Source organism: Bufo bufo, chromosome 2, assembly GCF_905171765.1.
Source record: "Bufo bufo chromosome 2, aBufBuf1.1, whole genome shotgun sequence".
In the NCBI taxonomy this organism is placed as follows: domain Eukaryota; kingdom Metazoa; phylum Chordata; class Amphibia; order Anura; family Bufonidae; genus Bufo; species Bufo bufo.
The window spans coordinates 794,403,596-794,475,684 of NC_053390.1; the positions used below are offsets into that span (position 1 = coordinate 794,403,596).

A 72,089-nucleotide genomic window follows, 5' to 3' on the forward strand; every position below is an offset into this window, starting at 1 on the left:
ACATCTTAGTCATTCTAGACTAACCCCACTCGGTACCCAGAGGCGGTGCCACTGCGACATACCTCGTCCAAACTCATAGCTAAGGAGTTAATGGAGATGTTTTCCCGAGTAGGACTACCTAAAGAGGTTCTGACCGTCCAAGGGACCCCTTTTATGTCCAAGGTGATGAGAGAACTCTGTAAGTTGCTGCACATAAAACCACTACGGACATCCATTTACCATCCACAAACGGACGGTCTGGTAGAATGGTTTAACCAAACATTAAAAAATTTGGCGAAAAAGGTAGTGTCTAAAGGTGGGAAGGACTGGGACCTTCTTGGACCTAATGTTCGCAGTGCCAGAGGTACCCCAGGCCTCTACTGGGTTCTCGCCCTTCGAACTGCTATATGGCAGACACTTTCGCAGTCTCTTGGACGTGGCCAAAGAGGCATGAGAACAACAACCCACTCCACATAAAAGTGTCATTGAGTACGTTACCCAGATGCAAGATCGGATAGAGACAGTGTTGCCTCTTGTTAGGGAGCATACGGAGGCAGATCAGCAAGCCTAGAGTCAAGTCTATAATCGTCAGGCTCGGGTCCGGATCTTTAACCCGGGTGATCGGGTTTTGGTTCTGGTGCCGACTGTGGACTGTAAGTTTCTGGCTGGGTGGCAGGGGCCCTACGAGGTACTCGAGAAAATTGGAGATGTAAACTACAAGGTACACCAGTCAGGGCGGCGAAAGCCGGAGCAGGTTAACCATGTAGATTTACTCAAACCGTGGAAAGATAGGGAAACCTGTACAGAAGACAGCCCTCGGCCGGGTTTTCTAGGAGAGGAGGTACCGGCCCCTCTGTCTGATGCAAGAGAGGCGGCTGCCACAGTAAAAATTGCTGACAGCCTCTCCTCTAAACAGACTCAGGAAGCCAGGGAGTTCGTTAGTCGGAACACTGATGTATTCTCGGACCTCCCTGGACGCACTTCCATAATTCAGCATGACATTGTCACTGAGCCTCAGGCAAAAGTCTGATTAAAACCATACCGGGTGCCCGAGGCTCGGCGACAAGCCATATCGGAGGAGTTACAGCTAATGTTGTAGCTAGACTTTATTGAGGAGTCAAAAAGTGAGTGGGCCAGTCCTATAGTATTGATACCCAAGCCAGACGAGATGTTGTGGTTTTGTAACGACTTTTGAAATGTGTATCCCATGCCCCAGGTGGATGAGCTCATCGAGAGGTTAGGACAAGCCCGGTATTTTTCTGTTTTGGACCACACAAAAGGGTACTGGCTGTTCTTAAATAGGCAGCTGGGCTCAGAAGCCATGTCTCTGTGTTGGGATCTGGGAGCCTTATGTCTGGATGAAGGCTTGCTACCTGTTTGGCGTGAAAACAGGTTGGTGCTGTAATCAGCAAGGACTCTTTGAGGCAGAATTGCCACATGGTGTGAATTACCACCAGCACTGCAATGTGACTTTTTGTTTGAATATGACTGCTTGCTTTGTCACTTGCCTAAAGTGTGAATAAAACACTGAACTGTTTGATCCAAACAACATATTGTTGCCTCTATACTGCATCCGCTAATCCTTTCTACCAGAGCGAGTCTCCACAGTATGTATATATCTACCTGCCGGAATGCCTTCATAGCCTGCAGGTGAATGAGGAGGTAGAATTCACCCCTGCTGAGGGAATGCAAGGACCCTACACTACCGGGATCATGCATCCCATGCCCGAGCCAGAGTCTTGGGCAGGAGTGGAGGACCCCAAGGTAGGAGGAGCTGCCGCTCCACTGCAGCAACCTGTGAAGGCTGAGGCCCATTACCTGCCATCCTGCTGGATTGGCTACCCACAAGCCGGCACATTCTCCAGGCCCAATATCTTTTGGCAACCTGCTATTGCCACTCATGATCCAGAGCCACGCCCGCGATCCAGTACCAGAAGCCGGAGACCCTGTCCAACAACCTCACGGGCCTTTGATGATTGGGCTGCCTGCATGGAACACATGCACAGGCTGGCCGTGCGACAGCACCTAGAGTCTTTGAAATTTCCTAGTGGGCCGGAGCCCACTGCTGCTACAAAAGCACCTAAGCCACAGTACCGACCTGAGCCGTCATCTGATGAGTCAGATTCAGGGAGTCACCTGGAGGATGACATCCCTCAAGAAGATAGCCCCCAACTGTAAGTAGGCCAGCTGGCCACTATGTATCCCTTGTGTAAAGGGAATTGACTACCTGTTGTTTTTGTGGTAGTTCCCCGTGCCACTCAGAGCCTACTGCTCTTCTAATGGACTCCCTAAAGGACTCCAATGCTGTGAAGTCCCTGTAGTGCACATTGGCGCACTTTTTACCCTTTTTACCTTTCTGCGTTTTATACTATGCAACGTTAACGGTTTTAGCAAGTATTAATTGCCCAGAGACTTTGATATTATAAGCCTATTGTGTTTGGATTATAATACTCCAAATCAGGGATGGACTTTGCCTTTGAGGACATTGTCATGGACTGCATGCCCTAATGTGAAATCAACGCCCAATTTTGTCACCGTCAAGCACAGACATTGCTATGCCCAATGTCACCCTGCGCCATGAAATCTGAACGAAATATATATGCTTATTGATGAGGTGTATTGTTATGTATAACCCTTTGCCTATATGTGGTTATGTAAGTCACATAATAGTACAGTACAGTATTGATTTCTATACATATGTGTTTGGGGTGTAGTTGTCATGTATTTCAGGTGCCTTCAGAGAGATGCAGAACTTCAAGCAAGTCAAATGCCAAGGACGGCTTATCTTTAAGAAGGAACGGATGCAGTGTCCCACTCTGTATTAGTAGTGGGGAGCTGTATGTATAAGGGTATTTGCCGAATGTCATTTTTGCTGTGTAGGCATATAGTGTTAAATGAGAGGTTTGGCGGCAAAGCAGGGAGAGATGAGCGCTTCCATTGTGAAGCGCTCATCTCTATATTTATCTGTAGCGCCATCCTCAGGACAGCGATACAGATGGATGCTGCGGGGCAGGGGAGAGTCCTCTCCCTTAACCATTCCTCTGATAGGCTGCAGGCCTAGTGCCTGCAGCCTGTCAGAGGCCGATGCAGTCGGCGGGGTGATGTCATCACGCCACCTGAGCCGTACAGCGCAGGACACAGGGTGGAAGAGGCCTGCACCGCTTCACTGAGAGTGTCATGGAGGTAAGTATCTAAGTTTATTTTTTTTATTAACATTATTCTGTTGCCCAGAATGGGAAAGGGGGGAGAGGAGCACTATGGGGGCATCTACTAGGAGGCATTATTTACTTGCACAGATGGGGGAGCACTATGGGGGTATCTACAAGGGGGCATTATACTGGCACACATGGGGGGAGGAGAGCACTATGGAGGCATCTACTAGGGGGCATTATTTACTGGCACACATGGGGGAGAGGAGCACTATGGGAGCATCTACTGGGAGCCCTATATATTAGAATTATACTGGCACTATGGGGGGGAGCACTATGAGGGCATCTACTGGGGGCCCAATATATTGGCATTATATACTGTCACACATGGGGGGCACTATCAAGAAGTGGGGGAGAGGAGCACCATGGAGGCATCTGCTGGGGGGCACTCTATAGGGGCATTTTATACTGGCACATTATGCTAGGCACCATGGGACAGGTGGAGAAGCACTATGGGGGCATCTACTGGGGGCACTATATAGGAGTTTTGTATACTGGTGCAAATTATGGGGCACTACGGGGACCCTATGTGCGGGGTCTGCGCTCCTGAACATAGAAGCCCAATGGCTTAGGTCGGTTTAGCGTAGGACCCGCCTGACCTGAGACCACCTTGGCACTTGGTAGGCGGGCAGAGATGTGTTTTGATCAAAATATATTGGCTAAGTGTCTCAGATTTTATCACATCAGAGTGAGGACTTTGTCCATATATAATGCTTGCATCTATTTTATTAAGTGCATTATTACCTTATTTCTGTGATTTTTTTTCATGAATGTGGCCAGGGACATCCGCACATTTATTTATCATACCGTGCAGGATATTTTTATCTTAGTTTTTTCTGTGATATTTTTTTGCTTTTGCACTACGGGGACCTTAGCTCAACTGGGGGCACTAAGAGGTTTTTTTGGGGCACACAGTAGGGGGCATTGGCACACATTATGAGGGCAATAAAGCGACATTGGCTCTACTGGGGGCAATAAGAGGAGGTATTTTTTTTACTGCCACACAACAGGCTTCGTCTGGTGAAAAGCATTAGGTAAGTGAGGGACACTGGTATGGCAGGGATACTTTGGGCGGTACATGGTTCATAACTTAGTTTTATTGTTAGATTCAGGTCTATATTATTTTACCAAGAAAATCTCTGTTTCCTGTGAATTATGATGTATTAATGCATCACTATTGGATTGATTTATGTAATTTCAATTTATGTATGATTTTTAACGCTGATATTTAATATTATTATGATATGAAATAAAGGTTTGATCATTTATGATTGTTTAGACTCCAAATGGTCTGGGTACACATGTTTATTGTAGGAGTAATATGAGTATATATATATATATGGCCCAGGTTTTATAGGTTTTCCACATTAAAAAATAAATAAAATTTTTTTTATTTGCATCCCCTCATTCACCTTTATATTTTTATAATTATATCTACAGAGCTGAATGAGGGCTCATTTTTTTGCGTTGTGATCTGTAGTTTGTATTAATAGTGATATTGACTGATATTGATTGGAGTGTGAATGGTTTGATTACTTTTTATTTAATTATTTTTGGAAGGTTGTGAGGAATATGGATTATTATTTACTGGCAGCCCTGATTGTCAGTTGATTCACCTTTTGGCTTGTACACAGTCAGTGTACATGCAAAATATGTTTCCCCCAGCCATCTGATTGTCAGCTAGCAAGGGAGAAAGCCCCAGGGGTCCAGGCTTCAAGGAGGCCCCAGGTAGATAATGTCACACCTCAACCAGCCAGTTTGGAGGCAACCAAATCTGCAGGAAACCCCCCAGCAGGAGGTCTCAGCTCTTGCCCAAGATCCATGATACCTCCCAGACATGTTGGCACCTACATTTCATAAGGAATTATGAATCGCTCGGCCATCGCAGGCGCACACCGAATACATATTTGCGTCCCAGTGGCCACGGTGAACATGCCCATAGGCTTTGTTTGATGGTGGCATGCCAGGGAAGGGAGATATCCATATCTCCCCACAGAAACCCAATAGAGGCACCATGTTTGGACTCTAGTTGTAGCCGAAACCCAGGCGAATCTGTTGGTCCCAGAACCATCTCCCTGTGACCTTCTGGACTGGAGCTATAAACCCTAAAGGGTTTTGTGGGTCATTTGCAGCCAGTCCAGCAGAGGGGGGTGGACCCCTCCCAAAGGACGATAGGGGAGGGGCCGGCTACAGGTTAAAAGGCTTGTGCCAGCAAGCGGGCTTGTATTTCTCTGAAGAAGTGTCACATCGTGTAATGTGTTTAGGGGGACCCAGAAACTAGCTGAGATCACTGGCCTTTATGTGACTACAGCAAACACACCACAACCGAAAGGAACTTTCATCTTACCCGGTAACTGACTTTTTCTCTGCTTAACCCTGTTGTACCCATATAACCTGTATCTGTAACCTCAGACCACTGTATATATTCTCTGTGTATATTGTGTTATATCTAGTGTGCCCTTACGGCGATTAAATATATAATTTAATCTTGTACTATCTTATATATCGATCACGAATTCCCACGTCCGTGTTTTGGCCTAGTTATAAGCTACCTCGGGTTGGTTTCTCACCCTATATAATCCCGTTAGCGGACCGGGCTTATATCAAACGAGAAGCTGGTGGCAGATACCCGGGCTGAGACAGCGCTGTTTTCACTGCGGCAGTGAAAAGGCTCTCTCAGCTTGTTGCCTCTCTGTACCCGCGTGGACAGGAGGTTTCTGTGTAAACTGTACCAAGCTGACCTTACCTGCTCCTCTGGAGGGCGTAACGTCACGTTTTTGGTAACCCGTGACCATACCGCGTCTTGTGAGCTCGACGTAGGCGATGTCAAGCGGTCACGAGGTGTGGTATTAGTCACAAAGTTAAAGGAATGAAAAAATCTTAAATTGTCCATTATCAGCAATCACAGATATTAGCCCTGTGTCTCTGTTGTTTAAACCAGCAGAAACCCAGTGGCACGCGGACAATGCCGTAGACACCTTTTTATATATGTGTGTACAGTTATATAAGGTGCCTTCTTTCTGACAGAATTCTGCCTGCGCTGCTGGAGGAGAAGGACGAGCTCTTCAGTTTGTATTTAGCTTATTTACCACATGTGGACTGAGTATATATAAAAAATAACTTTTACTATAGAATCACTAAAAGCATAGGTGGTTGCAGTGGGACGAAAACAAAATAACATACATACATATAAACACATATAGTGCCACCATCTAGGGCCGCGGTAAGATAGTAATGGGTGGATCTTACCCCGTCCTGTAGACATACGACCAAAAGACGGTGGGTGGCGTCAGTGCCCCGGTGTGTTGATGGGCACTGGTGACCAATGCTTCTGTGGGTATGGCAATCTGGACACTCCTGTACTGCCCTGGTCTAGAGCCCTCCCTATATGGATGGTTAGGGGCTATCCTCATAGACCTGCCTCAACGACACAGAGCACCCGCCCCGACAGGGGCGACCCCATACGGAACCTGTCCCTAAAAATGGGGCCTATTCCCTGTAAATCCCTTACTGTATAGCCCTACATGCCATGTTTCATTCCATTGAAATTGGAACTCGTCAGGGGCTTATTAAAGTCAAAGGGTTTCTACAAAAACACAGAAAAAGACACGCAAAAAGATTGCGGAAACTAAATGTGCTTAATCTAATATACATTCAAGAGACATTATTAGGTATGTAACCTCTACTTACTACTTCAGGAGAGAGTTTCTTTCCTTGTAGGTACGAGGCAGCATGGACGGTCAGTGGTACACGTCCCTACCAGGGTATGGGAAAGTGTCCCCAAATGTACCCTCGCCTCACCGCAAGATGCCAGCAGTGCGGAGACACAGCATACACCGCTGCGTCACCTTTTAAAACCAGCGCCTCCAGCTGTTACCACCCTCTTGCGCCGCCTCCTCGCACGGTGGAACGCATATGGAACGCACGCCGTTATCGTGTGCTCCATTTCCACCGGAAGTTGGTGTCACATGATCTCTGGGGCTACCGGAAGATCCATGCGTCTGTGTCTGAGCGTCGCCCAGCAAACAGACGACGTGCAGGCACTGCACGCTAATGAACCGTCTCAGATGCAGGACGGTAAATTTATTTAATGCAATCATTCAAATATGGATTTCTTAGACAGGTTTCACATCCACACCTATGCCCACATAAAGTTAATCATGGGGTACAGATAGGAGGAATATGTGGGACAGATTCCTACACAGATTAGATCATTCCCAATTATATTATCAATAGTGGCCACACAGACGACACACATAACCGTGTATAAACCAGATCATTATACTGTAGTACTACGGCAGTTGTGTCATCATCATCATTGGTCACTCAAATAAAGCATGTATAGCTCTGTTGTTCATTGAGGCCATTGTATTTAGCTTAGCCTGTCCCCCCAGATTTTCTCTTATGTAGGTGAGAGTTTAGTAATATGTGTGTGTGTGTATATATATATATATATATATATATACACATATACACTCACCTAAAGAATTATTAGGAACACCATACTAATACGGTGTTGGACCCCCTTTTGCCTTCAGAACTGCCTTAATTCTACGTGGCATTGATTCAACCAGGTGCTGATAGCATTCTTTAGAAATGTTGGCCCATATTGATAGGATAGCATCTTGCAGTTGATGGAGATTTGAGGGATGCACATCCAGGGCACGAAGCTCCCGTTCCACCACATGACAAAGATGCTCTATTGGGTTGAGATCTGGTGACTGTGGGGCCATTTTAGTACAGTGAACTCATTGTCATGTTCAAGAAACCAATTTGAAATGATTCGAGCTTTGTGACCTGGTGCATTATCCTGCTGGAAGTAGCCATCAGAGGATGGATACATGTTCTCATTCTGTTTACGACAAATTCGGACTCTACCATTTGAATGTCTCAACAGAAATCGAGACTCATCAGACCAGGCAACATTTTTCCAGTCTTCAACAGTCCTATTTTGGTGAGCTCGTGTAAATTGTAGCCTCTTTTTCCTATTTGTAGTGGAGAGGAGTGGTACCCGGTGGGGTCTTCTGCTGTTGTAGCCCATCCGCCTCCAGGTTGTGTGTGTTGTGGCTTCACAATTGCTTTGCTGCATACCTCGGTTGTAACGAGTGGTTATTTCAGTCAACGTTGCTCTTCTATCAGCTTGAATCAGTCGGCCCATTCTCCTCTGACCTCTAGCATCCACAAGGCATTTTTGCCCACAGGACTGCCGCATACTGGATGTTTTTCCCTTTTCACACCATTATTTGTAAACCCTAGAAATGGTTGTGCGTGAAAATCCCAGTAACTGAGCAGATTGTGAAATACTCAGACCGGCCCGTCTGGCACCAACAACCATGCCACGCTCAAAATTGCTTAAATCACCTTTCTTTCCCATTCTGACATTCAGTTTGGAGTTCAGGAGATTGTCTTGACCAGGACCACACCCCTAAATGCATTGAAGCAACTGCCATGTGATTGGTTGACTAGATAATTGCATTAATGATAAATAGAACAGGTGTTCCTAATAATTCTTTAGGTGAGTGTATATATATATATATATAGCAGAAAAAAAACACTGGCAGCACCACCAAATGGGTGAATAAGAACACACTGTTTTACTGAAGAACCGGAGGGCAGTCCGATTTTTGCTATATATATATATATATATATATATAAAAAATGAAAAAAGATGGCAGCACCGTCACAGAAAAAAGGGAATGGAGGGTGCAAAAAGCCCAATGTGGATAAAAGCCAATCCAATAATGCAGACGTAGAAAAAGGGCAGCACTCCAATAAATAAAATAGCAAAAAACTTTATTTACCCATAAGGCTGTAGCGACGTTTCGGCTCTAACACAGGAGCCTTCCTACGTCTATATATATATATATATATATATATATACACACACACAAACACATTTAAAAAAAAATAATAATATATATACACTACTCCCAAAAAGTTAGGGATATTTGGCTTGTGGGTGAAATTTCAGGATGAACCTAAAATGCACTCTAATCTTTACAGGTGACCTTTTGGAGGCACATTTGAACAGTCCTTCTCATTATGCAGTTCACATTTTGACATCATGAGATTGAGCTTAGAGTGTCAGAATGTCATCAGCAAGTTGCAACAGAGATACAGAGAGACTGGAAGAGTCACAGAAAGGCATAGAAGTTGACGTCCCTTGGGCACATCCCACGCTGATGCCCGCTTGACCGCTTTATTGTGAACAATGCCCTGCAGAACCAGATAATGAATGACACAGAACTCCAGGCACATTTAAGGCCCCTTTCACACGGGCGAGTATTCCGCGCGGGTGCAATGCGTGAGGTGAACACATTGCACCCGCACTGAATCCGGCCCTATTCATTTCTATGGGGCTGTGCACATGAGCGGTGATTTTCACGCATCACTTATGCTTTGCGTGAAAATCGCAGCATGCTCCTCTTTGTGCGTTTTTCCCGTTTTCCCAGGCCCCATAGAAATGAATGGGGTTGCGTGAAAATCGCAAGCATCCGCAAGCAAGTGTGGATGCGGTGCGATTTTCATGCACGGTTGCTAGGTGACGATCGGGGTGGGGACTCGATCATTCTCGGGAAAATCAAAGCATTCTGAATACAGAATGCATAGTACAATAGGGCTGGAGGGGTTAAAATAAATAAATAAATAATTTAACTCACCTTAATCCACTTGTTCGCGCAGCCGGCATCTCTTCTGTCTTTAACTGTGAGGAAAAGGACCTTTGATGATGTCACTATGCTCATCACATGATCCATCACCATGGTGATGGATCATGTGAATGACCATGTGATGAGCGTAGTGACGTCATCAAAGGTCCTTTTCCTCACAGATGAAGACAGAAGAGATGCCGGCTGCACGAACAAGTGGATTAAGGTGAGTTCAATTATTTATTTATTTTAACCCCTCCAGCCCTATTTTACTTAGCATTCTGTATTCAGAATGCTATTATTTTCTCATATAACTATGTTATAAGGGAAAATAATACAATCTACACAACCTTGAATCCAAACCTGAACTTCTGTGAAGAAGTTCGGGTCTGGGTACCACAGTTAGTTTTTTATCACGCTCGTGCAAAACACATTGCACCCGCGCGATAAAAACTGAACAACGGAACGCAATCACAGTCAAAACTGACTGCAATTACGTACCTACTCGGACGGGTTTGCCGCAATGCACCGGGATGCATCCGGACACGCTCATGTGAAAGAAGCCTAAGGGAGGTCAGAGGCACCCAATTGTTATGTCAGACCATTCGAAACTGTTTACATCAGTGTGGTCTGCATGCTAGACAGCTTGCAAGGGTGCCTGACCACAGCACCAGCCACAGGCGTCATTGTATTCCATGGATCAGGGAGTATCTATGCTGGACGAGGGACCAGTGGGCCTCACTGCTGTTCACTGATGAAGGTCGATTCACGCTGAGCTGGAATGATGGCCACCAATGATGTTGGAGACGTCAAGGAGAGCGCTAATTGTTGTCACCAGATGACCCTTTGGTGTTGGTGGTGTTACAGTGTGGGCAGGTGTGTCTAGTCAATACAGAACACTTTAATCCAGTCATTGTGCCTCTGGCAAAACAGAGGCCTAATTTCATCTAGAAGGACGACAATGCGTCAGCTCATTGGGGTTGTATCATTAGGAAACGGCTGCTGGAGACTGGGGGACCTCAAATGGAGTGGCCTGCACTTTCTTCAGACCTGAATCCCATTGAAAACCTATGGGATCAGCTGAGATGCCGTGTAGGGGCTCGTAACTCTTTACCACAGAACCTCAATGACCTGAGGGCCGCCCTTCAAGAAGAGTGGGATGCCATGCCTCAGCAGACAATAAGTCGACTTGTGAACAGCATAAAACGTTGTTGGCAAGCTGTAATTGATGCTCAAGGCCACATGATAAGTTATTCAGACATTTACATTTTCGGTGTTGGCTTTTGTTTCAATAAATTGTTTGAGATGAGGAAATCACCACTGCATGCTTCTACTTAAATACCCTACTTTCATGATATAATGTCACTGTAGCATGAACCTTTTACATTTTCCATAAATTATGCTCAAAAGCCAAATATCCCTAACTTTTTGTGAACAGTGTGTGTATGTATATATATATATATATATACACACACACACACACACACACACACACACACATACATATACCAGATAGGTTGACCCTAGAGATGAGCGAATTTCTCAAAAATACGATTTGGCCGGTTCACCGAATTTTCCAGAAAAATTTGCTTAGATCCGCATTAGTTCGTGACAAATCACATTAAAAAACGGCTATTTCGGGGCTGCATAGAGCTTTTATATGGGTCTAGAACACTGTGCCTTGCAGTAACACCCATAGGGAGTCTGCTGTGGTAGTGAAATAATACTGTCAGTCCATATGACAGGCGTCGCTCTTAGAATCACTGCACACTTCACTTATTTGGACAGTCACGGGGCAAAAACCGACCAAATAACTCAAGTATGAACTCAACCGTACAGGTCGATGTTAATGTAAAGAAGCAGCGCACTACTTTTACACCCTCGGCAGCTGATTCCACATAGATGTCTATATCTTTTTCTCTAGAAATATGACAATAAATGGTTTTAACGCAAATAACGCCAAATGTGAACGGTGTGTATTTTTCTCTTTTTCTATGAAAATGACAAGAAAAGCTTTTAGCGCAAATAACACCAAAATGTGAACAGCGTCTATTTTTCTCGTACTGTACTATAATAGGGCACTAAACGCTTTCACCATATATAGCTGCAGAAGTGAACAGAGTATATATTTCTCTTTTTCCACAGATATAAGCCACTAAAGGCTTTTCAACATAACACTTGCACCCCTACAACAAATAGCTGGAATGACAGAGCTGTATAATGGCTATTTGGATCCCCAAATAATCTTTCCCTGGACTTGTAAATTGTATATTTTTTTCCCAATGATATTTTCTTTATCACTCTCCCTAGCCCCTGCAACGTCTGTCCCTGCACTTAGATGTGAAATGAATCCTCCCTATCCTTATCGTGCACTTATAAAACGCTTTTTTCCACAATGAGGTTTCCTTTCACTCTCCCTAGCGCCTGCATAAACGTCTGTCCCTGATCAAAGTATGGCTACTTTCACACTAGCGTTCGGGGCTCCGCTTGTGAGTCTGGCACCGTTTGTCCTCCGCTCAGCAAGCGGACACCTGAACGCAGCTTGCAGCTTTCGGGTATCCGCCTGGCCGTGCGGAGGCAAACGGATCCGTCCAGACTTACAATGTAAGTCAATGGGGACGGATCCGTTTGAAGATGACACAATATGGCTCAATTTTCAAATGGATCCGTCCCCCGTTGACTTTTTTTTTTTTGTTCATGGTAATGCAAATGGATCCGTTCTGAACGGATCTAAGCGTTTGCATTATAGGTGCGGATCCGTCTGTGCAGATACCAGACGGATCCGCACCTAACACAGGTGTGAAAGTAGCCTTAGATGGTGAATGGCAGAATCTAAGACGGCCACCGTATTTATAGGGCTGTGACATCACCGGGCTGGCTGGCTGCTGATTGGCTGCATGCATGGCATTATGGGTCATCCCGCCTTCCCAGAGTTCCTTGCCCCATGTCCTCACACGTGTAGCCGCCATTTTAGCCACTATTGTAGCACCCCTGTTAGGAAAAATTGCCTATTCGTTACCACGAAACGAAAATGAAATTCACATTCGTTCAGAATCGAATTTTTCCTGGAATTCGAAACTAATTAGACTTCGTCAGCTTCGATTCGCTTATATCTAGTTGACCCTATTGGAAGGATAGTATATATCAAACAGAAGCTGGGTGAGATAGAAAGTCCAGGAATTGTTTGTTTTCTTCAGTGAACTAGGTTTGGTAAGCCATTTTTCTGGGCCTGTCATCTCCCCCCCCCCCCCCCATTGAGGTTTTTCTGTAGGCTCCACATTTAGCTAAGTTGTTAATGCAGAGCTTGTTAACTACTCAAAGTAGTTGTGAACCATTCAGACTTTCCTACATTTCAGAATAAATTTGATATAGCTACAGGTTATTAAAAAAAATACTAAACATATAAAAATATAACCAAATAAAATACATAATTAAAAATATATTAGACGTGGTAATTTGAGGAAAATTATATAATATCACATCTAACATAGTTTATAAGGCTTAAAAAAGACATTTGTCCATCCAGTTCGGCCTGTTATCCTGCAAGTTGATCCAGAGGAAGGCAAAAACAAAAACTGTGAGGTAGAAGCCAATTTTCCTCACTTTAGGGGAAAGAAATCCTTCCCGACTCCAATCAGGCAATCAGAATAACTCCCTGGATCAACGACCCCTCTCTAGTAGCTATAGCCTGTAATATTATTACACTCCAGAAATACATCCAGGCCCCTCTTGAATTCCTTTATTGTACTCACCATCACCACCTCCTCAGGCAGAGAGCTCCATAGTCTCACTGCTCTTACCGTAAAGAATCCTCTTCTATGTTTGTGTACAAACCTTCTTTCCTCCAGACGCAGAGGATGTCCCCTCGTCACAGTCCTGGGGATAAATAGATGATGGGATAGATCTCTGTACTGACCCCTGATATATTTATACATAGTTATTAGATCTCCTCTCAGTCGTCTTTTTTCTAACGTGAATAACCCTTATGTTGATAATCTTTCAGGGTACTGTAGTTGCCCCATTCCAGTTATTACTTTAGTTGCCCTCCTCTGGATCCTCTTCAGCTCTGCTATGTCTGCCTTGTTCACAGGAGCCCAGAACTGTACACAGTACTCCATGTGTGGTCTGACCAGTTATTTGTAAAGTAGTAGGACTATGTTCTCGTCACGGGCATCTATGCCCCTTTTGAGGCAACCCATTATCTTATTGGCCTTGGCAGCAGCTGCCTGACACTGGTTTTTGCAGCTTAGTTTGCGGTTTGCCAAAATTCCTAGGTCATTTTCCATGTCAGTGTTACCAACTGTTTTACCATTTAGTATGTACGGGTGACTTGCATTACTCCTTCCCATGTGCATAACCTTACATTTGTCAGTGTTAAATCTGCCACTTCTCTGCCCAAGCCTCCAATCTATCCAGATCCCTCTGTTGTAGTATACTGTCCTATTCAGTGTTAATTACTTTACACAGTTTAGTGTCATCTGCAAAAATTTTTTTTACTGTGCAAGCCTTCTACAAGATCATTAATAAATATATTGACGAGCATAGGGCCCAATACTGACCCCTGAGGTACTCCACTAGTGACAGTGACCCAATCTGAGTGTGCACCGTTAATAACCACCCTCTGTTTTCTATTACTGAGCCAGTTACCTTCAGTATATGATGTGTCCCCCTTGTTTCAGATAATTGTTGATTAGTCCTAAACATTGGCTTTGGGGAATTTGAGTTCATTCCTGTATACAAAACTGCATCAGTACTTTGACTTTGCAAATAAAAAAAAATTGACTTAGATTTTTTTTATTTTGTGCTCAAGGTTATTGTCTTACTGCATGACCTATGTTCTCTTGAGATTTCAGCTTTTGTACTCATGTCCTGAGAAATCTGCATGATCAACCCTATTAAACCAGACATACTGTGTTTTCATTCAAATGAACAAGTTGGAGCACCAAGTTAGAAAAGCAGTGCTATAAGGATTTAGCCCCACCCCCTGGTGCTCCAAATCACTCATATGAATAAAAACTCATATCTCTGCAGCTGCTTAGCATCCAGACAAAGGTATCGTTTTAATCAGCATAGTCAACCCTACCAGGCAGTTCGATCATGCTGACAGAAGCTATTTAAAATGTTTGGTCTCATCAGTCCGCAAAACATTGTTCCAACTGCCTTCTGTCTTGTCTAAATCTTTAGAATCACTGAAGAGCCACCACTAAAACTTGACTTTTAATAGACATATAATCAATCATAAAATCATTGTACGCCATTTCTTATCTTTGCTATTAAGATAGGGCAGGATATAAAAGAAAAGAAAAAAAAAGGAAAAAATAAAATCCTCATCTCTTACCCTGTATCTATTTAAACCCGTCTACGCCTGCCATCCGTGCTATTTTGCCACATCGCCATTACAGTGGTATCCCCTGTCTTCCTCCTGAGATACAGTGACTACCCCCTGCTCTCCAGTATCACAAGTATAGGTCCAGAGTTAACAGTTTCTCTCTCTATACATGTATCTTTATAAGGCTACTTTCACACTAGCGTTCGGGGCTCCGCTTGTGAGTTCCGTTTGAAGGCTCTCACAAGCGCCCCCGAACGGATCCGTCCAGCCCTAATGCATTCTGAGTGGATGCGGATCCGCTCAGAATGCATCAGTTTGGCTCCGTTCAGCCTCCGCTCAGCAAGCGGACACCTGAACGCTGCTTGCAGCGTTCGGGTGTCTGCCTGGCCGTGCGGAGGCAAACGGATCCGTCCAGACTTACAATGTAAGTCAATGGGGACGGATCCGTTTGAAGTTGACACAGTATGGCTCAATTTTCAAACGGATCCGTCCCCCATTGACTTTCAATGTAAAGTCAAAAACGGATCAGTTTGCATTATCGTGAACAAAAAAAAATAAAAATTTTTTTTTTTTTTTTTTTTGTTCATGGTAATGCAAACGGATCCGTTCTGAACGGATCTAAGCGTTTGCATTATAGGTGCGGATCCGTCTGTGCAAACACCAGACGGATCCGCACCTAACGCAGGTGTGAAAGTAGCTTAACATGGAATATCTGATAGGGGGTTGATTTTTTTGCAGATTTTTTTTCAGGTATATAGTGACTTATCTGTTCTCTATTGTTCTCATTATCTTAATGGGACCAGCACAAGTGCACCATCTGTTCTCTTTGAATGGCACATTGGCAATATATGCAGCTTGTACCATATTTTACACCTTATCTTCATTGGCATAATCATGAGTTACTTTTTATGGTATTATATCTATGTATTTTATCGTCAGGATACAATTTTGCTAATAGTCCCCTGATGAGCTGGTTCCTTTTTTAGGCACAGCGAAACGCGTTTGAATCGGGACCAGATTTGCATCATAGACATACTTTAGATATGGTTATGCATTGATACATTGTTATACATATACACATGAGGATTTGGATCTGTGTATTGCTTTTTTGATATCAACTAACTACAAGGTGTATGATTTATACCCTACCTGACAGATGGACATTGTGGGCGCAATTGGTGATGGGACCTTTCTCTGTGTCAGGGACCGATTAGAGCAAATAGGAGGTTCCTGACACGGGATCGCCCCTATTCCAAAAAATGGCCTGGTCCTTAAAGGATAACTGTCATATTTTCATTGCATATGTTACCGCTGCAGCAGCATTATGCATAAAGCAATGTTTGGTTTCTTCACTTACCACTGTTTTCCTTGAGTTTTCCCCTTAGTTACGGCTGTTCTGAATCCTACATTATGAGGATGTTCTCAAGATGGCTCCTCTGCCAGTTCTCTGAGGCCAAAACTGCATTACCTCAGGTCACATACAAACTTGCTGTAGCCAGCAGCTCCCTGACAGCCAATCAGATTGGATTACTGAGAGACACGCCTCCTCACTCTGAAGCCTAATGCAGGCATGCAGTGTGAAGGACCGCCCCCTCTGTATTCCTGTCTTCTTAGCCGGAGACAGACAAGCCATAGCAACTGTCTTTTAAGGGAGCAGTGGAAAGGGACAGAGGACATTAATGAAAGCTGTTATTATAAGGTAATTACCGATCTTTTGACAATCATTGACAGACTAACTCAGGTATACATGCCTAGCTCTAATAAACGAGCAAATAAAATATGACAGTTATCCTTTAAAATGAAAAATGGCAGGGTCCTGAAGGGGTTAAAGAAGTAAAAAAAAAGACAAAAACTTACTCCAGTAGGGGAGTGGATTCAAAAACTGGAGTGGCATTTATAGAGAAAAATAAACCTACGCTAAATTTAACATGATACATTTGGTGCAAAGTACAAAAGCAAAATTGACTTCAAATATTCCCCTTGTGATAAAATTCCCCCCAAAGTTTTTCAGCATTACCACTGTTTTGAAACTGTACTGCAATTTGTACACACCACATGTGATTTTGTCAAGAACATTTAAAAAAATTCTCTATGTGCTCTCAAACACCAAAATGTAAGAAACAAAATTTAAGAACGAACATAAACCCTACTACTTTGTACCAGAATTATTCAGATATTCAAAATAAGTTACACTGTTTGTTCTCCTTTGAAAACCAGAACAGAAGACTCTAATATTTTTATTAAAAAGAAAAAAATAATAATAATAATCATAACACTTAAGTGAAAGGTTCAGACTTTCATTATGTGCCTTCACAAACGTATGAAACACTGGGTGAGGAAGGCAGAAATTAAAGCAGTCGAAAAGAAATCAACAGAATTTTCTTCTTCCTACAATTTGGCAGACAATTCTTTGTTTTTAAAAATACACTGAAATAGGAATATAATTTGTGAAAATCATAAAAATATTTTTCTCTCGTTGCTTACATATGCATTTACACGTAACACGCAAGGCAAAAAAATGAATCATGACAGTAAGGTAATGTGCATTAGTCCACTGTACTAAGACTGAAAACATGACATCAAACCACAGATACAAGCAGTTACAGGCCAGGAAGCGTCCAGACAGATGCTAAGAGTGAGCAGCACTTGACAAGGATGACTGGTGAGTGAAATGTTTCTTTTTGTAGGATGCCCATCGACAAACCGGGCAGCAATGTCTACCTCCTGCCAACCACATCACAATGCAATTTTGGTGGAACACATGACCACATGGTAGACCCATAAGCAGAGAACCATTTTCAAAATTTTCCAGACACACAACGCATTCTGTACAGTGCAACATGTTCTCGGGCCACGAAGACCAGTCTGGTTCCAAGCTGTCCTTAGTGGAAGAACCAACGTTTTTTCCACACGAACCACCTTGTGCCTCTTCGCATGAGCAAGTCTGGTCAGCAGATTCTAATATTGGCTTTCCTGTGCAACTAAGGGGATGATTCCTCACACTTTTACACTGTTCACTTTCACAGTCACTGTCACTTTCTTGTGAACTTTCCGAGAGGTCGTCTTCTACGTGATGGCTGTGACAATGAAATTGCCAGGTTGGTAGATTTTTTATGTAATCTGTGGGTATCAGAGGATGAAGCCATAAATCTGGAAAGGCTAAGCGCTCAAGGAAAAGTTCTGGATCTTCATCCCAATCGGAGTTGTTGGGGAAGTGATGAAAAGAAGCAATTGGGTGGAACAAGTAACTGGTGTACCAATCCCAGAGGCTGGACAACCACTCAAGATTATTAGCATTCGCTTCGTCGGCGTTGTTGTTGCTCCGTCTCTTCTTTTCAAAGTAATCGATGAGCAACCCATGACCAAGATAAGTGCCTAAAAAAAGAGCAGGATGAGAAGAATAGAACATCCAGTCGGCTCTAACCCAGGAAGCTAAAGTGGTGGTATTTGAGTACCGAAGTAGTTTCAGACTGTACTCATAAAAGCTATCCAGGTAAGGAAGCTGGAGGAAACCCAAAACTGGTAACCAGGATATAATGAGCAAGGAATTGTAAGTCCCTAAAGTGCTGATCAGAACCACAAATCTTTTTATGGTGGCTCCTTGAGTAATAAATAAGTCCATCCAAGCCATCAAGTTCACCAGAACTAAACTGAGTACAAACAAGTCATTAACTTCTGGTTGCAACATGCGCAGAAAGGAATCCATGGCTCTTAGGGAGACATATTCCCCTGTATTGTTCCCATATTTGTATATTCCCTCGGGAGTTTTTAAAACGTAAGATGGTGTTCTTGATATGCCAATTTCATCTGTGTAACTTGTATTGTCCCAGTTTCCGACATTGACAAATATGAATTCTACTCTTCCAGTAAACTTTATACTCAGTGCAGAGAAAAAAGCTGGAGGCTGATCGAGATTTGCAAACAGGTACAGCTTGACTTTATACTGGTCGCTTCTGTTCCACTCCTCCTTCAGATGTTCTGAATTGTAGATGGTCTTGATGCGTGAAGCAGCGTGGGCAGTAATCCACTTGAAAATGTGCTCCGTCTCGATTTTACGTCCACTGTACTCTTTAAGCATGACTTTTCCCTTGGAGGTGTTGGTTTGGGGCACGGACATAATAAGGGTTGATCTCACCCATCCTCTTTTCCTGCAATATCTGGAAATAGTAAAAACAGAAGCACAGATTAGACTCTTATCTTAAGATATAACATTTTATGGGGGACTTTGCAAGGCAACAAAAGCATACTTTCACATTCACACAGAGAACCATCAAGACTATTGTAAAAGAAAAGTAGAGGAGAAACCCAATAGGTTGTCACAGCTTATATTTTCCAACGGGCTTTTGAAAAGCTAAAGATTGATGCTATAGAAAACTAGGCCCTTCCTTTGCACTAGCTTGGTCTCACATGGTCCGTCTTCTTCATATGCATGAGGTAGAGATGGTAATTTGCAAGACCAGAGTAATGGAAAAGTGATTACCAATTCATAATAACTAGATTATTGTACTTACCGTCAAATCTGTTTCTCTTCCATTCATTGGGGGACACACATACTTGACCATGAGTATAGCTGTTGCTGCTAGGAGGCGGACACTAAGCACACAGTGTAATCTCCTCCCTCTTCAGCTATACCCTTCCTACAGGGACTAAGCTAAATCAGTTAGTGCAAAAGCAAGAGGAAAAGCAAAACAAAACAAAACAAAACAAAACAAAACAAAAAAAAAAAAAAAAAACACAGGCCCGAAAAGGCCCCTAAACAAAGTAATGGGTGGGAGTTGTGTCCCCCAATGAACGGAAGAGAAACAGATTTTACGGTAAGTACAAAAATCTAGATTTCTCATCCGTATCATTGGGGGACACAGACTTGACCATGGGACATTACAGAGCAGTCCCCAAGGGTGGGCATAACAAGCAACCCTCCATTCAGAGAGCCGCCATCTGCACAATTCTATGCCCCAGAGACACGTCAGCGGACGCATAGGTGTGCACTATGTAAAACTTGGGAAAAGTATGCAAAGACAACCAAGTAGCTGCCTTGCACACCTGAAAGGCCGATGCTCCGTGATGCACCGCGCAAGAGGCCCTCACTGCCTGAGCCGAATGAGCAGTCACCCAGAATGGGTGGGGTCCGGCCATTAACGCGGTACGCTTCCCCAATGGCCAACGAATCCATCGGGAAATGGAAGCCTTTGACGCCGCCAACCCTCTTCTCGGCCCCTCTGGAATCACGAACAGGGAATCCGTCCACTGGAGAGATGCTGTCTGGGACAGATACACCCGAACAGCTCCCGAGTGACTGCTCCCAAGGATGAGACGGGTCCGGACAAAATGAAGGGAGAATAATCTCCTCATTTAGATGGAATGCCGACACCATCTTCGGCAGGAAGGACTGCACAGGGGCGAAGGACCACCTTATCCTGATGGAGGATCAGGAAAGGCGACAGACATGAAAGAGAGCTGCGAGTTCCGACGGTTGGACGTGATTGCCACCAACAATGCCACCTTGTAAGACAGGAAGCAAAGCTACACCTGCTGCAAGGTCTCAAATGGAGCAGATTGGAGAGCGTTGAGCACTAGATTAAGATCCCACGGATCCAACGGCAGACGGAAAGGGGGAACAGCATGTGCCACCCCCTGCAGAAACGTCCGAACCGCCGAAAGTGAAGCTAAATTCCTCTGAAAAAGAATGGAGAGAGCCGAAACCTGCCCTTTGAGGAAGCTGAGAGCCAGCCCCAAGTCCATGCCCAACTGCAGGAAAGCCAAGAGTCGCGGCAAAGAGAACCAAACGGGAGGCAGCTGATGCCACTCGCACCAACAAAAGTAGGACTTCCAAAGTCCCGAATCATGGACCACCGCATCCGAAAAACCCCTAGCCTTCAGTACGGCAGCTTCAGCAGCCATGCTGTTAAATGTAGCGACCCTAAATTCGGGTGAAAGATCGGCCTTTGCGATAGCAGGTCCTCCTGAAGAGAAAGACGCCAAGGTTCGTAGGCGAGAAGGGCGACTACAGACGCATGCCACGACTCCACTGAATCACCAGCAGGTCGCACGCCAGGGCCCTAGAAACTGTGACCAAGTCCTCTACCTTGTTGTTGAAGCGTAAGGCCATGAGATCCACATCCGGCCGACCCTACCGCTCGCAGATGGCTCGAAAGACCTGCAGGTGAAGAGCCCACTCGCCACGCCAGGATCGAGACGCTCCGAGCTGAGAAAGTATGCAATCCAGTTGTCGAATGCCGGGGATGTGAACTGCCGATAGCGGTGGCACATGTTTCTCTGCCCAGCTGAGAATCAGCGCCGTCTCCGCCATGGCTGCCGGGCTCTGAGTGCCACCCTAGTGATTAAGGTACACCACCGCCGTGGAGTTGTCGGACTGAACCCGAACCCAGAGATGATCGACCCAATGCCAAAGTGAAAGCCGAATCGCCCTCAACTCCACAACATTAATTGGAAGATACTGCTCCTCGCGTGACCATACTCCTTGAACAGAGAGATTTTCTAACACTCACTCCCCCCCCCCCCCCCCAACCCCTGAGGCTTGCGTCCGTTGTAAACACCTTCCAACGGAGAGGAAGGAACAAGCGGCCCAACGTCAACATCTGAGACACCAACCATCATCTGAGAGCCCGGCGAACTGGGGCAGGGAGACGCATGGGCCGATCCAGAGAGGCTGGGGAGTGGTTCCAGCCGGACAGAATGGCTCGCTGAAGCGTTTTGGCATGAAATTGAGCATCGGGAACTGAGACCACGTGCCTCAGAGCCCGCATGCAGCGATGAATGGGAACCGAACCTGGCTGCAACAAGGGGAGAACCTGAAGACAGAGCAGATAGCTTCTCCTGAGGCAAGAACACCTTGGCCTGACATGTGTCCAGTACCATGCCCAGATAAGTCAACCGCTGCGATGGAGCCTGTTCAGGATCCCTCCGAAGCGCTCCAGGGTGTCCAGAACAATGCTCAAGCTGTCCACTGTCCCCCGGAACGATGGACCCGTCACCAGGATGTCGTCTAAGTAAGGGATCGCCACAATCCCCCTGGCATGGAGCATTGCAATGACTGCCGCCAGAACTTTCGTTAAGACCCTGAAAGCCTTGTCCAGCCCAAACGGGAGGGGTACAAACTAGTAGTGAAATTGACCAACTGCGAACCGGAGAAACCTCTGATAACTGACGCAGAAGGGCACATGAAGATAAGCATCCTTGATGTATATCGAGGACAGGTACTCCCCCGGTTGCATGGGCGCAATGACCGAACTCAGGTACTCAATCCGGAAGCTACGGACACAAAGGAAATGGTTGAGCACCTTGAGGTCCAGAACGGGTCGGACTGTCCCCTCTTTTTTGGGAATCACAAAGAGATTGGAGTAAAACCCCCGAAAACAGTCTTGCGCAGGAACCGTAACAATCACACCTTGCTGCAGCAGCATGCGAATTGCCAGAAGAAAAAAAAAATACTCTGCAGCTGCGGGAGAGGCTGGAGGAGACAACCGAAAAAAACAGGACGGATCGGAGGACTTAAAATCCAGCTTGTAGCCCTCTGCAATGACCTCCCTCACCCATGCGTCCGAAACGTGAATCGGCCAGACTTGCCGAAACAAATGAAGCCGGCCGCCCACCCGAACGGAGGGCGCCGGAAGCCACCCGTCATGCAGCGGAGCTCTTAGGGTTAAAGGACTTGGAGCCCTGTTGACGGGAACGCCAGGAAGGGCGAGGCTTGAAGGAAGGTGGGGGCTTCTGATCCGTGACAGACTTGTCAGATGCCCTTTTAGGGGTTAAAAAAAAAACTCTGAAAGGGGAAAAAATATATAAAAGGTTTACAAGTTTTTTTTACCTATTAGACCGCTCCCTGTTCTGTGGCAAATGGGTGCTCTTTCCACCTGTAGCGTCCAAAATGATCTCATCCAGGTGCTTACCAAAAAGTCTGCTGCCGGTAAAGGAGAGGGACTTCAGGGTGCGCTATGAAGCATTATCTGCCGCCCAGCAAGAGAGCCATAGGGTACGCCGAATAGCCACCAACAGGGCTGACGAATGAGCCATAAGCCTGGCTGCGTCCAAAGAAGCTTCACAAATATACGCACTGGCATGAGAGAGCTGCAGGGCTATATCTGCAAGCTCCCCCCTGGGGACTCCCGACTATACAGTCCCTGACAAAAGTCTTGTCGCTTGTGTACGAATTGACCTGAAGTGCTGCTAAAATATATTTCTAATCAAGATTTTGTTGCAAGAAATGGTTCATTTTAATCCCAACAGATTTTGTAATAATGTTTCAGTGCAAAACGAAACTGACAAAAAGTATTTTAATATTCACAGCTTGGTAAAGCCCATTGAGTCAATTTTCGCCAAGACATAAGTGTTGTCGCCTTGTCATATGAGCTTCACCTGTTACTAATAATGATCAATTAGGTCTCAAGTGTGTATAAAAAGAACCCCAGTACACTAGACCTTCACATCAACTGCAACTAGACCTCTGCAAACATGCCTAAGATTCACCCGGAGACTAAAGTGTTGATGATCAAGAGGCTGAAGACCAGATCCACTGCTGATGTGGCAGACACCTTCAATGTGTCTCAGCGTCAAGTTCAGAGGATGGAAAAAAGATTTGAAGAGACTGGAGACATTTTGGACAAGGCCAGGTCAGGCAGACCCCGCAAGACAACTGCTCGAGAGGACCGTTTGTTGGCTCGAAAATCCCAGGCCAGCCCATTTTCCACTGCAGCAGAACTCCACGAGACCTGGTCACCTGAAGTCCTTGCGTCAACCAGAACAGTTGGTCGGATTCTGTCTCGAAATGGCCTCCATGGTCGAATCAGTGCCCATAAGCCAGCACTAAACAAAAGACAATTGAAAAAACGTGTGGCATTTGCCAAGGGCCACAGCCTACTAAAAGGATGGACGCTGGAAAAGTGGCAGAAGGTGGATTTTTCAGATGAATCTTCTGTTGAATTACACCACAGTCGCCGCAAATATTGCAGGAGACCTACTGGAACCCGCATGGAGCCGAGATTTACCCAGAAAACAGTGAAGTTTAGTGGAGGCAAAATCATGGTCTGGGGTTACATCCAGTATGGGGGTGTGCGAGGGATCTGCAGGGTAGAAGGCAACATCAATAGTCTAAAATACCAAGAAATCTTAACTACCTCTTATATTCCCAACCATAAAAAAGGCCACATCCTGTAGCAGGATGGTGCTCCATCGCATACTTCCATCTCCACATCAAAGTTCCTTAAGGCGAAGAAGATCAAGATGCTCCAGGATTGGCCAGCCCAGTCACCAGACATGAACATCATTGAGCATATGTGGTGTAGGATAAAAGAGGAAGCATGGAAGACGAAACCAAAGAATATTGATGAACTCTGGGAGGCATGCAAAACTGTTTTCTTTGCTATTCCTGATGACTTCATCAATAAATTGTATGAATCCTTGCCAAACCGCATGGATGCTGTCCTTCAAGCTCATGGAAGTCATACAAGATATTAAATTTGGATCTCACAGCACCACTACTTAATTTGCTGACATATTTTTGGATTTGCAGTAAAGTTGTTCAATTTCTGTATAGGCGACAAAACTTTTGTCTTGCCAAAACTTGACCTTTCTGTCTTGATTAAATGATAAATCTTTTTTCAGTGAAACTAATTTATTTCAGTGCATTAAACATCATTTGGGAGGGCTTTAGCTTTTCATATGAGCTATTTCTAACACCAATTGATTAATTAAAAGTCAGGTTAATAGCAGGAGTTTCTACAAAATAGAGAAGCGACAAGACTTGTCAGGGACTGTAGACCCCAACGTAAATTACTGTATTTTTCGCCCCCATAAGACGCACTTTTCCCCCCTAAAATGGGAGGAAAGCGCTAGTGCGTCTTAAGGGGTGAATGTAGGGCAAAATAAATATACAATGTGCGGTGCATTGCTTGTGCACGGTACATCGCAGGCAGCGCTGCATAGAAACAGCAGCCTGCGATACCGGACATCCGTGTTACCTGAAGAGGGAGAGCCCGGCGGGTGCGCAGTGCGTGCTGGTTGATAGGGATGGCCTCATCATGTGCTGGGTGGTAGGGAAAGGTCTGCTGCGGCGGGCGCTGGGTGGTAGGGTCAGATGGTGTGGCTGGTGCAGGGTTATAGAGAACGGCTGACCCCGTCTGGTGGTGGTTGACAGGGACCGGCCGGCCGATATGCAGGGAGACGTTGAAGGGAGTGTGGGAGCAGGCAGATGAGGGGCCGAGCAGGCTTTCCTGCCACACATGCCTGCTCCTGTGTATGTGCGCTGGGGGCTGATAAGAGGTATGAGGGCTGAATGGGGGTCTTATTTTAGATTGGGGCTCTTATCTGAGGTATAATTGGGGGTCATTCACTTTGGGTTCTGAGCCGAGTTCTAATTAACATTGGGGGACCGATTGGTGGTCTGACCTGAAATCTAATGAAATTTCTTTTTTCTCTCATTGTCCTCCTCTACAACAGTCTTATGGGCTTGTGCATCTTCTAGGGCGAAAAATACGGTACTTGGCCACTCCCCCATCGCCTTTCTCACCCAAGTAGCGGCAAACACCAGCTGCAGCGTAGTGCCAATGCTTCAAAGGCAGATTTTGCAAACGCTTCCAGTTGTGATATTAGAGAAAGAAGCCCCATCCGCCATTGGCAAGGTAGTATGTTTAGCCAAGCGGGAAACTGGCGAGTCCACTATGGGCGAGGACGACCATTTTTTTAGTCAAATCCTCCAGAAAAGGATAAAGGACGTTTAAGCGTTTTGGCAAGGCAAAACATCTATCAGGAACATTCCACTCATTGGAAAGAGAGGAATCAAACTCCTGGTGGTTGGGGAAACACTTGTGCGAGCGACGGGACCTTCTAAAAGAAAAACCCGAGCTGGCAGACGACCTGGGATACTCAACTGGCAACGTCTCAATAACCGCCGTAATTAGATTGTCCACCTTGGAGGACAGTTTGGACAACTGACCCTCTGGCGGGACAACATACTCATCTGACTCCCCCTCCTCAGAACATGCCTCTTCCACTGAGGACACGTCTGAGTGAGACTCTCTAGCAGGAGGAGGAGAGGCCGAGGAAACGTGAAACACAGACACCCTTTTGGGGGAGGTTGTTCTGGCCCGTTTTGCGGGACGGCCGCAATGGGCACGCGTCCCATGATCACCAGAGAGGACTGCCTTGCCGACAAACGCCCTAATATCTCCACAATGGCCTTGTTGGTATTGGAGACATCCTGTACCACCCTAGACAGGGAACGCGCCCATTCTGGTTATACCATAGGCTGGGCAGCAGGAACCATTGGGTCCAGAGCCAAGCCACTTGATGGTGGAGCTGCACACGGAAAGCAGAGGGAGTTTGACTGAAGGGATGGAAACTTTGCGCGACACAACGCACAGGCAAAATGACGCACCGACGGAACCGCTGGCTTCGGTTCAGACATAATGACAACCTTGCGCCTAACTGAGGGGAAGGTTAGGCCCTGTAAGAAGGGACAAACAGCAATTATCCAGCCTGTGTCCAACCAAGCCACCAAACCAGCTCATCAGCATCCCGCCAGGTGCTTTAAATGCCGGATGTGGGCGGAGCCCACTCTCCCTCTGCTCAGCTGCCGCGTGGGAGCAAGGAAACCACAAGAACCGGCCTCCAAAATGACGCCGGCCCTCAGCGCCAGCCCTCCATCTCGGTCCCCACCCGCCCGCGTTCCGGCACACACACCCACATCCCCGGCCAAGCCCAGACACTGGCCGGGGAAAAATAAGCCATGGGGGGAAAAGGGGCCCTGCAGGAGCAGGCCGCACCAAAGCAAGGGCCTAAATTAACCATGGCCCCATCACGCCTGACGCGCAGAAACAGAGATTGCTTAAACAGATGAACCGCAATGTTCTTTTCCCTGGAAAACAGAAGCCCCCATGCTCCCAAACTCCACTACAGGGCTGACCTGGGGAGATTAATTAATGCTGTGAGCAGTGCTCCTAGCAGCCGGCTGCTCACCTGCATACCCCCCCCTCCCCTTCCTGGAGGGGCCCAGCCTCAGCCGGGTCACCCATGGAGAGGGATGCTACACCGGAACAGAGGGGACTTGCAGTGGACGGCTGTGGTGACCCGAACATCTGCCGGAAATAAATGTTTTGAGGGAACCTCTGGTCCTCCTTTGCTTCTGGAGAACAAGAAGGAGTAGGGGGTTTGGGGTACCCCTGGTCTCCTGGGTGGGAGTGCAGGCAGTTTTAAGGACTGCCTGAAATTCCCACTAGAAAAAAGAAAAACAAAAAACAGACCAGCAACGCAGGGAGGTCTGCCTCCTACAGACACTAAGCTAAAACTGATTTAGCTTAGTCCCTCTGTAGGAAGGGTATAGCTGAAGGGGGAGGAGCTTACACTTTAATTAGAAATTATGTTCAGAACATCTACCCATTAGGACAGACAATTTTTGCAGTAATAACATCTGCCTGCAGCTGCTTTAGGCCTCATGCACACGACCGTTTTTCGGGTCCGCATCTGAGACGCAGTTTTTGCAGCTCGGGTGCGGACCCATTCACTTTAATGGGGCCGCAAAAGATTCAGACAGCATTCCGTGTGCTGTCCGCATGCGTTGCTCCGTTCCGAGGCCCCGCAAAAAAAATATAGCATGTCCTATTCTTGCCTGTTTTGCGGACAAGAATAGGCATGTCTAAAATGGGCCGCCCGTTCTGTTCCGCAAATTGTGGAAGGCACGCGGGCGGCTTCAGTTTTTTACGGACCGCAAAAAACGGCACTAGGCAGTTTGTGCATGAGGCTTTACTCTTACATCCTTGTGACAACAATTCCAGCCTAGGCTCTGTCCTTTCGTAGAACCGAATCACCAGTCAAATCAATGTTTACACTCTACCGCCCCTTTTGTGCGCCATGAAACCAGCTTAAATTTCCCCAATTCCACCTTTTTTTCCCACCAAATCAAATTTGAAAATTGTACCTAGTAGTTTTATGGTACCACATCCGATGAGGTTCCATGCCGGTACCATGAAGGTCGAGTGACCACACTGCTGACTAGTGAGTACATTATATTACTACCAGCTAGTAATAGCCACAGTGGAAAACTACCTGGTACCAAACTAAGCAGAGAAGGGTAGACCTAGTAGCATGCAGTGAAAAAATGGCTGATCTGCTTCAGATATACTAATGACGTGTGGACCGTTGATGTACATGGCAATTTGAGTTTACACAAACTTCCCTGGTCTTCAAAAAGACTGCAAACTAAATAGCAATATTAGAATGGTTAAAAACAGAAGCCAGAACTGTATGAAATAAAACACAGAGACACAAATGTTAAAAATAATAAGGATTCCTAATGACAAAGGGTGCATAAATCCACAGCATCAAACAGTACCAGGAAAGTGGGTGAGATCCCGAGAAACCCGTACTGTAACAAATCTGCAGCTGTGGATTTCTGCAGACGTCATCCTTCCTAATAGAGAGGATGAAATCCGAAGTTATTTCTGCAGAAAAAAAAAAAAAAAAAAAAACACACACACACACACACACACACACACACACACACACGTGTTAGGCTACTTTCACACTTGCGTTTTTGTCTGGATCCGTCTTGTATCTGCACAGACGGATCCGCACCAATTATGCAAACGCTGGTATCCGTTAATAATGGGTTTGTTTGCATTATTCTTTTAAAAAAAAGTCTAAGTCAAAACGGATCTGTCTTGACTTACATTGAAAGTCAATGGGAGACGGATCCGTTTTTAATTGCACCATATTGTGTCATTGAAAAACGGATCCTTTCTCATTGACTTACATGGTAAGTCTAAAAGGATCCGTTAGGCTCCGCATAGTCAGACGGTCACCAAAACGCTGCAAGCTGCGTTTTAGTGACAGTCTAAAAAACGCAACGGAGACCAAACGCATCCTTATCCATTCAGAATCATTGGGGCTGAACTGATCCGTTTTGGGCCGCTTGTGAGAGCCCTGAAACGGATCTGACAAGCGGACCCAGAAACGCCAGTGTGAAAGTAGCCTTAAGTTGAGTGTGGAGAACTCGCCTGGGATCACTTGAGCAGTTAAATGTTCCTGTCCGAATGCCAAATTTGGTCACTTTTTTCACCATCTTCTCCCAGTGGACCTTATTTACAAGAGGACTCCGGTCATTTGCAATCACCTGCAAGTAATGAAAAAGGCGCATTTAGGATTAGGGAAGAAAAAAAAAAAAGAAAATATCAAGACCGGCGTTTCGGTCCATCACACATTTGGACAAAAGCACCCGCATAAAAGCTGTACATTATGTCCCGATGCAGATTCCTGGCAAATGTATTTTTCTGAACACTATTAAAATAGCGCCAACAAAAAAAAAGGGGGAGGGGGGGAGGCTATCTGATCTTTGGATTTCTGCATTCGGATGTTCTGTACACCACCAGTGGTTGCCCCTTCGATTTTCTTCGATTCAAGAGAACTGAAGAACATCATAGGCTTTAGACAACCATTTAGAGGGCTATTAAGGATGCTGCAATATTTTAGTTTTTTCAACATTGCATCTGAGAGCCACCAAGATGCCATAAACCGAGGGGCACAAATATGTCATTAGAGGGCATGCAGCACTTCACATTATGCTCATGTGCTATGCTAGAAAACCATTTTTAAAAACATTGTTTTCCTCTCAAACTGGTCCTGTTATGTAGTCTGCCAACACGGCATGATGCAAGGAGTGCACACAGAACCTCTCACCTAGAAACCCGAGAAGCAAACATGAGACTGACTCCACTAAGAAAAGGCGGTGCAGACAAACAGGTTCAGAGATCGCTGTTATTGACGCATGCACAGCAGAATTAAAGGGGTAGTCCCACCGTAAAGATGTTCTAGAGGTGTGGGATCTCGGAGCGCTGTGACACTCTGGAGACTCAAAATGACTATGTATTACATGATCTCACATTCATATGAATAGCTGCCACGTAATACCGCTAGAGGCCACTGTACGAGAAATTGGCAGCTTCCTTCAAAAGTATCAGCTGATCGCTGAGGTTTCAGCTGCCACACTTAAAGGGGTTTTCCCAATCTCAGACAATGGGGTCTTATCACTAGGATATGCCCCCCCTTGTCTGATAGGTGCGGGTCCCAATGCTGGGACCAGCACCTATATCAAGAACGGAGCGGGGACAAAGCCTCCCTCCATTTCTATGTGGTCGCCGAAAATATCTCAGCGCTGGCTCGGCTATTTCCGTCAGGCCCATAGAAGTGAATGGGAGTGGTGGCCGGTCATGCGCGGTGCACTCCCATTCACTTCTATGGGAAGAGCTAGGGTTCTCCAGCCACCACTTTCCCTGCTCCATTCTCTGTGTAGGTGAGGGTCCCAGCGATGCGACCCGTACCTATCAGACAATGTAGGGACATATCCTAGCGATGGGAATACCCCTTTAATTTAATCCTTTGAGGACATGGTTATTTTCCATTTTTGCTTTACACTCAGCCTTCCCGGAGCCATTATCTTTTTATTTTTCTGTTCGCTTAGCCGTATGAGGGCTTGCGGGACAAGCTGGACTTTCTACTGTCACCATTAAATATTGCATAAGATGTAGTAGGGGGCAAAAATTCCAAATGGTGTGAAAATGGGGGGAAAAAAATGCAATCCCGCCATAGTTTTCTGAGTTTTGTTTTTAAAGAGTTCACTATGGAGTAAAACTCCCTTCATTCTCTGGGTCACTACGATTACAGAGATAGCACAATTCCGTTTTAGCAATTCCGTTATTTTCCATTTTAATCACCTGCAAAAAAAAACTATTTTCAGTGATTATTCTGGCCACAATATGCAGGTTTAGACCGGTTATTCAGCTAAATAAATATTCACAAATAACTAAATGTTAGTTCTGAGCAAACTGTAAAAAAAAAAAAAAAAAAAAAAAAATAAAATGTATCTAGAAAAACAAAAAACTACCAAGCGCTGCATATACAATGGATTTGGAAAGTCTTCAGACCCTTTTCATTTTTTTTAACATTTTATGTTATGTTGCGGCCTCGTGCTAAAATAAAATTTTTTTTTTTTTTAAAGTTTCCCCATCAAGCTACACTTAGTACCTCATGATGAGAAAGTTAAAAACAGATTTTTTTAGTAAGTTTATAAAAAAGGAAAATTCAGCCAATTGGACATGATTTGGAAAGACACAGCCCTGTCCATATGACGTCTCACAGCTGGCAACGCACATCAGAGCAAAAACCAAGCTACGTAGAGGAAAGAACTGCCTGTAGAGCTCAGAGAAAGGATTGGGTGGAGGCATGGATCTGGAGAAGGGTACAAAAGCATTTCTAATGCACTGAAAGTTCCCAAGAGCACAGTGATCTCCATACTTCTTAACCACTTCCCATCTGGGCCATTTGCCCCCTTCCTGACCAGGCCTAATTTTGCAAATCTGACATATCTCACTTTATGTGGTAATAACTTTGGAACGCCTTTATTTATCCAAGTCATTCAGAGATTGTACTTCATGATAGTCATAAATTTGAGTCAATATATTTCACCTTTATTTATGAAAAAATCCCAAATTTACAAAAAAAAATTGAAAAATTCGCAATTTTGTACATTTCGATTTCTCTGCTTTTAAAACAGAAAGTGATACCTCATAAAATATTTATTACTTAACATTCCCCATATGACTACTTTATGTTGGCATCATTTTGGAAATGTCATTTTATTTTTTTAGGATGTTAGAAGGCTTAGAAGTTTAGAAGCAATTCTTCAAATTTTTAAGAAAACTGCCAAAACCCACTTTTTAAGGACCAGTTTAGGTATGAAGTCACTTTGTGGGGCCTACATAGTGGATACCCCCATAAATTACCCCATTGTAGAAACTACACCCCTCAAGTTACTTAAAACCAATTTTACAAACTTTGTTAACCCTTTAGGCGTTCCACAAGAATTAAAGGAAAATGGAGATCAAATTTTTAAATTTCACTTTTTTGGCAGATTTTCCATTTTAATCCAATTTTTTCTTTAACACATCGATGGTTAACAGCCAAACAAAACTCAATATTTATTACCCAGATTCTGCGGTTTACAGAAACACCCCACATGTGGTCATAAACTGCTGTATGGGCACACGGCAGGGCGCAGAAGAAAAGGAACTCCACATGGTTTTTAGATGCCATGTCCCATTTGAAGCCCCCTGATGCACCCTTACAGTAGAAACTCCCAAGAAGTGACCCCATTTTGGAAACTAGGGGATAAGGTGCCAGTTTAATTGCTACTATTTTTGGGTACATATGATTTTTTGATCATTTATTATAATACTTTATGGGGCAAGGTGACCAAAAAATTGGTTGTTTTAGCACAGTTTCTATTTATTTATTTTTACAGCGTTCACCTGAGGGGTTCAGTCAAGTGACATTTTTATAGAGCAGATTGTTACGGACGTGGCGATACCTAATATGTATACTTTTTCTTATTTATTAAAGTTTTACACAATAATAGCATTTTTGAAACAAAAAAATTATGTTTTAATGTGTCCATGTTCTGAGAGCTATAGTTTTTTTTTATTTTTTGAGAGATTTTCTTATGTAGGGGCTCATTTTTTGCGGGATGAGGTGACGGTTTTATTGGTACCATTTTGTGGGACATACGTGTTTTTGATCACTTGGTGTTGCACTTTTTGTGATGTAAGGTGACAAAAAAAATGCTTGTTTTGACAGTTTTTTTTTGTTTTGTTTTTTACGGTGTTAATCCGAGAGTTTAGTCATGTGATATTTTTATAGAGCTGTTTTTTACGGACGCGGCACTACCAAATATGTCTATTTTATTATATTTTTTCTATTTTTTTATTTTACACTTTTCATCCCCCATAAGGTCATACAAGACCTCTGGGCGACATTTACTTCACTTTTTCTTTTTTTTTTCACTGTTGATTTCTCCTGTAACTGGGGCTGACATAGTAGCCCCAGTTACAGAAGAAATACACCCCCCAGAGAGGCTGTACAGCATAATACCGTGCTGTACAGCCTCAGTGCAGGGCTGATCGAGGTCTCTGAAAGACCTCACACAGCTCCTGCACTCTCCGGTCCCGGCGGTCACATGACCCAGGGGTGTGGAATTCCTATCGCCCGACGCCCGGGAAATGCAGTTCCGGGCGCCGGGCAAGTAGTTTGAACAGTTGTTTAGCCCTGTGCGGGCAAGTAGCAGGGACATGTCGGTTGGGCAGTAATAGGAGCGGTCATATGCTAGCCGCGAGCTGACCGCTCCTACATCTATGTCAGCCTGCCCCTGCATCGTGCATATGAGTACCGTACATACAGAGGCGGACTGACCGGTCGGCACTTCGGACATGGTCCGAGGGCCCGGCCGGGATGGGGGCCCGCCCCAGAATAACATAACACCGGGCCCCGCTCACTGTAATAGTAATATTCCGATGTGAACAACTTGAAATCCCCTGCGATCCTCTCCCTCTCTGTACTCACAACCTCAGCAGCAGGCAGTGTAATAGGAGCCGACAGTGGAAGCTAGCCCCACCCCTCCCCACCCTCCAACCAATCAGAGGCAACCAGCAGTCCAGCACCGACTCACAGCACAGGGGGAGTCGCAGGGACTCAGAATCGTCTGAGAGTTTATTAGTTAAAAGAATCGAATGAGTCAGAAACTGTGTCACCGAGTCCCTGCCAGACTTCCTGCTCTGCGGCTCCCTGTCTCCCGACAAGTCCGTCCGGGGGGGTGGTATAGTATTGCATGTAGCAGAGCTGTGTGTGTACAGGGTGCTTGCAGCAATGTAGCAGAGCTGTGTGTGTACAGGGTGCTTGCAGCAATGTAGCAGAGCTGTGTGTGTACAGGGTGCTTGCAGCAATGTAGCAGAGCTGTGTGTGTACAGGGTGCTTGCAGCAATGTAGCAGAGCTGTGTGTGTACAGGGTGCTTGCAGCAATGTAGCAGAGCTGTGTGTGTACAGGGTGCTTGCAGCAATGTAGCAAAGCAGGAAGCCTGGCAGGGACTCTGTGACAGGATTATTTTAACTCAAAGAATCAAATGAGTCTCTGACTCATTTGATTCTTTTAACTAATAAACTCTTAGACCATTATCTAAATCCCTGCAATAACTATACAGTGTAATTACATCAGTCAGCTCCACTGCAGCAGAGCTGTGTTCGCCAGGAGCGAGTCCCTCCAGACCTTCGGTTCACTTGAGAGCCGACTCAGCAAGTGAACCGAAGATTCGATGAGCTGAGCATGCGCATTGATATTGGCTTCACTTGCTTCTGCCGGCTCAGGAAGTGAACCGAAGATCCGATTCATGAAAAAGATCCGAACTTCCCATCTCTAAAACTCATTAGCAGGCCGGGCGGCAGCGCAACTCACTGACGTCACGCGCCTGCTCCGCCTGCTTCATTCATAAAGTGGGAGGAGCAGGCACGTGACGTCAGTGAGTTGCGCTGCCGCCCGGCCTGCTACTGAGTTTGTGAGTACAGAGAGGGAGAGGATCGGAGGGGATTTCAAGTTGTTCACATCGGAATATTAGTATTACAGTGAGCGGGGCCCGGTGTAATAGAATACAGTGACTGCACCGGGCCCCGCTGCCATTACAGCACCAGATGCCGGTGTTCCGTTTACTTGACAGTATTATGTCAGTGTTATCCAATACATTCCAGAACTGTAAGGGTTACATAGCATCATAAATCAGTATAATGCTATGTGACCCCAGTCAGCGCTTGCAGGTCAGGCCGGGAGCTGCGATGTGGACAGGCTCCGGGAGGAACGCTCATCTGCAGGGGTGTCAGAAATAACGGTTGTGCTGTCTGTCTTCTGAGGCTCTGGCCCTGCCTGCAATCTGCACTGCACGTGGCACTTGATAAACTATAATGTCTCCTTGTGGCCCCCATACAGTATAACGTCACCTTGGGGCTGCCCTAGTGCCCCATACAGTATAACATCACCAAGCGGCTGCCCCCGCACAGTATAACGTCACCCTGTGGCCCCCGCCCCCATACAATATAACGTCTCCCTGTGGCCCCCACCCCCATACAGTATAACATCTCCCTGTGGCCCCCTCCCCATACAGCATGACTTCTCCTTGTGGCCCTGCCCCCATACAGCATAACGTCTCCTTGTGGCCCCCACCCCATACAGCATAACATCGCCTTGTGGCCCCCGCCCCCATACAGTATAACGTTAGTATAAGTTCAGGACAAGTAGATGGTCATGAGGGACAAGTAGATTGAGCCCCCACTTTAGTCCTTCGACAAGTAGTTTTTAAAAAAAATTTCCACACCCCTGTGACCGCAGGGCCGGAACAGGAAGCGCATAGCGCTTCCTTCTCTGCAGACACAGCGCTCGGTGAGCGCTGTGTATGCAGCGATCCAGAAGGCAGGGACACCTGGGCACTGTCCCTGCCTTCTCTCTGGGTTGCCCTGCTGTCACTGACAGCGGGCAACCCGATCAGCAGCTGCACGATTAGCGTGCAGCTGCAGTTTCTGAACGGACGTTCTGGAACGTCCATTCAGAAATAGAGATCCACCTCCCGGACGTTTATATCCTATGGGCGGACGGGAGGTGGTTAAATTGAAGAAGTTTAGAACAACCAGGACTCTTCCTAGAGCTGGCTGCCCCACCAAACTAAGTAATCAAGAGGTGACCAGGAACCCAATGGTCACTGTGGCTGAGCTCCAAAGATCCTGTGTGCAGATGGGAGAAACTTCCAGAAGGTCTACCATCACTGCAGCCTCCTCCAATCTGGGCTTTATAGCAGAGCGGCCAGGAAGAAACCTCTCCTTAGTAAGAGACACATGAAAGCCCGACTGGAATTCGCAAAAAAAAGCACTTGAAGGACTCTCAGACGGTAAGAAACAAGATTCTCTTCACTGATGGAACCAAGATAGAACTTCTTGGCCTCAATTCAGAGGTAATTCTATGTGTGATGTCTGAAGGAAACCAGGTATTGGCCATCACCAGCCCAATACCACCCCTACAGTGAAGCATGATGGCGGCAGCATCATGCTGTGGGGCTGTTTTTCAGCGGCTGGGAAAGTATAAAGTGCAATTCACACAGCTAGAAAAACAGTCAACCCTTTGTGACAGAACGGCTCAATATTTTTAATAAAGAACAATTGAAAAATGTTTTAGCCCAAAATGAGTAAAATGCAATCATACAAAATTGCCTTTAAGCACACAGCCAAGACAACACAGGAGTGGCTTAGAGACAACTCAGTGAATGTCCTTGAGAGGTCCAGCCAGAGGCCCGACTTGAACCCAACTGAACATTTCTGGAGAGACCTGAATATGGCTGTCCACCGATAGTCCCCATCTAACCTGACAGAGCTTGAGAGGATCTGCAGAGAAGAATGGATGGAAACCCCAAAATCCAGGTGCAAACCTTGTGGCATCATACCCAAGAAGACTGGAGGCTCAAATCGTTGCCAAAAGGGCTTTAACTAAGTGCTGAGTAAAGGGTCTGAATACTTATGTCAATGCAAGATTATAGTTTTTCCTTTTAAATAAATTAGCAAAGATTTAATTTTCTATTCCGTTCTTATTATAGAGTATTGAGTGCAGAATTAGGTTTTTTTTATTTTATTTTAGCACAAGACCACAACATAACAAAATGTGAGAAAGTGAAAGGGTCTGAAGACTTTCCGAACACACTATACAATTAGATAGACTAGTACAATGCTGCATGGGGAACATATCACCGCTGCAGCGGCACGCGCGACCCCCCCCCCCCCCCCCCCATCCACTCGAAGCATGATAGACCCAAGAAGCTAGGACCGAGCGGTGGAGAGAAAGTAAGTGTGCTCTCCTCCATAAGTCTGGCGGGAAGGACCCCTTTAACCACCTCCGGACCGCCTAACGCAGGATTGCGTTCCGGAGGTGGCAGCGCTGCGCAGAGTCACGCATATACGCGTCATCTCGCGAGACGCGAGATTTCGCTCAAAGCCGGCCCGCGCATGCGCATCGCGGGCCGGCAAAATTAAAAGAAGTATTTCGTCACCAGCCTGCCAGCAACGATCATTGGCTGGCAGGCTGGCGATTTTCAAAAAATCCAATCCAAAGTCATATAACAGATCATATTAGTAAATATGATCTGTTATATGGCTTGTCTGCTCCTCTGCTGGTCCTTTTCGTCGGTTGGATCCAGCAGAGGAGCAGACTGAACTGTGAGTACACCAACACTACACCTTAGCCCCAGATCACCCACCTGCACCCCAATTAACCCTTTGATCACCCCTTTGATCGCCCCTGTCAATCACTAGTGAAAGGAAAAAAAGTGATCAGTGTAAACTGTCACTTTTTTTTTTCCACTGGTATTGGCTGTTAGGTTTTAGGGATAGTTTAGGCCCCTTGGTTAGGTAGTTAGCGTCAGTTAGCGCCCACCCCATCGCACCGCAGTCACTTTTATTCGCTGTTTAGCGTATCGCTAATCAGCATTTGTACTTTTATAGTATCTGTAAGTGATCAAAACTGATCTATAATAGTATTAGTGTCACCTTAGCTCGCCCTCCACCCAAAACGCAGTGTTTGCCCGATCAGGCCTGATCGGTCGCCCACACGTGCGTTCACCCACGCCCGCCCCACCGCAGTGACAAAAAATATATATTTTTTGATCACTGCACATTCATTTTACACGCACTGCGGCGATAAAAAAATCAGTTTTGATATTTTTTATCAACCGCAGCGGCCTCCGGTACTTCGCTAGCCTCCCCTTTGTAAGACAGGCTTGCTTTTTTTCTTGGGTAGTCTCAGGGAATACCCCTAAATTTAGTAGTCCAAAATGTCAAACAGGGGGTATTCTTCTGAAGAGGCCTACAGGATTCTGACCCAGTCGGATGAGGAGTGGGAACCCTCATCTGACGAATCTAGCGGGTCAGAATATGAACCTGTGGAAAGCAGTGGCTCTCTGACCCAAAGTTCGGACGAGGAGGTGGAGGTCCCTGGCAGCACCAGGCGTACCCGGCCCCATGTCGCTAGACCACAGGTTACGCAGGATCCGCTTCAAGAGCAGCAGAGTGGGGCTGTCGCTGCCGGATCACGTGGTGAGGCATACACCAGCAGCGCAGCCCTCCCTGGACCTAGTACCAGCACTGCCGTACAAGATGGTGACGTGGCGAGCACCAGAAGGGCAGTTGAAGCTGGTACGGTGGCACGTGCACTAGTTACCCCGTCGCAGCCACCGCACAGACAGGCCCGTAGAGCCCCTAGAATCCCTGAGGTGCTGGCAAACCCTGATTGGCAGTCACCAACTTCAGCCGCACCTGTAGTTCCCCCTTTCACCGCCCAGTCTGGAGTTCGGGTTGAGACGGCTCAAATCGGTTCGGCCCTGGGATTTTTTGAGCTGTTCTTGACTGCGGAGCTCTTGGACTTAGTCGTGGCAGAGACCAACCAGTATGCCACACAATTTATATCCGCAAACCCGGGAAGCTATTATGCCCAGCCTTTCCGGTGGAAACCAGTCCAAGTTTCCGAACTTAAAATTTTTTTGGGCCTCCTCCTCAACATGAGCCTGACAAAAAAGCATGAATTGCGGTCATATTGGTCAACGCACCCAATTCATCACATGCCCATGTTCTCTGCTGCTATGTCCAGGACACGTTTTGAGACCATCCTGCGTTTCCTGCACTTTAGCGACAACACCACCTCCCGTCCCAGAGGCCACCCTGCTTTTGACCGGCTCCACAAAATTCGGCCCCTCATAGACCATTTTAACCTGAAATTTGCAGATTTGTATACCCCTGAGCAAAACATCTGCATAGACGAGTCCCTAATACATTTTACCGGGCGCCTTGGCTTCAAACAATACATCCCAAGCAAGCGTGCCCGGTATGGGGTCAAATTGTATAAGCTCTGTGAAAGGGCCACAGGCTATACCCACAAATTTCGGATCTATGAGGGAAAAGATCAGACCCTGGAGCCGGTCGGTTGCCCTGACTACCTGGGGAGCAGTGGGAAGACAGTCTGGGACTTGGTGTCACCCTTATTCGGCAAGGGGTACCATCTTTATGTCGACAATTTCGACACAAGTCTGGCCCTCTTTAGGCATTTGTTTCTAGAACGGATTTGCGCCTGTGGCACCGCGCGAACTAGTCGCGTGGGCTTCCCCCAACGGCTTGTAACCACCCGTCTTGCAAGGGGGCAGAGGGCTGCCTTGTGTAACGAAGAACTGCTCGCGGTGAAATGGAGAGACAAGCGTGACGTTTACATGCTCTCCTCCATTCACGCAGACACGACAATCCGAATTGAGCGAGCAACCCGTGTCATTGAAAAGACCCTCTCAGTCCACGACTATAATGCGCTCATGGGAGGGGTGGACTTCAATAACCAGATGTTGTCTCCGTATTTAGTTTCCCGCAGAAGCAGACGCTGGTATAAGAAGGTGTCTGTATATTTGATTCAATTGGCGCTGTACAATAGTTTTGTTCTCTACAGTAAGGCTGGGAGAACAGGATCCTTCCTCAAATTCCAGGAAGAGATCATCGAGAACCTCCTTTACCCAGGAGGTTCCGTGGCCCCATCCACCAGTGTAGTTAGCCGTCTACACGAGCGACATTTCCCCAGTGTCGTTCCTGGTACCTCAACCCAACCGTCACCCCGAAAAAGATGTCGTGTCTGTAGCAGGAGTGGAATAAGGCGTGACACCCGCTATTTCTGTCCTGACTGTCCGGACCACCCTGCCCTATGCTATGGAGAGTGTTTCCGGAAGTACCACACACAGGTACACCTAGCATAGGGATCACATCTCACAGGACAGGCACACAGGGCTATTAGGGCCCATTCACTCACAGCTGCTGCAAACCTCTCCTTTCACCTGGGATAAAGTGCATAACGTACTTCGCCACATCTTTGGGCGATTTGCGCTTTGCACATTGTCCCATGGGGAAGGAGAGGTTTGTTCTATAAAGGTAAAAAAAAACTAAACAAAAAAAAAAATACCGGTAAGTAAAAAAGTTAAACGTTCAGTTAAAAAAGTTTAAAAAAAGTTTCTATGTTCTGTTCAACAGTTAATAAAGTTATTGCTTTGCGGCCTGGTTTTTTCTTTTTTGTTTTGTTTTTTTTACCTTTCAGGTGGACCAACCGATCGACTAGCTGCAGCACTGATGTGCATTCGGACAGAAGCATTGCGCTGCTGTCAGATTACACGCAAGTCGGTGTATGCGGCGCTGCAAGACGGGATTTCTCCTCTGCAGTAAAAGATACGTTTGCCGAGGCATATGAGCGGTGTTCATATACTTTGGCAAACACTTTGTATATATAAAAAAAAAAAATCCCGGCAATGATTTATTCATCCACATCGATTGATGTGAATGGAGAAATCTGGTTTGCCAGGGCATACAAGCTGAAGTGGGTATGGATGTTGGGCGGAGCTCCTATGTCCTGGCAGACGCCTTTCCCCTCCTTTTTCTTTTTTTGGCAGAGATTTTTTCATCCACATTGATCGATGCGAATGAAGAAATCTGTGCCGTTCATTTTTTTCTTTCAGCCCAGAGGCTGAACGGAAAAAAAAAATCTCATTACCCGTATGCTCAATATAAGGAGAATAGCAGAAACTCCTAATGCTGGGCATACATGTAATGATTGCGGAGACCCTCAAATGCCAGGGCAGTACAAACACCCCACAAATAACACCATTTTGGAAAGAAGACACCCCAAGGTATTCGCTGAGGGGCATATTGAGTCCATGAAAGATTGAAATTTTTGTCCCAAGTTAGCGGAAAGGGAGACTTTGTGAGAACAAAATCAAAAAAAATCAATTTCCGCTAACTTGTGCCAAAATTTTTTTTTTTTTTCAATGAACTCGCCATGCCCCTCATTGAATACCTTGGGGTGTCTTCTTTCCAAAATGGGGTCACATGTGGGGTATTTATACTGCCCTGGCATTTTAGGCGCCCCAAAGCGTGAGAAGAAGTCTGGTATCCAAATGTCTAAAAATGCCCTCCTAAAAGGAATTTGGGCCCCTTTGCCCACCTAGGCTGCAAAAAAGTGTCACACATCTGGTATCTCCGTACTCAGGAGAAGTTGGGGAATGTGTTTTGGGGTGTCATTTTACATATACCCATGCTGGGTGAGATAAATATCTTGGTCAAATGCCAACTTTGTATAAAAAAAATGGGAAAAGTTGTCTTTTGCCAAGATATTTCTCTCACCCAGCATGGGTATATGTAAAATGACACCCCAAAATACATTCCCCACCTTCTCCTGAGTACGGAGATACCAGATGTGTGACACTTTTTTGCAGCCTAGGTGGGCAAAGGGGCCCATATTCCAAAGAGCACCTTTCGGATTTCACAGGTCATTTACCTACTTACCACACATTAGGGCCCCTGGAAAATGCCAGGGCAGTATAACTACCCCACAAGTGACCCCATTTTGGAAAGAAGACACCCCAAGGTATTCCGTGAGGGGCATGGCGAGTTCCTAGAATTTTTTATTTTTTGTCACAAGTTAGTGGAAAATGAGACTTTGTAGGAAAAAAAAAAAAAAATCATCATTTTCCGCTAACTTGTGACAAAAAATATAAAGTTCTATGAACTCACTATGCCCATCAGCGAATACCTTAGGGTGTCTACTTTCCGAAATGGGGTCATTTGTGGGGTGTTTGTACTGTCTGGGCATTGTAGAACCTCAGGAAACATGACAGGTGCTCAGAAAGTCAGATCTGCTTCAAAAAGCGGAAATTCACATTTTTGTACCATAGTTTGTAAACGCTATAACTTTTACCCAAACCATTTTTTTTTACCCAAACATTTTTTTTTTATCAAAGACATGTAGAACTATAAATTTAGAGCAAAATTTATATATGGATGTAGTTTTTTTTTGCAAAATTTGACAACTGAAAGTGAAAAATGTCATTTTTTTGCAAAAAAATCATTAAATTTCGATTAATAACAAAAAAAGTAAAAATGTCAGCAGCAATGAAATACCACCAAATGAAAGCTCTATTAGTGAGAAGAAAAGGAGGTAAAATTCATTTGGGTGGTAAGTTGCATGACCGAGCGATAAACGGTGAAAGTAGTGTAGGTCAGAAGTGTAAAAAGTGGCCTGGTCTTTCAGGGTGTTTAAGCACTGGGGGCTGAAGTGGTTAAAAGTAACACTTAGCATTGCGTAGAAAAACCAGTTACCTGCACCAGCCAGATGCCATCCTTTGTGTCCTCCACCAGCTCGTAAAAGTGCATTTCTCCACTGAAGTTTGTGCTGGATCCGGCTTCGGAGGCCTCTTCTTCCTTTAAGGCAGAGTACAACTCGCCTTCCATAAGATCTCCTGGTAATGACAGTCACAATAAAAGATTAGGACGACACTGAATAAAGTGACGACATTCACATAATCACTAAGAACACAAATCAGAGGCGACACACTGCCAATACATCGGGCAGGGGTAGTTCAGCCCTGGTACCTTTTCTGCAGACTCACATGGGTAAACAACTCCCACAATCCCCACTTTCACCCCGGCAGCCCCCCTGACATGAGCATCGGAGCAGTTCATGCTCTAATGCTCTCCTTTGTCCTGCACTAAATCACACAGGGCAAAGGCGTTTTTTGGAGATCCGGTGACGTACCGGGGCTCTCCATGGGGCTGCCAGGAAGCCCGGTGACGTCACCGCCACTGATGGGCAGGCTACGGCTACGGCAGTGCTAAAGCCCGCCCATCAGAGCCGGTGATGTCACCGAACACACTGCTGGGCAGAAGTTTCCGCCTGGCAGTGTGTTATGATAAACAAAAGAGTACGTGCCCTGCACGATTTAGCGCAGGGCAAGGGAGCGCATCGGAGCAGGAGATACTTCGATGCTAGCCTCAGGGGGGCTGCCTGGGTGAAAATAAGGGTATGTCCGGGTTCAGCTCTGAACCCGGACAACCCCTTTAATGGGGTTATGCCATGACTGATGTAAAAATGAAAATCAGAATCATATAGTACTTGAGAATCTATGACCAGCCCTGTACCTCACATGGATGCAGAGATCTCCACATTCATTGCTCCAATTGTTCTGTTAGATTTATTTCAAGCTGGCAGCTCAGGGGCGTGTCCTTTCTGCTGCAGCTCGGGGGCGTGTCCTTTCTGCTGCAGCTCTTTCCCTGTAACTGTCACAGCTTCAGAAGGGCTGGTGGCAGTTGAAGATTTAAACAGAGTGCATGCGACCACCTCAGTGTGATGAAGGAGAAATAAGGAAAAAGACAACCAGCAGGTGGCGCTATGCAGATACATTTTATTGCATAGCTCACTGGCTATACTAAATTTTTCCTTCATGCAATTACAAAAGTATTTAAATCCAGGTGCTGGTTTGAAAAAGGTAGAGAATTTTTCCTGGCACAACCCCTTTAGAGGAAACCGATGGTAATGCTAATTGCGGACTTTAAACCCGTCAGATGCCGTGGTCAAATGTGACCATGGCATCTGGGGGGATAAAATCAGGAGCGCACACTACCAGCTGTGCTCCCGCTTCCCCCAGAAAGGAGCGGGGAGCCGGATGTAGTGTGCGGCAGGCAGCCCTTGTACTCAGGAGTGGTACAGGGCTACTGTACATTAGTTCCTATGGAGAGCCTGCCTGTAGCAGGACTTCAAAGAAATACAGTTTGATTCTGAAAAGTATTTAAAAAAAATATATAAAAATTCAAAATCACCCCCTTTCCCTAAAATGAAAATAAAAGTACATAAACAATTTTAAAAAATAAACATCATGGGTATCGCTGCATGGGAAAACAACAGTACTATTAAAATATATGTTATAACACTGAACGCATTTTGAAGACGGATCCGTCTTCAAATGCTTTCAGTTCACTTGCGTTGTTACGGACCCGGCGGGCACCTCCGGCAAATGGAGTGCACGACGGATCCGGACAACGCAAGTGTGAAAGAGGCCTTACTCTCCATTCAGAATGCATGGGGATAAAACTGATCAGTTCTTTTCCGGATTTGAGCCCCTAGGACGGAACTCAGCGCCGGAAAAGAAAAACACTAGTGTGAAAGTACCCTTAATAATAATTCAACCCCATTTGAATTTTTTTCCCACTTCCCACTACATTGTATGCAACCATAAATGGTGCCATTAGAAAGTACAACTTGTCCTGTTTAAAAAAAAAAAAAAAAAAACAACACACTATCGGCTATGTGAATGGAAAAATAAAAAAGTTATTGCTTTGGTAAAAAAAATTCTAAAATTTAAATAACCCGGTCATTAAAGGGATAATCAATGAAAGCACTTGTAATATGCTATACGTAGCAAGCTCATAAGTTCCCCCTAGTGGTGACTGAAGGGCAGCACATGCGGCAGGAGAAATAGACAGGCTTGGTCGGTCACAGCAGTCCTTTATTCTGGCAGAATATGAAAGGTCCCTTGACTTGTATGGTAGCGTATACGGACACGAGTCTGAGACGCCGCACGAAAGAGGTTTTCCATGAAGAGATAAATGTTTTCAAAAAGCAAAATTAAAACAATTAGGAAAAATCTACCCGCAGAATTTTTCTTCATTATTACAGTGGCGCCCCCTCAACACTTGTTTCCTCTCGTTCGTGATGACATAGGGTCATCATGATTACGGGCAAGAGGAAGCAGGTGGTGGTGCGGACCGGCAGCGCCGAAGAAGGAAGAGACAGTCAGTATATCCTTTTTTTCTCTTCTGCCCTTAATCTCCTTTCATCATTTATCACAGTCAGACAGACAGACACCGTATATAAGGAGCAGAGCCTGAATCACCATTTATAGTGAAATCGCTCCACACTACATTATAAGCAGCCATACAATGCAGAGAAGGATCAGGAAAATGATGTGCAGTCAGCACCCATCTGATCCCCTACAAATGCCCCCTTCACTCCCATCAATGTCCACAGCCGAAGCCTCAGTAGCTGTTGGCAGGGCCGTCCTGTGCTCTACTGACAAGGTGGGTGGATCGATACACAGGGTGATTAATAGCTGCCCAGTGCAGAGCTGAGAACAGCAGGCACAGCATAGCATGACCCGTGACCACAGTACAAAGCAGCATTAGTAGTGTGCTTACTCAGGACGGTGCCAGACAGCGCTCCCTCCTCCCCCTGCCACGCCAGACAGCGCTCCCTCCTCCCCCTGCCACGCCAGACAGCGCTCCCTCCTCCCCCTGCCACGCCAGACAGCGCTCCCTCCTCCCCCTGCCACGCCAGACAGCGCTCCGTCCTCCCCCTGCCACGCCAGACAGCGCTCCGTCCTCCCCCTGCCACGCCAGACAGCGCTCCGTCCTCCCCCTGCCACGCCAGACAGCGCTCCGTCCTCCCCCTGCCACGCCAGACAGCGCTCCGTCCTCCCCCTGCCACGCCAGACAGCGCTCCGTCCTCCCCCTGCCACGCCAGACAGCGCTCCGTCCTCCCCCTGCCACGCCAGACAGCGCTCCGTCCTCCCCCTGCCACGCCAGACAGCGCTCCGTCCTCCCCCTGCCACGCCAGACAGCGCTCCGTCCTCCCCCTGCCACGCCAGACAGCGCTCCGTCCTCCCCCTGCCACGCCAGACAGCGCTCCGTCCTCCCCCTGCCACGCCAGACAGCGCTCCGTCCTCCCCATGCCACGCCAGACAGCGCTCCGTCCTCCCCATGCCACGCCAGACAGCGCTCCGTCTTCCCCATGCCACGCCAATCGGCCAGTATGTCCCTCAACAGTGTTTGCTTTCCTATATCGCACTAGCAGGGGTCAACCCCCACATAGCGGAAGCCACAGTGAGCCCCTCTAATACACCGCCACCAACAATGTGCTCCCCAATACAGTGCCAGACCTTCCATTACAAGTACCAACCTCACCATCTGATGCTAGCGGTTTTCAGACAATTTAGATATGTACTATTACGTGAACATTCATACCTGATTTCTCCACCAGTTCCCGGACATCTCTCTTCTCCGGAAGCCCAGAGTATCCCAGTCCCCGACATTCCAAAACGGTCTTCAGCTGGTGAAAGCTTAACGTCACTGGGTCCACAAGTTGGCTGGCGAAAATACCCGTCTCATACCACACGATGGTCTCAAAGAACCTTGCCAGGACAAAGAGGATGAGAAAGTAGAGGAGGAGGAGAAACAGCTTCAGCCACATTTTGCCAGTCTTCAAGGATGCAAGTCTCTCTGTCCTCGCCTGTGAAATCAGAGACGGATATAACCGGTGTCAATAAAAAACAACCTGAGGACTTCACACCATTAATTAACCCAATGTTCTCCCGAGGCTTCAGGGATGCGAGATGATTACGACACCTCACGTGTCCTCCATATGTATGAAGGTGATATACCGCATTCAGGAATGTGTCAACATTTTACATCATCTACAGTTCATACCTACATAATACGCTGACGTCACTCAACTTCTCTTTTACAATTTTTTTGTCCCCACTGAGGACTTCAACATGCGGTATTGCAAAACAGTATGCCTGTCAGTGTATAACCGGATAGCAAAATTAAAGAGCTAGGTATATTGGGTACACATCCCTATAGTATAGTAACAGACAAATATTGATAAAGGGGACGCTAAAATGGAGCAAAAATAATAAATATTTTATTGGTGCTACTAATGGAAAGGGGGGAAACCTATATTAGTAATACTAAGACTAAACCGTCTATCCAGATTAATGTAACCTCATCGTGCATTGACAGTGGCACTACCTACTATGGTATGTAGGAGGACTGCTGTAGGTATCATATGCAGATAGACAGACTGATGATCGGATATGGTACTCCGAACGGCAAAGTGTTGCCTATACAATTAATATGTGCTGGTGGAATAGATACTAAAAGTGTGGTATATCCTCTGGGAGATGTGATAATGTCTAATACCCCAGACCAATGAAGGAGATATCACACGCAGCAAACAAATGAACTGACCAGTGACAGGCGTATCACTGAGCAGTGGCGGTTAGTGAGAGGAGCGGCCGTGCCCTGTGCCGACTCTCAAACTCGAACCCCCATGTAGGTGAGTAAACCACGCAGAAAAATACTGGTGTTGGTCAGGATACGCTCCAACAGCCAGTAGATCTGCACACACTAAGCTACGGCTCTACGCGTTTCTGTGCAGCTGATTAATGCACTTCATCAGGAGCCAAGGTAGCTACTACACCTAAACTGCCTAAGGCCGATATCATAGGCTTGAAATCGGCGTGCTACATGAGACTGTTATTAAGTAGCACCGAATCCTGGTGTGGGAGACGGTGTGCTGCTTGTTACAAACATAGTCTCGGCTCTGTATAACCGGATAGGCCTAATGTACGGCCATGATATGCCTGAAGGTCTTTGTCAGGACCTCAGGTACAATGACAACCCATCAGCGCCCTCTCTCTAGAGCAAGCCACTTAGGTGCCACAGTCACTACTGACTGCAACACCTAAGGAGCTAGATGGCCAGAAACAGGGAGGACGCCTAGCCTGTGCCGTACATCACAGTAAGGTTAGTAGTACAGTGCTCGGGTACAGATTGGAGCAATACCAGTGCTCGGGTACAGATTGGAGCAATACCAGTGCTCGGGTACAGATTGGAGCAATACCAGTGCTCGGGTACAGATTGGAGCAATACCAGTGCTCGGGTACAGATTGGAGCAATACCAGTGCTCGGGTACAGATTGGAGCAATACCAGTGCTCGGGTACAGATTGGAGCAATACCAGTGCTCGGGTACAGATTGGAGCAATACCAGTGCTCGGGTACAAATTAGAGCAATACCAGTGCTCGGGTACAAATTAGAGCAATACCAGTGCTCGGGTACAGATTAGAGCAATACCAGTGCTCGGGTACAGATTAGAGTAATACCAGTGCTCGGGTACAGATTAGAGTAATACCAGTGCTCGGGTACAGATTAGAGTAATACCAGTGCTCGGGTACAGACTGGATTATTACATGCATTCAGTATACCCAGGCTAATGGCACACTGCATGTACAGTCAGTATCAGGGTGGATAAAAATCTATGATTTATTCATTTATTTTATCAGATTTTTTTTTATTTAAATCGGATTTTTTTTTTATATAAAAAGCTTTTTGAAGAAAATATATTACCATCCAAAGGTTATTCCATCATGAAATAAAGATTTGTTTTTTAATTATGTAGAATAAGGCTGTACGTGAACTCCCATATTGTTGAATGGATTAGGCAGTGGCTGAGGGACAGACAACGGAGGGTTGTAGTCAATGGAGTATATTCAGACCAAGGTCTTGTTACCAGTGGGGTACCTCAGGGATCTGTTCTGGGACCCATATTGTTTAATATCTTTATCAGTGAAATTGCAGAAGGCCTCGATGGTAAGGGGTGTCTATTTGCTGATGACACAAAGATTTTGTAACAGGGTTGATGTTCCTGAAGGGATACACCAAATGGAAAAGGATTTAGGAAAACTAGAGGAATGGTCAAAAATCTGGCAACTAAAATGTAATGTTGATAAGTGCAAGATAATGCACCTGGGACGTAAAAACCCAAGAGCACAATATAAAATCAGTGATACAGTCCTAACCTCAGTATCTGAGGAAAGGGATTTAGGGGTCATTATTTCAGAAGACTTAAAGGTAGGCAGACAATGTCATAGAGCAGCAGGAAATGCTAGCAGAATGCTGGGGTGTATAGGGAGAGGCATTACCAGTAGAAAGAGGGAGGTGCTCATGCCGCTCTACAGAGCACTAGTGAGACCTCACTTGGAGTATTGTGCTCAGTACTGGAGACCATATCTCCAGAAGGATATAGATACTTTGGAGAGAGTTCAGAGAAGAGCTACTAAACTGGTACATGGATTGCAGGATAAGGGGCTCCATTCACACGTCCGCAAAATGGGTCTGCATCCTTTCCGCAATTTTGCGGAATGGGTGCGGACCCATTAATTCTCTATGGGGACGGAATGGATGCGGACAGCACACAGTGTGCTGTCTGCAGCCGCAATTGCGGAGCGCGGCCCCGATTTTGGGTCCGCAGCTCCGCAAAAAGATAGAGCATGTCCTATTCTTGTCCGCAGCTTGCGGATAAGAATAGGCATTTCAATGGGGGAAGCCGGGCTGGTGTGTTGCGGACCCGCAATTTGCGGGTCTGCAACACACCACGGACGTGTGAATGTAGCCTAAAACTTACCAGGAAAGATTAAAGGACCTTCACATGTATTGCTTGGAAGAAAGACGAGACAGAGGAGATATGATAGAAACTGCTAAATACATAAAGGGAATCAACAAGGTAAAAGAGGAGAGAATATTTAAAAGAAGATAAACTGCTACAAGAGGACATAGTTTCAAATTAGAGGAGCAAAGATTTAAAAGTAATATCAGGAAGTATTACTTTACTGAGAGAGTAGTGGATGCATGGAATAGCCTTCCTGCAGAAGTGGTAGCTGCAAATACAGTGAAGGAGTTTAAGCATGCATGGGATAGGCATAAGGCCATCCTTCATATAAGATACGGCCAGGGGCTATCCATAGTATTCAGTATATTGGGCAGACTAGATGGGCCAAATGGTTCTTATCTGCCGACACATTCTATGTTTCTATATGTGTAATTTATTTGTTAAATAAATTCCATTAATCCATTCACAATGTCACGCTCTTCCAGAGGTTTTTGTAAGATTATTGGGCAGTTTCTCTGCCTACAAGATATTATCACAGATGCTTGGTTTACTTTTGCAGTTCTCAAAACTGAATTTGACTCAGCAGAGATCACATGCCGCCTCTTCTTCACAGCAAAAATGTTAATGAACAGAGTTGAGAAAAATACCTTAATCCTAACTTCTACAAACCTATAAATACAGAATCAACCTAATCAAACTAATAGGAAAAGTTGTTATTCTAAAAATCTTCATCTACTTGCATATTATAAGTTATACCAGCAAGAATTAGTCTTTATGTAGAAAACTAGGATTTAAATCAAGCCTTACTGACTAGTGATTTAAATCAAATCCACCCTGGCCCGTATTGTGCATTAGTACGTGAAGCCATCACCAGGACTGGATCTCATATTTCTTCTCTTCTTTGCATCCACTTTGGCTTCAAAATACTGATACAAAACCAGGACCAACTCTGCAGTGTATGAACAAGGCCCAACACCGCGCTGAGGTACAGGAGCCCCTATTAAACCTGAAGTGACCGCACATCCCCGGCCGGGACACGTCACCAAACTCGTTTTACCGGAAACTCTGGTAACAAAACCAAGAATAACACCTGAGATGGAGGGAAGGAGGGGCGGCGAATATCACTGTAAGTGATCGGCGACTGTAAACCAACATCTAGGCGGCTTCCTCCATTGTAACCAGAGTCGTCCTCGTCCATCTTCAGTCTGGAAAAGCTGGGTGACCACAACCCATACGAGATCTACCACTGCTCAGGGGTTGTCACTCAGCCAATCTGCTCTGACCTGCATCAATACTGCTATGGACAATGGATCAATGGCCGACAAAGGAATGGTAACAATTTACTCATGTACTTCCAGGGGGAATAAGGGAGGGACGGCAGGTCGTCGAGCTCTAAGGAACGATGCTCCAGCGTTGATGCAGGTGTTGACTAAAACAGACATCGCAGAAATGGTGACATTCGCCGACAACAAGCAGAGATGCTGAAGATGGTGAGGAGCGGTCACACCGAGTGTATCGGGAAGCTGTAGAGCTTTTCATTATACAAAGACGGTCTTCGCTAACGGAAAATTACCGCGCCGATCCCCTTTCCTGGCACTAAGGGTGCGTTCACACTGAGTAGTTTTGGCGCGGATTCCGTATCTAAAATCGACTCCAAAAACGTACGCTGAACTTCCCCACTGATTTCAATGGGGAATCCACTTTTAACCATATGGTGCTTTTTTTCCTGCTTGCGGTTTTATAAAAGATGCGTCCTGTCCGTTCTTTAGGCCGAATCCACATCCGGAATTCCGGAGCGAAAAACCACATCAGGAAAAAAAATTAAAAATCAATTTGTTTTTTCAGCACAGAAAATACTCCACGTGAACATAACTCTAAAGCCCACCGACCACATTTATTTATTTTTTCCCGCGTGGTTTTTGATGCTTTTTTTTTTTTTAAAGAGGTTTTCTGAAAATGTTCATACTGATGACACATTCCCTCATATCTGATCAGTGGGGGTCTGACACGCGGGACCCCCACTGATCAGCTGTTTAAGGAGGCGCCATCCTTTCTATAGTGGCTGTTCTTGGTACTGCGCCCAGGTCATGTGACCGATAAACGTGACATCACTGGCCTAGTAAATGGCGATAAAGCCTCGGCTTCGCGAAACAACTAATCGGCCAGGGTCCTGGGTGTCGGACCCCCACCGATCAGATACTGATGACCTATCCTGAGGATATATAGGATATATATATCCCTTTAGGGCTCATGCACACAAACGTATTTTCTTTCCGTTTTTTGTGGACCGTATGCGGAACCATTCATTTCAATGGGTCCGCAAAAAAAAAAAAAAGTGTGCTTTCCGTATGTCCGTAAAAAATATTACATGTCCTACTATTGTCCGCATTACAGATAAAGGCCTCTTGCACAAGACCGTATGGCTTTTTTCGGTATTTTGCGGTCTGCAAAAAACGGATTCCCCAAAAATACGGATGACGTCCGTGTGCATTCCATTTTTTGCGGAATGGAACTGCTGGCCGCTGATAAAACAGTCCTATCCTTGTCCGTTATGCGGACAATAATAGGACATGTTCTATCTTTGAACGGAAACGGAAAGCATACAGAGTACCTTCAGTTTTTTTTGCGGATCCATTGAAATGAATGAAGAATAGCTGTAAAGGCAGCTCTCACCTCTGCCTCTGCTAGACGAGCGAGGAGGCCGCACCTGGCTGCAGTTAAACAAATATTGGAAGAAAAATCCGGCTCCACGTCTCAGCAGGAAACGCTTTGTATGTAATGCGGTTAAAATCTTCATACAGGATACGTTTCGTCAGCGCGTTTCAGACCATATGACAATTTTGGTCCTTCCTCATGACGTGTGAAACTTGCAACGGATTGTGCCTCCTGCGCACCTGGCCGGTCACATGGCCCAGAGAGAACGCACCGGCGCAATCACCCCGGAGTTTGGCTTTTTAAGCGGTTGCGCCGGTGCGTTCTCTCTGTGCCATGTGACCGGCCACCAGGTGCTCGGGGGGCACAGGAGGCACAATCCGTTGCAAGTTTCACACGCCATGAGGAAGGACCAAAATTGTCAAATGGTCTGAAACGCGTTGACGGAAACGTATCCTGTATGAAGAGTTTAACCGCATTACATACAAAGCGTTTCCTGCTGAGACGTGGAACCGGATTTTTCGTCCAACTATTGAAATGAATGGTTCCGTATACGGAACGTGTTCGTGGGCAAGAGGCCTAAAGATACTGCTGTTCTATCGGGGGTCAGCTGTTCAGTTCTGCAAAATACGTAATGCACACAGACGCCATCCGTAAATACATACGGTCGTGTGCATGAGGCCTTAACCAAAGGGCGTTTTCGTCAACACAAAACTGCATTTTTAGCTTGCGGTTTTTGGCGCCTATTCACACACACAACGTACAGAGCGGTTTTTTATACTTCCGTCCCTTCTTATTCCTACGTGTAAAAAAATAAATAAAGCACAAGTGCTGCTTCCCACTGATATGAAGGGGAGGCTGCTCTAAAGCGTTTTTTCTGGAGAATAATTTTGGGCAGAAACGCTCCAAAACACTCAGTGTGTGAACTGGCCCCAGGGTCTGCGTCAGTCTAGACTCGGGAGGGATGAGGGGCACGGGCAGTGATGTGTGCGGGCAGAGGACGGGCGCCCACACCCCCTACCTCATCGGAGAGGACGCTCAGGCGCTGCGCTGCAGGGAGCCCGCCTCCATCGCCGGCTTCTCCGCGGTCACGGACGGTGTTTACCGGGGCTGCAATCAGCTGAGCAACAAGACAGCAGTGACGTCACGGCGAACTCCGAACCCGGCTGCGTGTGTGTGTGTGCGCTGCTCTGCCAGAGTGTTTGGGGGCGAGGTCTAACCATAGAGAGCAGCTGGGAGAGTGACAGACGAAACAGGCGGTGGCATAGAGATGGGGGACTGATGGCTAGACAAGACGGAGTGACTCACCTAGGGATGCAGCGCCACCGTGTGGAGTGGTGGGGTGGCTGACGCCGAGTTGATTGGTTTTATCACATTAGGTCGGCGCTGAAAATTATGCAAATTCCATTTGTAAATTTTTCACCCAAACTGAGTTGTATTGAACTGCATGGTGTGACTACAACCCTCAAGGTGGATGTAATTGTTACCTTTGTTATGCAGATGTATTGGGGATGCAGCATCAAGGCATTAAAGAGTTACTGCAGGATTTTACTATCGATGACCATCTGTATCAAATCGTGGGGGTCTGACACCTCCCTGATCTGGTGTCAGAAGTCAGCGCCAGGACTACACAGCGCTGCCCATGGTGTGGTGGACAGAGGTGGTAACTGCAGCGCTGCTCCCATTCACTGCTGCAGTTACCACCTCCGCCCACTGCACCATGGAGAGCGCCTGCTGTTGGGCTGCCCTTAGCGCTGCAGCCTCTCTACCCCTTTACTTGCCTCTCAGTAATGGCGGTGTACTCCCGCATACCCAGAAGGGCAGACAGGTATATCATAACCCCCGGAGCATGCTTGGCTACAACCATCCCAGCCGGCTCCAGTCAGCGGCACTGACTTCTGCTGATGGCCGCTCACAGGTCACATTCTGCACAGAGGCTCCAGATGGTTTTATTTTTAAAGAAATATATTTGTTCACATTACTAATAATAGGGAGCATTCCTGCTGGTACTTCATGGTGCCACTCTCTATCTGCTATTTCTAGGGTACTCTCTGCTTGGTGAGGGCACTCTGACACGGATACTGTAGTAACTAAATGCATATGACGTTTAGTAGAGGCACTCCTGCACAGTTACTGTAGTAACTAAATGCCTATGACGTTTAGTAGAGGCACTCCTGCACAGTTACTGTAGTAACTAAATGCCTATGACATTTAATAGAGGCACTCCTGCACAGTTACTGTAGTAACTAAATGCCTATGACGTTTAGTAGAGGCACTCCTGCACAGTTACTGTAGTAACTAAATGCCTATGACGTTTAGTAGAGGCACTCCTGCACAGTTACTGTAGTAACTAAATGCCTATGACGTTTAGTAGAGGCACTCCTGCACAGTTACTGTAGTAACTAAATGCCTATGACGTTTAGTAGAGGCACTCCTGCACAGTTACTGTAGTAACTAAATGCCTGACATTTAATAGAGGCACTCCTGTACAGTTACTGTAGTAACTAAATGCATATGACGTTTAGTAGAGGCACTCCTGCACAGTTACTGTAGTAAATAAATGCCTGACATTTAATAGAGGCACTCCTGTACAGTTACTGTAGTAACTAAATGCATATGACGTTTAGTAGAGGCACTCCTGCACAGTTACTGTAGTAACTAAATGCCTATGACGTTTAGTAGAGGAACTCCTGCACAGTTACTGTAGTAACTAAATGCCTATGACGTTTAGTAGAGGCACTCCTGCACAGTTACTGTAGTAACTAAATGCCTATGACATTTAATAGAGGCACTCCTGCACAGTTACTGTAGTAACTAATGCCTATGACGTTTAGTAGAGGCACTCCTGCACAGTTACTGTAGTAACTAAATGCCTATGACGTTTAGTAGAGGCACTCCTGCACAGTTACTGTAGTAACTAAATGCCTGACATTTAATAGAGGCACTCCTGTACAGTTACTGTAGTAACTAAATGCCTATGACGTTTAGTAGAGGCACTCCTGCACAGTTACTGTAGTAACTAAATGCCTATGACATTTAATAGAGGCACTCCTGCACAGTTACTGTAGTAACTAAATGCCTATGACGTTTAGTAGAGGCACTCCTGCACAGTTACTGTAGTAACTAAATGCCTATGACGTTTAGTAGAGGCACTCCTGCACAGTTACTGTAGTAACTAAATGCCTGACATTTAATAGAGGCACTCCTGTACAGTTACTGTAGTAACTAAATGCCTATGACGTTTAGTAGAGGCACTCCTGTACAGTTACTGTAGTAACTAAATGCCTATGACGTTTAGTAGAGGCACTCCTGCACAGTTACTGTAGTAACTAAATGCCTATGACGTTTAGTAGAGGCACTCCTGCACAGTTACTGTAGTAACTAAATGCTTATGACGTTTAGTAGAGGCACTCCTGCACAGTTACTGTAGTAACTAAATGCCTGACATTTAATAGAGGCACTCCTGTACAGTTACTGTAGTAACTAAATGCCTGACATTTAATAGAGGCACTCCTGCACAGTTACTGTAGTAACTAAATGCTTATGACGTTTAGTAGAGGCACTCCTGCACAGTTACTGTAGTAACTAAATGCCTGACATTTAATAGAGGCACTCCTGTACAGTTACTGTAGTAACTAAATGCCTGACATTTAATAGAGGCACTCCTGTACAGTTACTGTAGTAACTAAATGCCTATGACATTTAGTAGAGGCACTCCAGCACAGTTACTGTAGTAACTAAATGCCTATGACATTTAGTAGAGGCACTCCTGTACAGTTACTGTAGTAACTAAATGCCTATGACGTTTAGTAGAGGCACTCCTGCACAGTTACTGTAGTAACTAAATGCCTGACATTTAATAGAGGCACTCCTGTACAGTTACTGTAGTAACTAAATGCCTATGACATTTAATAGAGGCACTCCTGTACAGCTACTGTAGTAACTAAATGCCTATGACGTTTAATAGAGGCACTCCTGCACAGTTACTGTAGTAACTAAATGCTTATGACGTTTAATAGAGGCACTCCTGTACAGTTACTGTAGTAACTAAATGCTTATGACGTTTAGTAGAGGCACTCCTGCACAGTTACTGTAGTAACTAAATGCCTATGGCGTTTAGTAGAGGCACTCCTGCACAGTTACTGTAGAAACTAAATGCCTATGACATTTAATAGAGGCACTCCTACACAGTTACTGTAGTAACTAAATGCCTATGACGTTTAGTAGAGGCACTCCTGCACAGTTACTGTAGAAACTAAATGCCTATGACATTTAATAGAGGCACTCCTGTACAGCTACTGTAGTAACTAAATGCTTATGACGTTTAGTAGAGGCACTCCTGCACAGTTACTGTAGTAACTAAATGCCTATGACATTTAATAGAGGCACTCCTGCACAGTTACTGTAGTAACTAAATGCCTGACATTTAGTAGAGGCACTCCTGTACAGCTACTGTAGTAACGAAATGCCTATGACATTTAATAGAGGCACTCCTGTACAGCTACTGTAGTAACTAAATGCCTATGACATTTAATAGAGGCACTCCTGCACAGTTACTGTAGTAACTAAATGCTTATGACGTTTAGTAGAGGCACTCCTGCACAGTTACTGTAGTAACTAAATGCCTATGGCGTTTAGTAGAGGCACTCCTGCACAGTTACTGTAGTAACTAAATGCCTGACATTTAGTAGAGGCACTCCTGTACAGTTACTGTAGTAACTAAATGCCTATGACATTTAATAGAGGCACTCCTGTACAGCTACTGTAGTAACTAAATGCCTATGACATTTAATAGAGGCACTCCTGCACAGTTACTGTAGTAACTAAATGCCTGACATTTAGTGGAGGCCACTCCTGTACAGTTACTGTAGTAACTAAATGCCTATGACATTTAATAGAGGCACTCCTGTACAGCTACTGTAGTAACTAAATGCCTATGACATTTAATAGAGGCACTCCTGCACAGTTACTGTAGTAACTAAATGCTTATGACGTTTAGTAGAGGCACTCCTGCACAGTTACTGTAGTAACTAAATGCTTATGACGTTTAGTAGAGGCACTCCTGCACAGTTACTGTAGTAACTAAATGCCTATGACATTTAATAGAGGCACTCCTGCACAGTTACTGTAGTAACTAAATGCCTGACATTTAGTAGAGGCACTCCTGTACAGTTACTGTAGTAACTAAATGCCTATGACATTTAATAGAGGCCACTCCCTGTACAGCTACTGTAGTAACTAAATGCCTATGACATTTAATAGAGGCACTCCTGCACAGTTACTGTAGTAACTAAATGCTTATGACGTTTAGTAGAGGCACTCCTGCACAGTTACTGTAGTAACTAAATGCCTATGACATTTAATAGAGGCACTCCTGCACAGTTACTGTAGTAACTAAATGCCTGACATTTAGTAGAGGCACTCCTGTACAGTTACTGTAGTAACTAAATGCCTATGACATTTAATAGAGGCACTCCTGTACAGCTACTGTAGTAACTAAATGCCTGACATTTAGTAGAGGCACTCCTGCACAGTTACTGTAGTAACTAAATGCTTATGACGTTTAGTAGAGGCACTCCTGCACAGTTACTGTAGTAACTAAATGCCTATGACGTTTAGTAGAGGCACTCCTGCACAGTTACTGTAGAAACTAAATGCCTATGACATTTAATAGAGGCACTCCTGTACAGCTACTGTAGTAACTAAATGCTTATGACGTTTAGTAGAGGCACTCCTGCACAGTTACTGTAGTAACTAAATGCTTATGACGTTTAGTAGAGGCACTCCTGCACAGTTACTGTAGTAACTAAATGCCTATGACATTTAATAGAGGCACTCCTGCACAGTTACTGTAGTAACTAAATGCCTGACATTTAGTAGAGGCACTCCTGTACAGTTACTGTAGTAACTAAATGCCTATGACATTTAATAGAGGCACTCCTGTACAGCTACTGTAGTAACTAAATGCCTATGACATTTAATAGAGGCACTCCTGCACAGTTACTGTAGTAACTAAATGCTTATGACGTTTAGTAGAGGCACTCCTGCACAGTTACTGTAGTAACTAAATGCCTATGACATTTAATAGAGGCACTCCTGCACAGTTACTGTAGTAACTAAATGCCTATGACGTTTAGTAGAGGCACTCCTGTACAGCTACTGTAGTAACTAAATGCCTATGACATTTAATAGAGGCACTCCTGCACAGTTACTGTAGTAACTAAATGCCTATGACGTTTAGTAGAGGCACTCCTGCACAGCTACTGTAGTAACTAAATGCCTATGACGTTTAATAGAGGCACTCCTGTACAGCTACTGTAGCAACTAAATGCCTATGACATTTAATAGAGGCACTCCTGCACAGTTACTGTAGTAACTAAATGCCTGACATTTAGTAGAGGCACTCCTGTACAGTTACTGTAGTAACTAAATGCCTATGACATTTAATAGAGGCACTCCTGTACAGCTACTGTAGTAACTAAATGCCTATGACATTTAATAGAGGCACTCCTGCACAGTTACTGTAGTAACTAAATGCCTGACATTTAGTAGAGGCACTCCTGTACAGTTACTGTAGTAACTAAATGCCTATGACATTTAATAGAGGCACTCCTGCACAGTTACTGTAGTAACTAAATGCCTGACATTTAGTAGAGGCACTCCTGTACAGTTACTGTAGTAACTAAATGCCTATGACATTTAATAGAGGCACTCCTGTACAGCTACTGTAGTAACTAAATGCCTATGACATTTAATAGAGGCACTCCTGCACAGTTACTGTAGTAACTAAATGCTTATGACGTTTAGTAGAGGCACTCCTGCACAGTTACTGTAGTAACTAAATGCTTATGACATTTAGTAGAGGCACTCCTGCACAGTTACTGTAGTAACTAAATGCCTATGACATTTAATAGAGGCACTCCTGTACAGCTACTGTAGTAACTAAATGCCTATGACATTTAATAGAGGCACTCCTGCACAGTTACTGTAGTAACTAAATGCTTATGACGTTTAGTAGAGGCACTCCTGCACAGTTACTGTAGTAACTAAATGCCTATGACATTTAATAGAGGCACTCCTGCACAGTTACTGTAGTAACTAAATGCCTGACATTTAGTAGAGGCACTCCTGTACAGTTACTGTAGTAACTAAATGCCTATGACATTTAGTAGAGGCACTCCTGTACAGCTACTGTAGTAACTAAATGCCTGACATTTAGTAGAGGCACTCCTGCACAGTTACTGTAGTAACTAAATGCTTATGACGTTTAGTAGAGGCACTCCTGCACAGTTACTGTAGTAACTAAATGCCTATGATGTTTAGTAGAGGCACTCCTGCACAGTTACTGTAGAAACTAAATGCCTATGACATTTAATAGAGGCACTCCTGTACAGCTACTGTAGTAACTAAATGCTTATGACGTTTAGTAGAGGCACTCCTGCACAGTTACTGTAGTAACTAAATGCTTATGACGTTTAGTAGAGGCACTCCTGCACAGTTACTGTAGTAACTAAATGCCTATGACATTTAATAGAGGCACTCCTGCACAGTTACTGTAGTAACTAAATGTCAGGCATTTAGTAGAGGCACTCCTGTACAGTTACTGTAGTAACTAAATGCCTATGACATTTAATAGAGGCACTCCTGTACAGCTACTGTAGTAACTAAATGCCTATGACATTTAATAGAGGCACTCCTGCACAGTTACTGTAGTAACTAAATGCTTATGACATTTAGTAGAGGCACTCCTGTGCAGCTACTGTAGTAACTAAATGCCTGACATTTAGTAGAGGCACTCCTGTACAGCTACTGTAGTAACTAAATGCCTATGACATTTAATAGAGGCACTCCTGTACAGCTACTGTAGTAACTAAATGCCTATGACATTTAATAGAGGCACTCCTGCACAGTTACTGTAGTAACTAAATGCTTATGACGTTTAGTAGAGGCACTCCTGCACAGTTACTGTAATAACTAAATGCCTATGACATTTAATAGAGGCACTCCTGCACAGTTACTGTAGTAACTAAATGCTTATGACATTTAGTAGAGGCACTCCTGTGCAGCTACTGTAGTAACTAAATGCTTATGACGTTTAGTAGAGGCACTCCTGCACAGTTACTGTAGTAACTAAATGCCTATGACGTTTAGTAGAGGCACTCCTACACAGTTACTGTAGTAACTAAATGCCTATGACATTTAATAGAGGCACTCCTGTACAGCTACTGTAGTAACTAAATGCCTATTACGTTTAATAGAGGCACTCCTGCACAGTTACTGTAGTAACTAAATGCCTGACATTTAATAGAGGCACTCCTGTACAGCTACTGTAGAAACTAAATGCCTATGACGTTTAATAGAGGCACTCCTGCACAGTTACTGTAGTAACTAAATGCCTGACATTTAGTAGAGGCACTCCTGCACAGTTACTGTAGAAACTAAATGCCTGACATTTAGTAGAGGCACTCCTGCACAGTTACTGTAGTAACTAAATGCATATGATGTTTAGTAGAGGCACTCCTGTACAGTTACTGTAGAAACTAAATGCCTATGACGTTTAATAGAGGCACTCCTGTACAGTTACTGTAGTAACTAAATGCTTATGACATTTAATAGAGGCACTCCTGCACAGTTACTGTAGTAACTAAATGCCTGACATTTAGTAGAGGCACTCCTGCACAGTTACTGTAGTAACTAAATGCTTATGACATTTAATAGAGGCACTCCTGTACAGTTACTGTAGAAACTAAATGCCTATGACGTTTAATAGAGGCACTCCTGCACAGTTACTGTAGTAACTAAATGCCTGACATTTAGTAGAGGCACTCCTACACAGTTACTGTAGTAACTAAATGCCTGACATTTAGTAGAGGCACTCCTGCACAGTTACTGTAGTAACTAAATGCTTATGACATTTAGTAGAGGCACTCCTACACAGTTACTGTAGTAACTAAATGCTTATGACATTTAGTAGAGGCACTCCTGTACAGTTACTGTAGTAACTAAATGCCTGACATTTAGTAGAGGCACTCCTGTACAGCTACTGTAGTAACTAAATGCCTATGACATTTAATAGAGGCACTCCTGTACAGTTACTGTAGTAACTAAATGCCTATGACATTTAATAGAGGCACTCCTGTACAGCTACTGTAGTAACTAAATGCCTATGACATTTAGTAGAGGCACTCCTGTACAGCTACTGTAGTAACTAAATGCCTATGACATTTAGTAGAGGCACTCCTGCACAGTTACTGTAGTAACTAAATGCCTATGACATTTAGTAGAGGCACTCCTGCACAGTTACTGTAGTAACTAAATGCCTATGACATTTAGTAGAGGCACTCCTGCACAGTTAGGGCTGTTGCACACGAGCATTATACTGATATGCGCCTCTGCTTAACCTTACTTTTACAGGATCATACTGACGGCTTTATGTCACTATTATTCTGTAGAAGTAAGGTCAAGCAGAGGCACACAGCATTATAAATCAGTATGATGTTGTGCGCTCCTGCAAGTCCAGAACGGAGGATCACGTTTATACACGGAGCGCGATTCCCGCAATGGACTCGTTCGTGTGAAACAGTCAATAGCGACTGCAGATTCTAAAGGGTTTAGTGAGATGGGGGAGGGGCCTGCTGGTCACTGCCAGTATAGCAATGACAGTGTAATACTCCGTATTGCATAAGCAGTACAGGGTATTATAGAAAGAATCAAAAATGGCCTGTTGAAGTCCTATTGTGGGACTAGTAAATGGTTAAAAAAAAAAATTTTACTAAGTAAAAAATTACACCTTTTTCCATTGAAAAAGATTACTTTCTGTGGTAAAAAAATTGCTAGATAAAACCCGCTCCACATATTTGGTATCATTGCGTACCATACGGTAAACACCATAAAAAAAAATCAATACCAGTATTGCTGTTTTTTTGCCTGAAAAAAACAATCAAAAAGTGTTATGTAACCCAAAATGCTACAAATGAAAAGAACACGTTGCCCTCACACAGCTCCGTAAAAAGAAAGAGAAAAAAGTTCTGGGTTTTGGGATGTGACGATCTAAAAAAAATGTTTTCTATTGTGCAATACTAGTAAAACCTAAAAAAAACTATATGTATTTGATATCGCTGTAATCGTACTGCCCCAGAGAGTAATCGCGTTATTTATTTCAAAATCTGTAATTTACGCGCATCCCAAAATGGCGCCTTTAAAAACGACAACTTGTCCCGCAGAAAACACGCCCGGCTCATACGGCTACATGGACGGAAAAAGAAAAAAGTTATAGCTCTTTGGAAGGCACTAAGGGGTTAATAGAACGCGTCGTGGTGACGTCAGGTGGCAGCTCAGAAGCTCCGCCCAGCAACAACTGTCGAGACCCGGATGTTAAAAAAAATGGAAGCAATCATAACTACAGGCAGGGGGAAGCAGCGCTGACGTAATCAGATGGAATGTTCCATTAGTTCACCACAGTGAGGGGGGGGGGGGGGAGTTGGAGGAGACAATGTTTATTATGGCCCGTGAATAAATAAGGTAGAATTTCTATGGCTACCTGAGCCGTTTAGTCAGACACTAGGCAGCGGCTGCACAAGGCCGGCCTATCGGCGGCGCTACGCCTCGGACACTTTTAGTTGACAGTTACGTTGAACCTCCCCTACGCTGTACAGTTGTTCAGTCCCGGTAAAACAGGTCAACGATGAGCTCCGTTAAAAACAAAAACAAGCGGCGCTGACGTTGTGCCGCCTCCTGCCGGTAGCGGAGCCTTTGTGACGACTCCTCCGCTGATCCGGAGCTGGGGCGGGAAGCCGGCGTCACGTCAGGCCGCGGTCCGTCCATTCTCCACCGCAGGTCGCATTGGCGGGGGCCGCTCCGGCCCGGGCCGAGGAGCTGCTGCTGCTGCTCTCTGAGGAAGAGGAGGCCCCGGGGCCGCCCCCGCGCCGCCCCGTCTTACCGGGCCCCCTAGCCCCCTCCGCGGGACACTGCGGGGACATGGACCAGTGCGTGACGGTGGAGCGGGAGCTGGAGAAGGTGCTGCAGAAGTTCGGGGGCTATGGGCAGCACTGCGAGCGGAGCCTGGAGGAGCTGATCGAGTACGCGGGCGGGCTGAGGAGGGAGATCCTGCAGGCCGCCGGTAAGAGCCTCTTAAAGGGGATGTCCACATAGGGGGATCGGCTGAGAAGGGTTACTTCCAGGCAGGGTTGTCACCGGAGGTCGCGTGACGTCCACTGTGATGACATCACCGTGCTCCGTAGTGACATCATCACGAGGGAGGTGACTAGAATGTTAGATGGTCACAGCGCGCCGCAAAACGAGTAGATCCGCACTCGTCTAAAGCGCTGTTACTCATCTCGGTGCTAAGCAAAAAAGGGAAGGAATGATCGCTTTTACGATTGTTTGCGCCCCATTCACTGTGCATGTTGATCACCGATGAAAGGCGTTCGTATCAATGTTCATTCTTGGGGCGAGCGGTTAGTCTAAGGGTCTGTCCACACACAATAGCGGGTGTGTATGATTGGCCTGGAGAATTAAAGGGGCTAATACCGCCTATGGCCAGGCGGACGCCTCCGTGACATGATGGCCGCCATTCAGATGGCTCCGGTCAGTCCAAAAAGGGGACTTGCGGCTATTTTTAGGACTACAATAGCTGCAAGTCCCTTGATAAATGACCCCCTTTACGTACCTGAACCTGAGCTTTGGCCCCGGGGGGCTCCTCGTCCATGGACGTTCCTCTTGGATCAGGCCCTAGGGTGACTGTGACTGCCCATTGTCTTGTTGTCCCCCCTGTGACTGCACAATGGCGGCTACTTGTCCCCGGGCCGGTTCTTGTGCCACAGCCGATCCCTTCCTCCTTATGTGAACGTCAGGGGCTGAAAGTCCTGAGGACCCCCCGACCGCTCCAGACACCGGTGGTCTGCCGCCAGAGCCCCATTATCTCTCCAGGCGTACTCCCATCATCAACTGCTGGGCAAGCAAAAAGATTGGACGGGTGGGATTTTAACCTTTTCATGGGGGGGGGGGGAACGAAGGGGCAGAAGCACTGCTCAGAGCGCTCTGCCCCATCACTTTCCTCGGCTTCAACTTTTGCGGCGCCGATGAAAGCGATGGGGCAGAGCGCTCCGAGCAGTGCATCTACCTCTTTGTTTTTGTTTTTCCATCTAAGGTTAAGTTGCCTACGATGGGTCAGCAGCTCCAAGTGTCGGGCAGCCACCTACCCCCTAAACCTGCATGCCTAGCCAGTCTGAGTGTGCATGTTATTGGTGCAGTCGCTCACAGTAAGCTCGAAATTGGACCCAAATTTCGACCCTAAAACATCCCGCACCTCACCCCTCCGGAGACGCCCAATCTGTGTCACTCAATCCAAGAGCATTGTCCTGGAGAACCTCTACGGAAATATCTAGAACCCCCATGTAAACCAGTATGGGGGGGCGGCGGCAGGTGTGACAGCTGTGCTGGTGTCCTGCGCAGTCACATAGGGTTGAGGTCATTCTAGTGGAGGGGTCTGGGCTATTTAAAGCTTAGGAAAGCACTCAAATACATATGAAAGGGGCTTCTGTGTAATCCTGTAGGGGTCTGGCTCCTGGAACCCTTGTCTACATAGGTGTTATGATCGGTCCCTTGGCATTTCTACAGCGCAGTCCCATTTAAATGAATGGGATTGAGATGCAATACCTAGAACAGCCACTAGACCACGTATGGCGCTGTGCTAGGTATAAGATGCAGCAGGACTCGGACCCCCATAGATGCTGATGACTTGTCATCAATGTTTAAACGGTGGTGGTCTCTGAGATTTTTCTACTGATTGAATCTGATCGGTGGGGGTCGTCCAACATCCGGGACCCCTGCTGATCGGCTGTTTGAGAAGGTGCCGGCGCTCCTGCGAGCACCTCTCTCTGCAAACCGATGGTCCGCGCCACAAAAAAAATTACTGGACGCGCAACGTTTTTGCAGTGCGAAGGCACGGACAGTAAAACCCATGGAATCACTGCGTAGTATTTCCGTGAATGGGTCCGCATCCCTGATGTGTGGTGCCCGTATGCTGTGGAGCCACTGTTTTCCGGCCGCAGTACGGGCACGGCCAACAACGGCTGTGTGCAGGAGGCATTAAAGTGTCACTCCGCTCAGCAGATCGTAGGTGTCCTGAACCGTTCACCTTGTTAATGAGGTACTGATTGGACAGTGTCGGATTATGTAGGGACACCCAGTTGTAAGTTTATTAATCAATTCCTAGAAGGAACGGTACGACACGGCTATCAGAAAAGATGCTCCTGAAGTGTTACATGATGGGGGATACTCTTCTTACTAACTAATCCCCTTTTTCAAGATTCCCCACTGGTTGTAACCTGTGCCCAAATAGAGGAAATTTCATGGCCACTTCCATTCTCTACCAGGTGGGAAGTGGCTTAGTCCCATGACCACTGCAGCCAATCACTGGCTTCAGCAGTCACGTTGTGGAACAGAAGGTCACTGCTAGTTGGACACAGTTTATGACCACTGGGGTTGTCGGCTCCTAGGACGGACCACCCCTTTTAACATGTTTACAGCGTATGTGTTTTTTATTTTTCTGATACATATTTATCTTCACTTCAACCGAAAGCCTTACAGTGCATGCTACACGGATTGTATGTGCGGCTGTATAAATCACTCTCCCCCTTCTTCCCAGCAGAACAAGATGGAGAATTATCTGGGACGTTGTCTCTGGTGTTAACGCAGTGCTGTAAGCGGATCAAGGACACGGTGCAGAAGCTGGCCTCCGACCACAAGGATATCCACAGCAGCGTGTCCCGGGTGGGGAAGGCCATCGATAAGGTACAATACATGCGTGTTCCCTGTACACGGCTGCTGCATGTATGGAATGTGGCCTGTACATTTAAAGGCAATTAACACCATGGACCACTTGGGGTGTTATGAATTGACTTAAAGAGGACCTTTCACCCATTATGACAATGTGAACCAAGTATACAGACATGTGGAGCGGCGCCCGGGGATCTCACTGCACTTACTATTATCCCCGGGCGCCGCTCCGTTCTCCTGATATGCCCTCCGGTATCTCCGCTCACTAAGTTATGGTAGGCGGAGTCTGCCCTTGTTCTGCTCTAGCGCTGGCCAATCGCAGCGCAGAGCTGACAGCCTGGGAGGTTATTTTCTCCCAGGCTGTGAGCTCTGCAATGCGATTGGCCAGCGCTACAGCAGAACAAGGGCAGACTCCGCCTACCATAACTTAGGGAACGGAGATACCGGAGGACATAGCAGGAGAACGGAGCGTTGCCCGGGGATAATAGTAAGTGCAGTGAGATCCCCGGGCGCCGCTCCACATGTCTGTATAGTTAGTTCATAGGGTAAGAATCGGTGAAAGGTCCTCTTTAAAACAATACTCTCTCCCCCACACACTCACACACACACACACACACACACATCTTCGTGTAGGAGTAGCTGGCTCGTGACCACTTACCTCACTAGTACCATACTACTGACCTCACCGCTCAGTGATAGGACACATGATGCTGGTTGGCTGCAGTGGTCATAGACCGGGGTCATGTGATGCATATCTTTAGGGGGTCTAATAATAAGTTAGTGGGCACCCTCTAAAAAAAAAACTCAGAGAAAGGGGGCACTTGCAGTAGACAGAGCGGGGTTCCTGCCTGTCACCCTGGGTCACCTACCTGCATTGTCCCCTCTTGAAGCCAATATTGAGGATAGCATTGCAGGTAACGTCACGTTTTTGCCTTGCCAGTAAAACTCCCATGGCACCCCACAAACACATTTACAGAGCTGAGTTCACCCGATGGGTGCCAGGAGAGTACATCATGTCAGGGATATAAAGCAAATGCTTCATATAAAAGAAAGGATCAATGGAAGTATTTTAAAGGAAATTGATCCTAGAGGTGGACATATAAAACACCTCAAAAAGAGATCGTCGTTAATTGAATTATATTGTGCAATCAGTAAAACATGGTACAAGCGTCTATGCAAAAATATAAATGATTTATTATATAATAACTCAAAAATACAATCAAAGCTTAACGAATATAAAATTAAATTATATGCAATAACACACAGTGATATGCAGTACCCTAAATTCGCCACTAGATGGCTCTAACACGACTACCAGTGTTCCATATCACCTCTCAAACGTAAAATGTAATACAAACGTCCCGACGACAATTATGAGATGTACACAATAAACTTAATATTGATTAAGGCATATACGAACCCTTGCTCTGCTCAAACTATGACCAATCTCTGATATTGGGTAGTATTGCTACATAAATTATCAGGCCAGATATTGGCTATGGAATTGAATATTCCAATCGGAGAGTTTCTCTTATATCAATATTGGATCTTTTATTCAGTAATATGCATCTTTACTGAATAGTGATAATATTGATGTAGCACTTTTAACATTATACATCCGCACTAAAGTGGGGAGTTACTAAATATCAAGCCAAATAATTCAATCAATACTACACATAATAAAGTTATACGTTACCCGAGAATGCAGATGATATGCAGAGTCTAAGGGAAGTCAGCTCTAAAGTCCGTTCTGATCATTGGGATTTTTCTCCTGGGCGCTTTCCTTTCTTTTTTTGCTTCTCTCTGTTTTTTCTTTCTTTTCTGTGTGTGTGTTTTATGATCACAAACTTAGACACACCTTCCTAACTTGGAGTTTTCCAATCATTGTCGTTTAGGCGTGTACACATGATAATGACTGTGATGTCACTATATCACCCAGAATGCATTTCGGCTGTTGGTGCAATGTTACCTATTCATACCTAGGTAGCACTATTGCATAGGCTATTAGCATCATACTAGTAAGGGTTAAATGTCCAGGTCTTATTTCGTCTTACATTCCATACACATAACATAAGGAATCCTAAATCAGAGGTAAGGGATTATTTTTGACACATAAAGCAATAAAAAAAAAAAAAAATGTTTGGGTACCATTTGAGACATTTCCCAAGCTACTAAATTTATGGTACCGATAAGAATATAATAGCACGAGGTCCATCACAGACGTGTGTCTCCTCTGTTACTTCAACGATTGTTAGTTAAAACAACACCATCTTACTAACAAAGTCTACACTTAAAATATGTCTAGAGAATATCCTTATCTCAGTCATAAATCTAAAAGGAGACAAGAATCGCTCTTCTCAGACTGGTACATCTACATAGAAGAAATTATATGAACTGCGTCCTCTCCATGAACCTCTTTCGGCCTACTTTAAAATACATACAAAATGGTGAAGATGTCACAATATGGCCTCTTATATAATCAAATCCACTATAATTAGGATATTTAGACATAAACTAGGGGTGGGCGATATAGACGATATGCAATATAAATTTGGCCAATGATAGAGATTTAGTTTATATCGCGGTAGAACATGGCATACGCCGCTCTCGGCACGCACCATGTTCTTCTGAGCCGGCACAGTGGAGAAGGAGAGAGTCCCTCCCCACTGTGTGCGGCTGCCGCTGACCACCAATGAGGAACAGACGAGGAGGAGGAGGGACTGTGGCCACTCCGCCACCAATGAGAACGGAGGAGGAGGGACTGTGGCCACTGCGCCACCAATGAGAGGGGGAGGGGCTGTGGCCACTGCGCCACCAATGAATATAGTTAATATGCCTGAATACAAACGTAGCCTGCATGTGCCGGTCATATCCCAAACCTGGCCTCTGTTACTGCGCGCTGTGATCCGCCGCAATTAACCCTTGGTGGCGCAGTGGCCACAGCCCCTCCCTTCTACTCCCCCTCTTCTAAGTATTATGTTAATTGAGCCCCCTTCACACGATTAAATCATTGGTGGCAGTGGCCCCAGGGTGGCAGCTTCTGATCAGAGCCCCAGCAGTGTAATCGCGGGGCTCCGATCGGTTACCATGGCAGCCAGGATGCTACTCAAGCCCTGGCTGCCATGGTCAGCTCCCTGCTGCTGTGTGCACTATGCACAGGGCAGCAGGGAGAGTGTGAGGTCCTATTCACCCTGATAGAGCTCTATTAGGGTGAATAGGACAAGGGCTCTAGTCCCTAAGGAGGCTAATAGTTATTAAATAAATAAAACGTTTAAAAAAATAAAGTTTAACCACCCCCTCCCCGAAATATAGAATATATCGCAATATGCTTAAAATTATATCGCAATATAGATTTTAGGCCATATCGCCCACCCCTAATAAATGTTATACACCTATGAAAAAGCACAACAATCATGCCAGCATACCATTATTTTATCTGCACAAATGCAAAGAGGTGTCTCCCAGGGAAGGAGAACCATCTCGCAAGCGCCACCTTCTGGAAGTGGCTTCCTATGAGTCAAAGTCCCTCTTGAAAAAAATACAAATTATTTTTTTCAAGAGGGACTTTGACTCATAGGAAGCCACTTCCAGAAGGTGGCGCTAGCGAGATGGTTATATTTTCCTGGGAGACATTTTGTGTGTGTGTGTGTGAGATATATATATATATTTTTGCCATGAAAGGGGTTATCCCATGATTAATATAAAAAAATGAAAATCAGACCTCATACAATCTCTAACAAAGCTAGAACCATCTCCCCAGTCATTGCTCTGCTAGATTTATATCAAGCTGGAAGCTCAAGGGGAGTGTCTTTTCTGCTGCAGCTCAGGGGGCGTGTCCATGCTCTCCCTATCACAGCTCAGCGGGCGTGTCCATGCTCTCCCGATCACAGCTCAGGAGGTAGTTGAGGATGAAACTGAGCATGTGCGACCATCTCAGTGAGCGCTATACAGATACATTTTATTGAATAACTCAGTGGCTATACAAAAATTTTAATTACATGCAATTACAAAAGTAATCAGATCCAAGTGCTGGTTTGAAAAATGTTGACTATTTTTTGCGGGCCAAACCCTTTAAGCCTCCATACACAGCTGGTCTCTTTAAGAAGTTTCATCTGGACAGAGTCCAATTGACTTTACTTTTCTATACAGTGGCATAGCACAGAAGAAAGAACACTGCGCTGTATGTGTTTTGTTACGTACCTTTGTCATTACACCTCCGCAGAGTGCCAGCCAGGGTCGCTAATATACGGGTTTCTTTCTCCTTCCCAGAATTTTGATGCAGACATCAGCAGTGTGGGCATCGACGGCTGCTGGCAGGCGGACAGCCAACGGATGCTCAACGAAGTAATGGTGGAGCACTTCTTCAGGCAGGGAATGCTGGATGTGGCTGAGGAGCTGTGCCAGGTAGGTACCTGCTCTAGGTGTCTACATGCTGCAGTGCACCAGCCGGAGATGCCACTAATCTTTAGGCAGAGCGATTATATAGAAAGCTGTGATGACTGGAGAAAACCACAAGGTCTGCAGACCCTGATCGTGTGAACTGGAGCGTGTTCTTAAAGAGGTTTTCCAGGATTTTGATATTGATGACCTGTCATCAGTGTCAGACCAGCAGGGGTCCCACTGATCAGCTGTTTTGAGGAGGCGGCGAGCACGGAGAAGGCCGCAAAGCACAGCGCTGTATTTTGTATAGTGGCTGCGCTTGGTATTGTAGCTCAGGCTCATTCACTTGAATGGGGCAGAGTGGAACATAGGCCATGTGACCGATGAACGTGACATCACTGACCTTGGAAGAGGCCTAAGTGCTCATGGAGCACCAAGACCTCCTCAAACAGCTCAGGACCCCCGCTTAGTCATCACTATCAAAATCTTGGACAACCTACTTAGAGAGAACCTTTCATGAGGGTTTGGGGAGCCTAAATCCTCATTAGAGGTTCCTTTTAAAACGTACATGCAATTAATCTACATGAAAAGTTGACTCGCCCTGAAAACGCATCAGTCTTTTATCCTGATTTTACCTCCTGTGTTACAGTCCTGAGCTGCATTCACAATTCAGAGCTGAAATCTCCCAGCATTCTTTACCAACTCCATGTCTGCACAGACCTCTCTCTGGTGACCTGCATTTTCGGAGGTGTAGTGCACCAGACAGTGATGCGTAAAATACTGTCCCACTGCATTATTGGAAATCGCCCAAACTTTTTTCTTTTCCAGCATAGAGTTCCTAGGGGCCCTATACTGGAAAAGAACTGATCAGTTTTATCCCTATGCATTCTGAATGGAAAGCAATCCGTCTAGGATGTCTTCAGTTCAGTCCTTTTGACTGATCAGGACGGAGATAAAAACGCAGCATGCTATGGTTTTATCTCCGGCCAAAAAAACAGAAGACTTGCCTGAATGCCAGATCCGGCATTTTTTTCCCATAGGAATGTATTAGTGCCAGATCCGGCAATCAAAATATATTCAAAAAAGGTGAAAAAAAAAAAGTCAGATCCGTTTTTCCGGATGACACCGGAAAGACGGATCCGGCATTTGTAAGACAGATCAGGGTCCGGATCAGTCTTACAAATGCCATCAGTTGGCATCCGTTTTGACGCATCCGGCAGGCGGTTCCAGCGATGGAACTGCTTGCCGGATCACTCTGCCGCAAGTGTGAAAATAGCCTTAGGGCTGTTTCACACGAGCGAGTCCATTGCGGGAATCGCGCTCCGTGTGCGAGTGTGATCCTCCGCTCTGGACTTGCAGGAGCGCACGGCATTATCATGATTTATAATGCTATGTGTCTCTGCTTGACCTTATTTCTACAGAATCATACTGACAGCTTTAGGTCAGTAGGATTCTGTGGAAATAAGGCCATGCAGACACACACAGCATTATAAATCATGATAATGCCGTGCGCTCCTGCAAGTCCAGAGCGGAGGATCATACTCGCACACGGAGCGCGATTCCCGCAATGGACTCGCTCGTGTGAAACAGCCCTAAGACTGGTCAGGATCCGGATCAGTCTTAAAAGTGCCTGATCGGTCAGAAAAATGCATTGAAATGCCGGATCCGTCTTTCCGGTGTCATCCGGAAAAACAGATCCGGCATTTATATATTTTTTTCACCTTTTTTGAATGCCGGATCTGGCACTAATACATTCCTATGGAAAAAAAATGCCGGATCTGGCATTCAGGCAAGTCTTCAGTTTTTTTGGGCGGAGATAAAAAAAACGCAGCATGCTACGGTTATCTCCGTCCTGATCAGTCAAAAAGACTGAACTGATTGATCTCCATTCAGAATGCATGGGGATATGCCTGATCAGATCAGTTCTATGCCGGAAAAGAAAAACGCTAGTGTGAAAGTACCCTGAGAAATTTATTTACAGGGATTTTCCAGCACTGTAACGTTGATGACCTATCCTCATGTCATTATGGGGTTGTGACCCCCAGCACCCCATTAATCCGGAGGGGATGCTGGAGACCCTGATTGTAGGGGTTTTCCTGGTGCTGCTTTTTACATTGACACCTCAGGTGACATTTGGCTGGAGTGACACGGGCGCGCTCTTCCTATTGTTCCTGC

At 45.6% G+C, this 72,089-nt stretch overlaps 2 protein-coding genes across 3 annotated transcripts in view; one reads left to right on the top strand and one right to left on the bottom strand.

The window, feature by feature from the left end:
- Nucleotides 1-17,043: 17,043 nt before the first annotated feature.
- RNF103 (ring finger protein 103) lies at nt 17,044-52,968 on the bottom strand. Its single transcript, XM_040419258.1, has 5 exons — nt 52,777-52,968; nt 45,897-46,161; nt 42,201-42,340; nt 29,174-29,289; nt 17,044-19,321 (listed from the first exon to the last, which is right to left on the bottom strand). Exons 2-5 carry the CDS (start codon nt 46,120-46,122, stop codon nt 17,794-17,796), a joined length of 2,010 nt encoding a protein of 669 aa, XP_040275192.1. The 5' UTR covers nt 46,123-46,161; nt 52,777-52,968; the 3' UTR covers nt 17,044-17,793.
- Nucleotides 52,969-62,230: 9,262 nt separating this feature from the next.
- Nucleotides 62,231-72,089, top strand: part of RMND5A (required for meiotic nuclear division 5 homolog A) — a 16,512-nt gene continuing 6,653 nt past the window's right edge. Inside the window, exons 1-3 of one of the 2 annotated variants that reach the window (XM_040419267.1) lie at nt 62,231-62,874; nt 65,404-65,549; nt 69,804-69,938. In XM_040419267.1, the coding sequence (XP_040275201.1) occupies nt 62,733-62,874; nt 65,404-65,549; nt 69,804-69,938 (423 nt within the window). In that variant the 5' untranslated portion in view covers nt 62,231-62,732. The remainder of the gene's footprint in view (nt 62,875-65,403; nt 65,550-69,803; nt 69,939-72,089) is intronic. The other variant, XM_040419268.1, reaches the window with a different exon arrangement.

Excerpts from the sequence above, each read along its gene's own strand:
- RNF103 (XM_040419258.1), bottom strand. The coding sequence starts at position 46,122 with ATGTGGCTGAAGCTGTTTCTCCTCCTCCTCTACTTTCTCATCCTCTTT. Across the intron at positions 29,290-42,200 it reads ATGGCATCTGGCTGGTGCAG|GTGATTGCAAATGACCGGAG; the intron begins GTAACTGGTTTT and ends CATTACTTGCAG. Across the intron at positions 19,322-29,173 it reads AACTGCTCAAGTGATCCCAG|ATATTGCAGGAAAAGAGGAT; the intron begins GCGAGTTCTCCA and ends TACTATTTCCAG.